The 51,728-nt window shown below is 44.9% G+C and overlaps 1 protein-coding gene across 3 annotated transcripts; it reads right to left on the reverse strand.

Moving 5' to 3' along the window:
• Window positions 1-335: 335 nt before the first annotated feature.
• LOC142311251 (uncharacterized) lies at window positions 336-39,500 on the reverse strand. Of its 3 annotated transcripts, none has more exons than XM_075349484.1 (11): window positions 39,418-39,500; window positions 30,662-30,773; window positions 21,218-21,300; window positions 21,038-21,116; window positions 20,864-20,946; window positions 18,975-19,094; window positions 18,693-18,828; window positions 16,230-16,330; window positions 2,526-2,667; window positions 2,147-2,300; window positions 336-2,067 (listed from the first exon to the last, which is right to left on the reverse strand). In XM_075349484.1, exons 2-11 carry the CDS (start codon window positions 30,732-30,734, stop codon window positions 1,263-1,265), a joined length of 1,776 nt encoding a protein of 591 aa, XP_075205599.1. In that variant the 5' UTR covers window positions 30,735-30,773; window positions 39,418-39,500; the 3' UTR covers window positions 336-1,262. The 3 variants fall into 3 exon arrangements, with proteins under 3 accessions (XP_075205599.1, XP_075205598.1, XP_075205600.1); XM_075349483.1 differs by having other exon boundaries at window positions 338-2,067; window positions 21,212-21,300; XM_075349485.1 differs by lacking the exons at window positions 336-2,067; window positions 2,147-2,300; window positions 2,526-2,667 and adding an exon at window positions 5,644-5,879 and having other exon boundaries at window positions 21,212-21,300.
• Window positions 39,501-51,728: the final 12,228 nt, after the last annotated feature.

Raw genomic sequence — 51,728 nt, forward strand, 5'->3', positions numbered from 1 at the left:
AGTGGATGGTGATATATGGAGCCTGAAAGTCAAAAGTTCAAAACATTGTCACCCTTTTGATTGTCAGTGTATGTACAATACTGTCATTGTAATAATTTTTTAATATTTTCTATATTTACATTGTATACTGATGAACTCTGCCCTTTTTTGATCCTTTCATAATGATGCCAGTCTTAGGTATAATAAGTACAAGTCCTGTCACTATGTTTGGATAAGTTTGGTAAAGACTACTTCCAATCGGCTGATGACATGTGGCAGAAACACAGCTTTTCTTTTGCGATAGGAACTATACATTATGTAGGTGATAAATCCTAATTGTGGAACAAGCCCCTCTGAGGTCTCTTGTCCCAATTTCTATCTGGTTACATGCTACTATGAAAACTAGCAAATTAATAAATTTTACCATAAGCATATCTTAGCTTGCAAAATACATTTTAGCATTTATTTGTGAGAGAATACAAGCCATTTTGTATTGTATAGAAACCGTCTTGTCTTATAACTGAATGATGTCATAGGGCTCAGCTAACACAGATGAGCGGGGAAGTTTCACAATTTTACACACACCCCTGCTACTCTTATTGGTGCATGGTAATTTCTTTGTTTGGGATACTATATAAACTGGTCACATGATGTAATAAAACAGAAACTCTCAGTACACCATACTTGGCTGTGCTGTATTGATTTCTCCAAGCGCTTGTAAAACAAATCTTATTAATTTGGAGTTCCAGGGACATAGAAGGAGTGAATTTCGCTCACATATTACATTTACTTCTTTATGGAAATCAAAATGCGCCATTTTGGGCCAACTGAAGGTGAGTTCCGGTCAGTAGAACCTTGGTCTGACCATGATACTGCGCTGTAATATGGACACAGAAATGCATCCCTGATATGCTTGGGTGAACTGACAGCATATCTGTACAGTTTTTCAATTTTGATATACACTAATGGGCTGCCGATAAATTAAAAAAAAAAATTTTTTAAAACATTAAAAAAAAAATCAATAAAATAAAATTTATTACAAACATAGAAAAAAACATAATAAATTACAACATTTCAGGCTTTTTTTTATTACATAACCACCCACCCATCCCTCTTCTCCAACCCTATGGCCCTTAAAACACCCAAACTAGCACTCCCGCCCTCCCTATAAAACTATTTTTTTTTTTTAAACTATATGCAATATAAAAAAAAATTTACAGCTATTTACAAAAGCAGGCTTCATCTCCACCCAGACCTAAACCTGGTATTTAACTAAAATTAAATTAATTGGTGTACGGTGGAGTGGAATAGTCTGGGGAGGTAGAGGAGCTAGTAGGCTGGCTTTCAGTGGGCCCACTACTGGTGTATGGAGTTGGGGGACACTGATAAAATGAACCTAAAACTTGGGAACCAGTAGCAGGCTGGGCAGGAGGGGGATGAAGAGCAGAAAAATTAACAGGATCAGTTTGGACTGAGATGGACCTGACTCGTGGCCTAGGAAGGGAACGAGGAGGCATTTGCCGCAGGCCGGATGCCCACCGCAGTGTATTTATTAGATCTCCAAGGTCTGGCAGGGAATCAGCAGTGTGGAAAAGTCCCGCAGCAGCATGCACAAATGACATAAAGTCATCTTGGTGCTCGGGTCGCATCTGCCGGCAGTGAACTGCTAATCCAAATCCAAAAAAATCAAATCTGTCATTGCTTTCCACCCTTCGATTAAGGAACATGGCCTCACTTTCCCCCTCCAAATGCCTATCTGTTACTCGAAGGCCTCTTCGACTTCGTCCACGGATGGAAGCTGTACGAGTTGGGGGAATGGGCCACGTGACAGGGAAAGATACTGGGATAGGGGAAACAGTTGAAATTGTGACAGCATCTATATTTGTGGTTGATACTGGTGTCTCCTCTTCCGGGGATGGTGGTGTGGCCACCCACGACAGCCCAACCTGGTCTTCCAGATCCAACTCCATTTTCTGAATGGATGCAGCAGATGTAGAAGGAGTGGGCTCGCTCTCCATTTGCTGCAGCTCATCATGTGCGGCAGGTGACTCAGCCAAGCTATCTGTCTCATGATAACTGCCTTGAGATCTGTTGGAGAAAAAAAATAAAAACTAAGTATAAAGTGCTCTAAACAGTGAAAATCAAAACAAATGTATTAAATACTAACGTCCGAGGTTCACAGTTGGGCATGATAAACAACAGTTCATCATAAAATGGCATCTTGCGGCGCTTTGAGAGTGAGATTCCGCTCCGTATTGCCTGGCGTCTCTCCTTCAGGAAGCGGTCCCGCACAGACTTCCACCTCTGACGTACATCGTCCTCTGGAATGAAATCCATGATGTAAATGTATTTTTCTTTTCCTTTTATCAGTGGAGAAATTTGTCACAGCTAGGACTAGAAAAAAAATAAACAAAAAAACCCTGTCTCATAGTAACACAGTGCCTAGATATGCATCGGATGTTTATAGAACTCTTTAATATCTCATGATATTCTATGTTGCGCTTATTGATGCCACGAGAAAACATCTTGCACAGCATTATACTCACCGATAACCCCTTGCTGTGGATGTGAATATCCACCCCAGTCTGGATACAGTATCTGGCAAATCTCAATCCAGGCCCTGTCTCGGCGGTGGCGGTCAGTGTACCCGAATGAGCCTTTGTCCCAAAGCAAGGGACGGGCCTGTACCTGCAAAAATAATAAAAAGGGCTTGTTATATACAGCTCTGACAAAAATTAAGAGACCACTGCACAGTTTTATAAAAATCAGCTTCTCTACATGTCTGGCAGCCATTCCATTCCAGTGTCAGTTGAATTCCAACCAGAGTACACCTCATTCTACTTAATGTGCTTCTTGTGACGACATGGACCCTGTCAATGTCTAGCAGGGGTTAAATTTCTTAAGATTCAGCCAGACATGAAGATAGTTTGTTTATAGACTTTGGACATTGTTTTATTGGGGTGTGACCAGAGAGAGGTCCATATGGAGTTTATGGACACCCTCCCCACACCTGTTATTTTGGGGACTAGCCAGGAGGAAGTTGAAGTGGGGTTCATAGATGGCCCCACCAAGCTTGTTGTTTCGGATACCACTCAGAGGGAAGTAAAAGTGGGGCTTGGGGATTACCTGCTCACTCCAGTCATTTTGGAGAATGACCTAGGACAAGGACTATCCAGTCAGTTTGAAGCAGCCATCACCCACTTCCAAGCCAAGCAGGACCCTGATGTGGATCTTTCTAACATCTTTTCCAAGGATAATTCACATTCCCAGTCTCCAGCATCCACTTCTGAGCCAAGAACCGTGAGTAAGCCTAACCATACTGTGGCTATTGACTGGGGGAAGATTGATAGTAAGAAATGTATGCAAGCCCAACTCCCACCTTAGTGCTTGTCCGCAATATGGCTGCTCAACTTGGGGGAGGTAATCAGGGGGAGGTGTATAGATGCGAGCCTCTGCTGCTGACATCACCATTAAAAAGGACAATGCCGTCAAGAGGAGAAGGGTGATCGGAAGCCCATCCTGTCTGGCTAATATTAAGAAGGGGGACGAATGTGACGACATGGACCCTGTCAATGTCTAGCAGGGGTTACATTTCTTAAGATTCAGCCAGACATGAAGATAGCTTGTTTATAGACTTTGGACATTGTTTTTACAAGGCTCTTGTTGACTCATGTAATTGTGTTGGCCACTGGAGCCCAGACACCCAGATAACTCAATTATGCAAAGTTCCCATTGTATTACTAATTGAATTGCTAGATGTGATGTAACATACCTGTCCCACCCTTGTCTCTGGATATTTGAATATAGTTTGAAATTCATCCAATGGGAGAAGCAATCTTGTCCAACCAATCCGATGAGGACGCAGTGTATCCAAGTGGAAGGCTGTGGCTATAAAAGGAATTTCTTTAAATCACCAGGTTGTTGATGGATGTGCATGATCCAGTCTAAGCTCCTAGGAGCTGACTAGAGGATCAGGATACCTTGTGGCTTCAATCTAGGGACTCTGGTTCCGATTGGAGACCATATCCACAGTCTAGGGGTTTCGACTCCGGCTGCCAGGATTATATCATCATACCAAGACTACTTAAGGAGGAAACCCAGGTTGGGACAATTTGGTCACTTGGCTACAGACTTTGCAGACCTCACACAGCTTCCTAAATCTGGCGTTATTCCTTTCTCGGTGGGTGCCCGCCGAAAGCGGGGTGCTGCTGGATTGGAGTAAGTGGCCCTGGAACCTCTGAGGCAAGGACATTCTAATCCCTGGTGAGCCAGCGGAAGGGTGAGACTCTGTTGTCTGTTACATTTGTGTGTTTTGCTGGTTATGTGTTATGTGCCGTTAATTGTTTGGGGATCCAATAAAGTCTAATTATTGTGGTTCCCTCACTCTGTGTTGTCTGAGTAGTGTTCCGCCCACGGTTAAGGAGGCCGGCGTTCAGTTGGGATGAGCCCTGAGCCACGCTGTCTTTCTAAAGGCGGCTGGTTCAGTGGACAAGAGCACCCACTGAGCCCCGTGTCTCCACACTTCTGATTAGGTAATGACTTGAACCAAATCTTATTTAACGAGGGAAAGTATAAAAAACACTGATGTGGTCTTCACAATCCTCTTGCAATCGGACAAGCTGGATGGCAAAACAAGTGCTAGTAATATCCCAAAAGTTATAGGAATGAAAAAATAACTTTTAACCATGCCAAAGGAGTTAAAAAGAAAAGTCTTGAGTGAGGAAAAGAAGGGCTCAATTCTGGCTTTACTAGCAGAGGGCTACAGTGAGCGTCATGTTGCCTCCATCCTTAAAATTTCTAAGATGGCAGTCCATTACAACAAAGTCAAGCAGCAGACATTGGGGACAACAAAGCCACAGACCGGCAGAGGGCAAAAGCGACTCTCCACTGACTGGGATGACCGTCATCTTATTTGAATGTCACTCAGCAACTGCAGGATGACATCAAGTGACCTACAAAAGGAATGGCAAATGGCAGCTGGGGTGAAGTGCACGGCAAGAACAGTTCGTAACAGGCTCCTAGAGGTAGGGTCAAGTCATGTAAAGCTAGAAAAAAGCCTTTCATCAATAAGAAGCAAAGGAGAGCCAGGCTGAAGTTTGCCAAAGACCATAAGGATTGGACCATAGAGAACTGGAGTAAGGTAATCTTCTCTGATGAGTCTAATTTTCAGCTTTGCCCAACACCTGGTCGTCTAATGGTTAGCTGGAGACCTGGAGAGGCGTACAAGCCACAGTGTCTTGCACCCAATGTGAAATTTGGTGGATGATCGGTGATGATCAGGGGATTCTTCAGCAAGGTTGGAATTGGGCGGATTACACTTGGCGAAGGATGTATGAATCAAGTCGCATACAAGGTTATCCTGGAAAAACAGTTGCTTCCTTCTGCTCACACCATCTTCCCCAACTCTGAGGACTGTTTTTTCCAGCAGGACAATGCGCCATGCCACACAGCTAGGTCAATCAATGTGTGTATGAAGGACCACCACATCAAAACCCTGTCATTGCCAGCCCAATCTCCAGACTTGAACCCCGATTGAAAACCTCAAGAGGAAGATGGACAGTCACAAGCCATCAATCAAAGAAGAACTCCTTACATTTTTGCACCAGGAGTGGCATACGGTCACCCAAAAGCAGTGTGAAAGACTGGTGGAAAGCATGCCAAGACGCATGAAAGCTGTGATTAAATATCATGTTTATTCCACAAAATATTGATTTCTGAACTATTCCTGAGTTAAAACTTTATTACTATTGTTGTTTCTAAATGATTATGAACTTGTTTTCTTTGCATTATTTGAGGTCTGAAAGCAATGCTTTTGTTTTGTTATTTTGACCATTTCTCATTTTCAGAAAATACAAAATGTATTGCTTGGAAATTCGGAGACATGTTGTCGTCAGTAGTTTCTGGAATAAAAAAACTTTTTATTCAAAAATATATCTATAAAGAGAAAAATCAGAAAAACTGTAAATTTTGCAGTGGTCTCTTAATTTTTGCCAGAGCTGTGTATATATTTATATTATATATATATATATATTAGTTAAATGGTTTTAAAAAAAAAAAATTGGCTACAAGTATTTTTGTCAACATGTCAAGCAAGCATAAAGTGAAAGAAATAATTTAATCCCTTGCTCATGTTGTAAGTTTGCTCACTGACATAGACATGAACAGTCTATAATTTTAAGGGTAGGTTAATTTTAACAGTGAGAGAATATTAAAAATAAAATCCAGAAAATCACATTGTATAAATTATATAAATTTATTTGCATTTTGCAGAGAGAAATAAATATTTGATCCCCTACCAACCATTAAGAGTTCTGTCCTTCAGACACTTAGACGCTCTTAATCAACTCGTTACCTGCATTAATGACGGCTGTCTTACATTGTCACCTGTATAAAAGTCTCCTGTCCACAGACTCAATTAATCAGTCAGACTCTAACCTCTACAACATGGGCGAGACCAAAGAGCTTTCTAAGGATGCCAGGGACAAGATTACAGACCTGCAGAAGGCTGTAATGGGCTACAAAACCATAAGTAAGATGCTGGGTGAAGAGACAACTGTTGGTGCAATGGTAAGAAAATGGAAGAAATACAAAATGAGAGTCAATCAACATCGATCTGGGGCTCCATGCAAAATCTCACCTCGTGGGGTATCCAAGATCATGAGAAAGGTGAGAGATCAGCCTAAAACTACACAGGGGAAACTTATTAATGATCTCAAGGCAGCTGGGACCACTGTCACCAAGAAAACCATTGGTAACACATTACACCGTAATGGATTAAAATCCTGCAGTGCCCGCAAAGTCCCACTGCTCAAGAAGGTACATGTGCAGGCCCATCTGAAGTTTGCCAATGAACACCTGGATGATTCTGATAGTGATTGGGAGAAGGTGCTGTGGTCAGATGAGAAAAAAATTGAGCTCTTTGGCCTTAACTCAACTCACCGTGTTTGAAGGAAGAGAAATGCTGCCTATGACCCAAAGAACACCATCCCCACTATCAAACATGGAGGTGGAAACATTATGTTTTGGGGGTGTTTCTCTGCTAAGGGAACATGACTACTTCACTGCATCAATGGGACAATGTATGGAGCCATGTACAATAAAATCCTGAGTGATAACCTCCTTCCCTCCGCCAGGACATTAAAAATGGGTCGTGGCTGGGTCTTCAAGCACGACAATAACCCAAAGCATACAGCCAAGGCAACAAAGAAGTAGCTCAAAAATAAGCTCATTAAGGTCATGGAGTGGCCTAGCCAGTTTCAAGACATTAATCCCATAGAAAACTTATGGAGGGAGCTGAAGCTCCGAGTTGCCAAGTGGTTTCCTCAAAAGCTTAAAGATTTAGAGATGATCTGCAAAGAGGAATGGACCAAAATTCCTCCTGACATGTGCGCAAACCTCATCATCAACTACTGGGTCATGGCTGGGTCTTCCAAAACGAAAATGGAAACATACAGCCAAGGCAATAAAGGAATGGCTCAAAAAGAAGCACATTAAGGTCATGGAGTGGCCTAGCTACCAAGCATTAACTCTTGTTTGCCAGAGGGATCAAATACTTATTTCTCTCTGCAAAATGCAAATAAATTTTAAAGAATATATACAATGATTTTCTGGATTTTATTTTGGATATTCTCTCTCTCACTGCTATAATTAACCTCACCTTAAAATTATAGACTGTTCATGTCTTTGTCACTGGGCAAACTTACAAAATCAGCAAGGAATCAAATACTTATTTCCTTCACTGCAGGTCATTAATGTCTGATCGGTGGAGATGTGACATCTGTCACCCCCACTGAACAACTGTTCGGGTGCCACAGCTGGCCGAAACTACTCAATTGCGGAGATGCACAGCACAACTTAGTCAATGGAATAGTGGCCGCGGCCAAGTACATCCGCCCGCTATTGATTTGAATGAGAGGCAGATTTGCAGCACCCAGCCGCGGCCGCTATAGAGCTGAATGAGCTGTGCAGCTTTCCAACAGAGTAGTTCCAGCCAGTGCTGGCCCTGTGAACAGCTCATCGGCAGAGTTGCCGGGTGTAGCAACCCTACTGATCAGGCATTGATAACCTTTCCTAATTATACATCATCAGTGTTAAAATTTAGGATGACCCCTTTAACATCACAGCAACCCTTTAAAAAAAAAAAATAAATAAATAAATACACTTCCATTTACTAGATGTGAGCGAGCATATCAAACTTTCTTAAGAATACCGGTCAGGTCCCCTGACTATTCTAATAAGATGTAAACCTACAAACATGCAAGCTGTCAATCACACACAGGGAGGTGTAACTACTCCAGGGAAAGGGACGTCTGCTGGACTAGTCCTACATAAAATACAAAAATACATTCCTGACAAATAGCATCATTAGTAAGTTACTATACATCAAACACCTTATTGAAATAAAGAAATTGGCATGTATAGTAGCAGTTGGAAACCATTAAGGGACCTGATAAATTCCCTTTAATGGGAATTTATCACTTTGAAAAACACTACATACCTGCAGACATAGGATGAATCTGCAGGTTAATAGTATTACAATGGAGCATGATCATCTTACTAAAACTGCAGCTACTGGGAGAAAATGAACTTATTTTCTCCCAGGAGTCACCTGCTTTAAGTCATGGGAGCGTGCACGGAGGAGGTACATTCATTGCTCATTATACTGTGAGTGGTGGGCCTTAAACATGCACTGGCACTTTCACAACATAACCTAAAACAACTTTCCTATGACCGGAAAAGGTCCACAAGCACAAAAACCTAAAAATGTGTAACCCCAATAAAAGATTGCAATGTATAGAAAAGGAGGTACAGAGAAAAAGGACCACAAAGATCGTCAAAGTAGAATACAAATTGCTTTTATTAAATACAAGGTGATACAGGGTGCACAGTGGTTGCAGGCAAGGATGAAAAAAGCCTGCACAGAAACAACCCACATCAAAACCTAGACTAGCCACAAGATGGCAGCAACACCTGCTGACAGACTGAAAAATAAATGGAAAAAATTCCCAAAGGTGTGACAGCCCATAAGTCACCAAGAGGGAACCATAAGAAAAGTAAATAGTAGAGAGATCTGTAGAATCTCATAAAGGGTCCCTCAATGGCAAAGGGCATGAAGAACTAAGGTATATTACCTTGCGTCATGTCAGAGCAGGGAAAGTCAGGCAGTCCAGGCGTGGGGGCGGGGCCTCAACGCGCGTTTCACCAGAAGGCTTCGTCAGGACTTAGTTCTTTGTATTCCACTTTGATGATCTTAATGCACTGACACTTTGACAGCATTACAAGCTGTCAATCAAAGTGCCGGGGCGAGATTACAGCTGCAGCTTACATTATAGTGAGAGGTGATGTGTAGCCACTACGTGTGCACCCCTGGACAACATTACACCGTAATGCTACCGTGCTTCCCCGAAAATAAAACAGGATCTTATAATAGGTTTTGCTCTAAAAGATGTGGTGGGGCTTATTTTCAGGGGGTGTCCTATATTTTCCTGTAAACAACAATCCACATTTATTCTAGAACAAAAAAACAACATTTACTCAAATATAATCATGTCATCACATTCTGAAATAGCAACATTTTGTGTTACTGCTATTACATGTTCAGAAGCACATTTTCTCATCTGATCTGCTATTCTCGTGGTGCAGAACCAGTCCTATAGTGATGGGTCCATATTATATTTATAATGGTTTAACTTACCCACTTAAAGGGAACCAATCATCAGGATTTTCATATATAAAGTAAAGCCAGTGCTATACTGGTGCTAGGATGCTGAATGTGAGCATGGCTTTTGTTCTGAGATTGGAGGTTTTATTTCAGAAATATGTGCAAGTTCCAGCAATGCCCTGCTATTTGATTGACAGGTGCAACAGGAAGGGAATATGTGGGTTGGGACTTGCTATCTATTCCCGCCCCTTTCTGTCTGCCTACACTGGAATTTACATTTATGACGGCAACAAGGAGAGGAGGGCCAGGCAAACAGACAGAGGCGTGAATAGATAGCAAGACCCGACCCACATATCTCCTTCCTGTTGCACCTGTCAATCAAATAGCAGTGCATTGCTGGAACTTTACTTGCACATATTGCTGAAATAAAACCTCCAATCTCAGAACAAAAGCCATGCTCACATTCAGCATCCTAGCACCAGTATAGCACTGGCTTTACTTTATATATTAAATTCCTAATGGTTGGTTTCCTTTAAATTTACTATTCTCTATGTAATACTAGTTTATCCCCAAAAGAAAGCAGACAACCTCTGAACGAATCACATTTAACAAACCCCAAACAATTAGAGTTGTCAAGTGAATAGGCTCTCACATACAAATCTGCGTCGTGGTCAGGTCACCTTGTGTTCTACAGCGGTTGGCTCCCTCTGGTGACTGGAAGCAGTATTACTCGCGTGGAGTGATACTGGTACCCAATCTGCTTGTAAGAGCTGCTGTGCAATGCAGCTGGAATGGCAAGAGACCTGACAGCAACGCAGAGCTCTGTGTGAGAGCTTATCTACCATCGGCACTTGCCAACCGTAATTGTTTGGAGTCTTGTGATGGTTTTTCTTTATTGGGGGCAGGGAGTGGTGTATGCTTTCTTTTGGGGGTGTCTGTTTTCTTTTGCGGGTTTCTGCATTCTTTGATGAAGAGTCCTGCTGTATTTTGTTTACTTTTTTAGCTGCTTGGACTCCAACCGCTTGGAACCACAACTAAGGCTTATTTTTGGAGTAGGACTTCAATTTTAAGCATACTTCAAAAAGCCCCAAAAATCTTACCAAGACTTAATGTCGGGAAGGAGGGTATTTACCTGAAATATTGACCCTCTATCTGCTTATAAATAACTAGAAGGTGGCCCGATTCTAATGCATCGGGTGTTCTAGAATTTATTGAGTAGTTAATTTATGATTTTTGTTATATATATAGAGGTTGTTGTGTGTAGTTGTCAAGTGTTTGTGTAGGGCGCTGTAAATGTTCTGGGTGTTGTCTGGGTGGGGGTGTGTGAGAGCGGTGTTGTTTGTGTGTTGCGTTGTGTGTGTTGCGTTGTTTGTGGAGCGCTGTGTGTCTGCAGCTCTGTGTGTGGTGCTGTGTGTGTTGCGCAGTTTATGTGCGTGTGGGTGTGGGGTGCGTGTGTGTGTTTTGGGGGGAGGTATGTTTTGTGCAATGTGTGTGTGTTGTGCGGTATGTGCGTATATTTGTGTGTGCCGCGGTGTTTGTGTGTTGTGTGTGTGCGGCGTTGTCTGTCTGTGTGTGTGGGTGTCTGTGTAGGGGGGTGTTTGTGGTTGCCAGTGTGTGTGGTGTGTTGTGCGGTGCGTGTGTGTGTGTGTATTTTGGGGGGAGGTGTGCACCCCCCATCGTGCTCCATCCCCCATGCTGCGCACCCCCCATCGTGTTTCATCCCCCCATTCTGGGCACCCCCCATCGTGCTCCATCCCCCATGCTGCACCCCCCATCGTGCTCCATCCCCCATGCTGCACCCCCCATCGTGCTCCATCCCCCATGCTGCACCCCCCATCGTACTCCATCCCCCATGCTGCGAACCCCCCATCGTGTTTCATCCCCCCATTCTGGACACCCCCCATCATGGTCCACCCCCCATGCTGCACCCCCCATCGTGCTGCATCCCCCATGCTTCACCCCCCATCGTGCTCCATCCCCCATGCTGCAAACCCCTCAGAGAGGAGTATAATAGGAGTATAATGGGAGGAGTTGTCCTGGAAGGAGGTGTACAGGTGCCCAACGTGAGCAGGGGGCGTGGCCTAGCGGCATGGTGGGGGGCGTGGCCTAGCAGCATAGTGGGGGGCGTGGCCTAGTGGCAGTGTGAGGGGGCGTGGCCTAGTGGCATAGTGTGAGGGGCATGGCCTAGCGCCATAGTGTGAGGGGGCATGGCCTAGCGCCATAATGTGAGGGGCGTGGCCTAGCGCCATAGTGTGAGGGGGCGTGGCCTAGCGCCATAGTGTGAGGGGCATGGCCTAGCGCCATAGTGTGAGGGGACGTGGCCTAGCACCATAGTGTGAGGGGCGTGGCCAAGCGCCATAGTGTGAGGGGCGTGTCCTAGCACCATAGCGTGAGGGTGTGTGGCCTAGCGGCATAGTGTGAGGGGGCGTGGCCTAGCACCATAGCATGAGGGGGCGTGGCCTAGCGGGATCATGAGGGGGCGTGGCCTAGCTGCATAGTGTGCGGGGCGTGGCCTAGCGGCATAATGTGAGAGGCGTGGCCTAGCAGCATAGTGTCAGGGGGCATGGCCTAGCGGCAGTGTGAGGGGGCGTGGCCTAGCGGCAAAGTGTGAGGGGATGTGGCTTAGCTGCATAGTGTGAGGGGGCGTGGCCTAGCGCCAGTGTGAGGGAGCGTGGCCTAGCTGCATAGTGTGATGGGGCGTGGCCTAGCGACATATTGTGAGGGGCGTGGCCTAGCGGCATAGTGTCAGGGGGCATGGCCTAGCGCCAGTGTGAGGGAGCGTGGCCTAGCTGCATAGTGTGATGGGGCGTGGCCTAGCGACATATTGTGAGGGGGGTGGCCTAGCGGCATAGTGTGAGAGGGCGTGGCCTAGCTGCATAGTGAGGGGCGTGGCCTAGCGGCATAGTGAGGGGGCGTGGCCTAGCGGCATAGTGTGAGGGTTGTGGCCTGGCGGCATAGTGTCAGGGGCGTGGCCTATCGGCACATTGTGAGGGGGCATGGCCTAGCGACATAGTATGAGGGGGTGTGGCCTAGCGGCACCGCGTGAGGGGGCGTGGCCTGGCGGCACCGTGTGAGGGGTGTGGCCTAGCGGCATAGTGCGGAGGCGTGGCCTAGCGGCAGTGTGAGAGGCGTGGCCTAGCGGCACAGTGTGAGGAGGCGTGGCCTAGCGGCACATTGTGAGGGGCGTGGCCAATCCATGCGGGGGCGGGGCCAAGTCGAGCCCAGCGGCCAATCCGTGGGGGGGCGGGGCCAGGCCGAGCACAGCGGCCAATCCGACGGTTGTCACTGTAAGGACACAATGTCACTGTAAGGACACAATTTTGGAGCAAGACAGACAGACAGAATAAGGCAATTATATATATAGATATTTTCTGAGGCAACCAGTTGCTTTTGAATTGCTTTCTGACATGGCTATTTTCCGTTTTCATTTTTTTCCCCTCCTTCTTCCAAGAGCCATACCTTTATTATTTTCTTATTCCACATAGCCTTAGGAGAGCTGGTTGATTTGCTGGACGAGCTGTACTTTTGAGTGTCACTATCCCTTTTATCATGTGATGTATGGAAAGGTGGTAAAGAGATTCTAAGTGCGGTGAAATTGTGACAAAAGTGCAATTCCGCAATTTATTTTTTACTTAAAGTGTTTACCATTTGGTAAAAATTAAAAAATACTCAGCAATATGATGCTCCAGGTCAGTAAGAACACAGCCATACCAAACACGCATATTTTTTTTAGTAATGAAAAACATTCTACAAATTTTTTTAAAAAAAATGCTTATTTGGCCATTTTTCAAAACCCATTTTGCCAGGAAGAAATGGAGTTATCAATGTGCAGTGCCAGTGAAGGAACGATGAAGCAGAATTTCTAATCCGAGTATTTTTTTGTAGTCTCCGCGTTTCGAAGAAATTACTTCTTCAAGACAGAAACTACTGCAAAAATACCGTATTTTTCGGTTTATAAGACGCACTTCTCTTCTAAAAATTTGGGAGGAAAGTGAAGGGTGCGTCTTATAATCTGAATGTAGTTTACCAGGAGTGGTGGAGAGGGGTCGCAGGAGGCCGGGGGAATGCTGCGGCAGCTGTGCAGGGGCTGCGGTGGCGGCTGGTCTGGTGCTGCTGCGGCGGCTGTGTGGGGTTTGCAGCAGCTGGTGTTGCGACGACTGTGCGGGGTCTGCAGCGGCTGGGTCGGCTGGTGCTTGGGCTGCGGCGGCTGGGCTGGCTCTGTGGGGCAGCAAGGGAGGACTTCAAATAATGGCACCCGGAGTTGGCACATACGCATATGGAAATCTCAGCTCAAAATCTTATCTGCACATGCGCTGCTTCTGGCCCATTGATCTCCAGGCAGTGGACTTGAGGAAAATGGCGCCCGGAGGTGGCGCTTGCGCAGGTGAGATCTCAGTTTGTCATTGAGCTAAGAGCTCAATCAGCGCTGACTCTGGCCTCCATTTCTTTTAAGCCCTCACTGCCCCAGCACAGCTGCCACAGCCGCCGCAGCCCCAGCACAGCCAACAGTTTCTGGGACACCCACCATCTCTGCCTCCCATTACCCTGCTCCAACACCACTGCCACCCTCTCCAGTAAAATATCACTGGATTATAAGACAGACCCCTTTTTTCACCCTTTTTTGATTTGAATTTGGGGTGCGTCTTATAATCCAGTGCGTCTTATAAACCGAAAAATACAGTATCTTTAGCAGTAGTTTCTTTCCAAGCAGCACAGATTGTTAACCCCTTTTCTTCCTGGTATACTGTTTCTCATTATCGGGGGGACGCAGCAGCCGTGTTATAAGTGCCTTCTGTGGTTGTGGGCATACAACTACAACCTTTTTTCCAGTTTTTAACGCTTGCCTTATTTTCCAAGACCCATAACCTTTTAAATTTTCGGTTAATTGGTCTTGTTTTTCGCACCCTGGGCCGATTTTTTTATTGATACCATTTTGGGATGGATTCGATGTTTTGATTGCCTTTCTTTCATTTTTTTGCAATGATGCAGTGGCCAACATAAACTATTTTTTAATCGATCAGGTTATTTAGTTTTAGAATTTGTATAGATCAGACTTTTATGAAAGCAGCAATACCAAATATGTGTCTTTTATATTTATTATTTCTTTATTTTTAATGGGGGGAAAAGGGAAGTAATTTGAACTTTTATATATTTTTCACATTTTTTAAAAGATTTTTTTTTTACTTTCTGCTGTATTTGGTTTCTTAGGGGACTTGAACCTGCGATCATCCGATGGCTTGTACTATACACAGCAATACTACAGTACAGCAAAAATCACCGTATCCTATGAACTGGCTTTCTCAGAAGTACCGTCATGACAGGAACAAGGAAATCATGGCAACCTATGATCAGGTGTGTGCAAATGGGCCCACTGAATAACGCGCCCGCCGACCGCCGCACATTAAGAGAATGACAGCGACATTTAACATGTTAAAGGGAATATGTCAGGTGCAATATAACCCAGAACCACGAGCAGTTCTGGGTGCATATTGCCAATCCCTGCCTAACTGTCCCTGTATACACTATCATAGATAAAGGGATCTTTAGGCTATGTGCGCACAGTGCGTTTTTCGGGTGCGTTTTTGGCCTCAAAACTGCATGACTTTGCTTCCCCAGCAAAGTCTATGAGTTTTCATTTTTGCTGTCCGCACACAACTTTTTTTTTTTAAGCTGCGCATGTCAGTTCTTTCCTGCGTTTTTCTGCGTTTTCCCCCCATGCAATGCATTGGAAAAACGCAGAAAAACACAGCAAAACGCAGCCAAAAACGCACCAAATTGCGGTAAAAACGCATGCGTTTTTTTTGCCGCGGGTGTGTTTTTGTGCGTTTTTAGTGGCCAAAAACACACAAAAACGCAGCGTGAAAAAAACGCAGCGCGTGCACATAGCCTTAGAAAAAGTATTTCTAAAGAGCTTATCTTATGCTAATGAGCACAGGGACTAGTCCATCCTCTTAGCATGACAGGGGTGTACTAACATGCTATTTAATGCACAGTCTCTGGCTGTGATGCGTGCACCTGTGTTCGCTGTGACCGTGCTTCTGAATGCCGGCACTTCTGGTCATGCGCAGTATGAAGCCGAGTGTACGAATCCCGGCTTCAGAGAGGTCTGCTGCACATGACTGGAAGTGCCCGGCATTTAGAAGCGTGGTCACAGTGAACACAGGTACACGCGTCACCGCTGGTGATGCTGCATTGAATAGCATGTTAGTACGCCCCTGTAGGTGTGCTAACATGCTAAAAGGGCGGACTAGTTGGGGGATATAATGCCCTGTGCTCTTTTTCTAAAGATCTCTTTATCTATACTAGTGTATACAGGGATGGTTAGGCGGGGATTAGTAATATGCACCCAGAACTGCTCGTGGTCCTGGCTGCATATTGCACCTGACAGGTTTCCTTTAACAGCCGTGGGTGAAGTGGAGCAGATATCACCGCCTTTATCTGCAGGGAAAAATGCAGGCTCGGCTTACAAGCCCACATCAAAGTCAGGGAGTCAGCATATGATGTAAATGTACATAATATCGGTATGGGGTTAAACATAGCTATCATCTTCATCATCAGCCACCTTTACGACACATTTAATCACACTTACTTCAGAGATCAGGGTGCCAACATCCATATCCATCCTCCGGTAGACTTTCCTGGGTGTTGCAAGCCTGCTTCTCCTTTTCCCAATATATGACTTTCGAGACGCTGTAAAGAAAGTTCAGCCTCTTTATGAAGTCGATTTTTCACCTCCCATTAATGTTAATGGGAAAATACTGAGCAGAATCCATACGGAGGGTCAACATGATGCTGCCTCTCCCTGCAAATACTGCGATGTATGAACCGCGACAGATTCACAGTGAAAACACTGGAGGCAGAATTCAAGTGGATTTGACATGGATTTCAGCACGGAAACTGCATCAGAATCTGTGTGAACATGGAGTAGGATCATTTTCATACCTAAAGCAAATTACGATAAAAAGAAAAAAAAAATTCTTCCTTTTTTCCCAAGGTAATGAATATAATGTAGGTATAAATCTTGTATAAAATTGAGCTGTGGACATAAAGTTAACAATTCCACATGGTGGCCATGAATGGGCTTTTGTTAAGGTGCTTTCACATTGCGGTCTTCCCTACATTCAGTGATCCCGTTGGATCTTACATTCGAAGTCCTCCGCAGAACGTCATTCCAAAGTATATGGCGATGAGGCCATTGACGTCAATGGTGCAGACGGACTCTATCTGCACCATTAAAGTCATCCCCCTGTCGGCGCATATTCTGAATCTCCTTTTGCGCGGGTTTGGACGTCAAACCCAACGAGACCACTGAATGTGAGGAAGACCGCAATGTGAAAGCACCCTTACTTAAACCATGTCAACCCTACAAAAAACAGAATATCTGAAATACACCGTGTGCAGAATTATTAGGCAAGTTGTATTTTAGCAGATTTTTTTTATTATTGATCAACAACTATGTTCTCAATCAACCGAAAAGACTCATAAATATCAAAGCTTAATATTTTTGGCAGTTGGAGTGGGTTTTTTTAGATTTGGCTATCTTAGGAGGATATCTGTTTGTGCAGGTAACTATTACTGTGCAGAATTATTAGACAACTTAATAAAAACCAAATATATTCCCATCTCACTTGTTTATTTTCACCAGGTAAACCAATATAACTGCACAAAATTTAGAAATAAACATTTCTGACATGCAAAAAACAAAACCCCTCAAAAAGTTAGTGACCAATATAGCCACCTTTCTTTATGATGACACTCAACAGCCTACCATCCATAGGTTCTGACAGTTGCTTGATCTGTTTACGATCAACATTGCGTGCAGCAGCCACCACAGCCTCCCAGACACTGTTCAGAGAGGTGTACTGTTTTCCCTCCCGGTAGATCTCACATTTTATGAGGGATCACAAGTTCTCTATGGGGTTCAGATCAGGTGAACATGGGGGCCATGTCATTCTTTTTTCATCTTTTAGACCTTTACTGGCCAGCCACGCTGTGGAGTAGTTGGATGCATGTGATGGATCATTGTCCTGCATGAAAATCATGTTTTTGTTGAAAGATACCGACTTCATCCTGTACCACTGCTTGAAGAAGTTGTCTTCCAGAAACTGGCAGTAGGTCTGGGAGTTGAGCTTCCCTCCATCCTCAATCTGAAAAGGTCCCAAAAGTTCATCTTTGATGATACCAGCCCATACCAGTTCCCCACCTCCACCTTGCTGGCGTCTGAGTCGGAGTGGAGCTCTCTGCCCTTTACTGATCCAGCCTCTGGCCCATCCATTTGGCCCATCAAGAGTCACTCTCATTTCATCAGTCCATAAAACCTTTGAAAAATCAGTCTTAAGATATTTCTTGGCCCAGTCTAGACGTTTTATCTTATGTTTCTTGTTCAAAGGAGGTTGTCTTTCAGCCTTCCTTACCTTGGCCATGTCCCTGAGTATGGCACACCTTGTGCTTTTTGATACTCCAGTAACGTTGCAGCTCTGAAATATGGCCAAACTGGTGCAAATGGCATCTTGGCAGCTTCACGCTTGATTTTCCGCAATTCATGGGCAGTTATTTTGTGCCTTTTTTGCCCAACATACTTTTTGCGACCATGTTAGCTATTTGTCATGAAACGCTTGATTGTTCGGTGATCACGCCTGAAAAGTTTGGCAATTTCAAGACTGCTGCATCCCTCTGCAAGACATCTCACAATTTTGGACTTTTTAGAGCCCGTCAAATTTTTCTTCTGACCCATTTTGCCAAAGGAAAGGAAGTTGCCTAATAATTAAGCACACCTTATATAGGGTGTTGATGTCATTACACCACACCCCTCCTCATTACAGACATGCACATCACCTGATTTACTTAATTGGTAGTTGGCTCTCAAGTCTATACAGCTTGGAGTAGGACAACATGTATAAAAAGTATCATGTGATCAAAATACTCATTTGCCTAATAATTCTGCACACAGTGTGGGTGAGCAAAAATTACAAAACAAAAAGAATAGAAAAAATAGATTTTCTTAGGGAATTGCTGTACTCGGACATTCAATGTGGACCTTCACTCAACTTACATGTTTTTTTCCCACCTTTGGCCACAGTTTTTCCCACCTTTGGGATTTCCTCCTCTCTGCCTTGCTCCTCACTCATATAAGACGCATCCTCATATTCTGATTTTATTTCCACTTTAAAATTATTCTGCTCTTCACCCTGATGTGACATAGGTAAGAACTTAGTGCAATACAAAAGACAGAGAAACGTAAGAGATCAACAAGAAGCTATCAAACATCCATGACTGTGTGACCACCGAGAACCATTCAACCCTTATATAGGTTTAGTAGATTGCTTTTGTCTACCGGATTATCCTGCAGCAAATTCTGATTATCCTCTGGACATTCCTGGGAATAATGCGGACTGGAACATCTCTCTGACTCCTCATCTTCATCTTTCACATACATATCAAGCGGATCATCACCCTGAAAAGCCAGAGTAAAAATAATTTAACAGTAATTTGTCTCTAATCATCTAACGCTAAAGGGAATCTCGTCAGCACATTTTTGTGAATTAATCTGAGAGCAGCATGATGTAGGGATAGGAACACTGATTCCAGTGATGTATCACTCACTAGGTTGCGTACAGTAATTTCACTAAACTCAGCAATGTATCAGCTGGAGATCACTACAGGACTAGCTGTCTTGTGCCATGCAGTCCTCCTGCTCTGTGTAACCCTGCCCGCATCACTGATTGACAGCTTTCTGTCAATATACAGAGTACACAGAAAACTGCCAAAACTGCCAATCAGTGGTGCACATGGAGTTACACTGGGTTCAGCATTCTGTGCACTGCTGGATCTGCTGCAGGAAAGTGATTTTATCAAAATGACAACCTGCAGCCCAGTAAGTGACCCATTACTGGAATCAGGGTCTCCTACTAATGCTGCTCTCAGATTATATGTCAATAATATGATGACAAATTCCCTTTAACCCCTTAACAACCGCGGGATGTACTGGTATTTCCTAAGTCATGTCCAGGTAATCACCACTAGCTGCTGCGGTGAGCTGTGTCAATCCTCGCACATGTCTGCTGATTTGAACACCAGACATGTGTGCCTCGCAGGTGCAGGTTGATCCACCCGCGCCTGTCAACCCTTTAAATCGCGCTGTCAAAATGTGACAGTGCGATTTAAATGCTCGCTGCGGTAAACGTGCACTTACCCGGCTCCATCAGCAGCGCCATGACGTGATCACTGTGAGCCAATGGTTACCATGGTAGCATAGGGTCATGTGATGACTCACATGTGTATGTATACATGTGTATGACTCACTTCCTGTAACAGCCGTCTGAGTGCTGCCTGTTACAAGACATGAGCATTTCTGGTGATTTGAGCTGTGTAGCTACGATCAACAGAAATGAATGAGTGATCAGGCTGCTAATCCTTATAGTTACCTTGGGGGACTAGTAAAATAAAAAAAATTGAAAAAAAAGTTTTAAAAAAATTAACCCCCTTTCATATTATTGAAAATTAAAGGGTTAAAAAAATAAAAAATATACACACATTTGGTATTGCCACGCTTAGCAATGCCCGACCTTTCAAAATATAAAATCAATTAATCTGGTCAGTAAACAGCGCAGCAGCAAAAATTCCAAATGTCAAAATTACGTTTTTTCTGGTCGCCGCAAATTTTGCGCAAAGTGCAATAACAGGCGATCAAAATGTAGCATCTACGCAAAAATACCACAAAAAACGTCAGCTCGAGACGCAAAAAAATAAGCCGTCACTGAGTAATAGATCACGAAAAATGAGAACGCTAAGGGTCGCAGTAAATGGCGCAAAAAGTATGCCACTTTTTGGACAAACTTCTGATTTTTTTTAACCCCTTAGATAAAAAGTAAACTTATACATATTTGGTGTCTACGAACTTGTACCTACCTGAGGCATCACACCGACACATCAGTTTTACCATATAGTGAATACGTTGAATAAAATATCCCAAAAACAATCATGCAATTACACTTTTTTTTTGCAGTTTTTCCGCACTTGGAATTTGTTTGCCATTTTCCAGTACACTATATGGTAAAACTTATGGTTTCATTTAAAAGTACAAACAAGCCCTCATATAGATATATAACATAGAGTTACGGCTCTCGGAAGAAGGGGAGCAAAAAGAACCCCCGAAAAACGGAAAATCAGCTGGGGTGAAGGGGTTAATGAGATAATATGCTGTTAAACTTTGGTTGGATGTACCTGATAATCATCTTCATCTGAGCAATCCTGAGTATACACAGGACTGGGGAATCTCTTTGGTCTTGTTCTCTTACCGGATCCATCTGTAAGAGAAACATACCACAGTCTTATACATCGTTATATGTGTGATGTTCAGATGATGGCGGTATTTAGGTAGATCCCAAAAGTCCCTACACTGCAGATCAGTTTTCATATACATCCCATCCTCTTCTTTGACTTTAGCTTCAATTTTAATGGCGAGCACATCCTCACCCTGAACAGACAGAGAACAATAAACAATAAACAATGACATTCGGCAAATAACCTGACAAATAACTTGAAGGTAACCTTTGATGGGAAATGACTTACATTTACCTGAAGATTTTGAGGGACGTTGTGATTTTCCTTTAGGCAGTCATGAGTGTCCAGAGGGCTGGGATTTCGCTCACAGGGTTCATCTGTAGGAAACACAATGACTTAATACAATGAAGGAGACTTCTAAAAACGAGTGGACCTGCTAATTCCATTACAACTGGCATTTTAATGTGCAACTCCATAAAGGTAAGATATCAAGATAAAACGACATTTTGTTTAAAGGGTTATCCTCTCTCATTCCACATGTACGCCCCATAAAAATAAAAAAGCTTATACTCCCCTTTGGTTCTGACGCGATTCCAGCAGTGTCGGAACTCGCGTTCCCAGGGCTCGTGACATTGTTATGACATACGAGCCCTGCGAGCAATCAGCGCCGGCTTCCCTCTTCCCACCTTTGGATATGTAAGCAATTAACAGGAAGTGAGCGGTAACCGCCACTCTCGCTTCTTGTTAATAACTTAAAGGGAACCTGTCACCAGATTTGGGGCCTATAAGCTGCAGCCACCATCACTGGGCTCTTATATACATAATTCTAACATGCTGTATATAAGAGCCCAGGCCGCTGTGAGAACATAAAAAACACTTTATAATACTCACCTAAGGGGCGGTGCGATGCGGTGCAGACTAGTCGGATGGGTGTCTGTGTTCTCCGGTATCAGCGCCTCCTCTTTCGGCCATCTTTCTCCTCCTTCTTCTGAAGCCTGGGTTCATGACGCGTCCTACGTCATCCACACTAGCTGGCATTGAGGTCCTGTGCAGGTGCACTTTGATCTGCCCTGGACAGGGCAGATCAAAGTATTGTAGTACGCATGCGCGGGACCTCAATGCTGGCCTGTGTGCATAACATAGGACGCAACATCCACCCAGGCTTCAAAAGAAGGAGGACAAAGATGGCTGAAAGAAGAGGTGCCGGTACCAGAGAACGGAGATACCCATACGACCAGTCCGCACCGCCCCTTAGGTGAGTATTATAAAGAGATTTTTACGTTCTACAAAGTGGTCTGGCCTCTTATATACAACATGTTAGAATGCTGTATATAAGAGCCCACTGGTGGTGGCCACAGCTTATACAGTTAGGTCCAGAAATATTTGAACAGTGACACAAGTTTTGTTATTTTAGCTGTTTACAAAAACATGTTCAGAAATACAATTATATATATAATATGGGCTGAAAGTGCACACTCCCAGCTGCAATATGAGAGTTTTCACATCCAAATCGGAGAAAGGGTTTAGGAATCATAGCTCTGTAATGCATAGCCTCCTCTTTTTCAAGGGACCAAAAGTAATTGGACAAGGGGCTCTAAGGGCTGCAATTAACTCTGAAGGCGTCTCCCTCGTTAACCTGTAATCAATGAAGTAGTTAAAAGGTCTGGGGTTGATTACAGGTGTGTGGTTTTGCATTTGGAAGCTGTTGCTGTGACCAGACAACATGCGGTCTAAGGAACTCTCAATTGAGGTGAAGCAGAACATCCTGAGGCTGAAAAAAAAGAAAAAATCCATCAGAGAGATAGCAGACATGCTTGGAGTAGCAAAATCAACAGTCGGGTACATTCTGAGAAAAAAGGAATTGACTGCTGAGCTTGGGAACTCAAAAAGGCCTGGGCGTCCACGGATGACAACAGTGGTGGATGATCACCGCATACTTTCTTTGGTGAAGAAGAACCCGTTCACAACATCAACTGAAGTCCAGAACACTCTCAGTGAAGTAGGTGTATCTGTCTCTAAGTCAACAGTAAAGAGAAGACTCCATGAAAGTAAATACAAAGGGTTCACATCTAGATGCAAACCATTCATCAATTCCAAAAATATACAGGCCAGAGTTAAATTTGCTGAAAAACACCTCATGAAGCCAGCTCAGTTCTGGAAAAGTATTCTATGGACAGATGAGACAAAGATCAACCTGTACCAGAATGATGGGAAGAAAAAAGTTTGGAGAAGAAAGGGAACGGCACATGATCCAAGGAACACCACATGCTCTGTAAAACATGGTGGAGGCAACGTGATGTCATGGGCATGCATGGCTTTCAATGTTACTGGGTCACTTGTGTTTATTGATGACATAACAGCAGACAAGAGTAGCTGGATGAATTCTGAAGTGTACCGGGATATACTTTCAGCCCAGATTCAGCCAAATGCCGCAAAGTTGATCGGACGGCGCTTCATAGTACAGATGGACAATGACCCCAAGCATACAGCCAAAGCTACCCAGGAGTTCATGAGTGCAAAAAAGTGGAACATTCTGCAATGGCCAAGTCAATCACCAGATCTTAACCCAATTGAGCATGCATTTCACTTGCTCAAATCCAGACTTAAGACGGAAAGACCCACAAACAAGCGAGACCTGAAGGCTGCGGCTGTAAAGGCCTGGCAAAGCATTAAGAAGGAGGAAACCCAGCGTTTGGTGATGTCCATGGGTTCCAGACTTAAGGCAGTGATTGCCTCCAAAGGATTCGCAACAAAATATTGAAAATAAAAATATTTTGTTTGGGTTTGGTTTATTTGTCCAATTACTTTTGACCTCCTAAAATGTGGAGTGTTTGTAAAGAAATGTGTACAATGCCTACAATTTCTATCAGATATTTTTGTTCAAACCTTCAAATTAAACGTTACAATCTGCACTTGAATTCTGTTGTAGAGATTTCATTTCAGATCCAATGTGGTGGCATGCAGAGCCCAACTCGCGAAAATTGTGTCACTGTCCAAATATTTCTGGACCTAACTGTAGTCACCACATCTGGTGACAGGTTCCCTTTAACTGTCTAAAGACGAGATCAGTGAAACCGGCGTTGATTGGCAACGAGCCTCGTGTGCCCTAATGTCATGTGAGCCCCGACAACACGAGTTCCGACATGTCAGAACCAGAGGTGAGTATAGGCTTTTTAATTTTTATTTGGGGCATACACGAATCAGATTTTTGTGTTAATGAAAACCTATCACTTGGATTGTGAAACTGAAAAACATATAGAAATCTTCTGTTCTCATGAATCCTCTCCACTTCACTGACCGGTGTGTGGCTGTGAGACAACTGACTGCAGTCTCCCTCCTGTGCTCGTCTGCAATAGGACAACATGGCTAAGGGAGTGGGAACTTCGGTTCTGCAAATGTAAAACAAATCAGCAGGAGAGTAGGCTATGTGTGCACGCTGAATCTTTATGGTGGCCACAAAGATGCAGCCTGTGGTCACAGAAAAGCAGCCTGGGGCTCAATAAACCATCCAAAAAACACATGCAGTTTTGATGCATTTGAGTTGAAATCTATGCCAGGAAGGGTTCAAAATGTAGAAAGAATTGACACGCTGCATCTTTATGGTCAGCACAAAGATGCAGCCAAAAAAACTGCAACGTTAGGACAAAAAACTGAAATCTCATAGAGTTTGCTGGGAAAGGAAATGCGTACCAAATCTGCACCCAAAAAAGGTGGCATAAGATGCACCGTGTGCATGAGGCCTAAGGACAACTATATTTCTTGTTTAATTTAATAATTCTTTTCTAAGTTTGTGGTTGCCTAAAACAGTGACAAATAAGGAACAGAACTCTCAGCCTGTAAGGAACTCCACACATAGAACCTGTAATTGGTATTGCTGTGTTACATATGCCAATACTTGTAATGATCGCCGGGATTAGTTTTTGCAGCTTTGTTTGCAATACATGGCAGATCCACTAAAGGCTGCTTTACACGCAGCGACATTGCTAGCGATGTCGCTCGTGAAAGCACCCTAACCCGTCGTTTGTGCGTCACGGGCAAATCGCTGCCCGTGGCGCACAATATCGGTAGGAAGCGTCATACACACTTACCTTCCCAGCGACGTCATTGTAGTCAGCGAACAACCTCTTTTCTAAGGGGGTGGTTCGTGCAGCCTCACAGCGACGTCACACGGCAGCAGTCCAATAGAAGCGGAGGGGCGGAGAGCAGCCGCATTATCGACACACCCACCTCGTTGCCGGAGGACGCAGGTAAGCTGTTCGTCATTCCCGGGGTGTCACACGTAGCGATGTGTGCTGCCTCAGGAACGACGAACAACCTGCGTCCACAACGACCAACGAGATTTTGAAAATGAACGACGTGTCAACAATCAACGATAAGGTATGTTTGATCGTTAACAGTCGCTCAGAGCTGTTACACACGACGTCGCTAACGACGCTGGATGTGCGTCACGAATTCTGTGACCCCGACGACATATCGTTAGATATGTCGTTGCGCGTAAAGCCCCCTTAAAGGGGGCCCCCGTCGGTTGTGCTTCACGGGCAAATCGCTGCTCGTGGCGCACAACATCGCTAGGACCCGTCACACGGACTTACCTTCCTAGCGACGTCACTGTGGCCGGCGAACTGCCTCCTTTCTAAGGGGGCGGTTCGTACAGCGTCACAGCAACGTCACACGGCAGCTGTCCAATAGAAGCGGAGGGGCGGAAAGCAGCCGAAAGAAAGTCACGCCCACCTCATTGCCGGAGGACGCAGGTACAGCATTGTTCTTCGTTCCTGGGGTGTCACACATAGCGATGTGTGCTGCCTCAGGAACAGCGAACAAACTGCGTCCTGCAACAGCAACGATATTTGGGATTAGAACGAAGTGTCAACGATCAACAATTAGGTGAGTAATTTTGATCGTTAACGGTCGTACGTACGTTTCACATGTAACAACGTCGCTAACGAGGCCGGATGTGCGTCACGAATTCCGTGACCCCCAACGACATTTCATTAGCGATGTTGTTGCGTGTAAAGCCACCTTAAGTCTCTGTTGCTGGTTACCAATAGGATACAATTTCCTTGCAGCCAACTTGCTCACAGAGGACTCGGTGCTGACACTGGGGTAATATGGAGTGGGGTGAAGAGTGGAAATACCAGCATTTAGTGCCAGAGAGGCAGGCGTCAGCACAGTCACCGTGTGACGAACCAGTTGACTGGTTGTAGATACTAGGAGACGATGGTGGCCGCTGCCTGCACAGCATAGGCAATGACAGCATGAGCCCACAGTCAAGTTGAAAAGCAGAATGCGAAGGACTGGCTGTACTGAAGGACTATTCCTTAAGAGTACATTGTGTAGTGGGCCAAAAGGGATAATGACAAAGTACTCTTCTGCTGTAGATTAGAAGTGATCAGAGGATGGAGCACTCCAAGTACATGGACAGTACACATCACCAATACACATCCAGGCTCAATAGCATGTGGCTTCAAACCTTGAATGCTCAGCACTAACATGTCAGAGTGCTACAGAACAGCTATGAGGACCTATATAGACATAACACTAGTTTCATTAGGAAAATTGCCCTTAAAGGGAAGCTATCAGGTCCAATAACGCTATTATATCTGTATATATGTGGTTACTCTGCAGATTAATAGTATTATGAAGGTCCGTTGCTGCCGCACTGAAAATGCAGCACGTGGGAAAAACGTAACTTTATTTGTCCTGGGAGCCGTCGGCTTTCAGTCAGTTGTGCCCAAAGCAATTAATCATCACTCACAGCACTGAAAGCAGAGTATGTAACCACACTACAGCACTGACTGTCACTGTTTGGTCATGCTTACAGTCACCATTCTCAGTGCTGGGATCGTTCACTGCAGCTGCTCTGGGCATGCCTGCATGACTGAAAGCAGACAGCTCCTTGGAGTTCATTTCTCCAGGGTGCAACACTTTCAGTATGGCGTGCACACAGCTTCACAGCACTATTATCTTGCAGATTAACCTTATATCTCCAGGTTAATAGTGTGTGAGGTAGCGACCACCAATGTGGTAAATGGTCGCTATGTGTCGCAGTGGAGAAGGTCTCTGCGATATTAAAGTGAAGAAGTTGCTATGGGACTTGTAGTTCCACAAAGGCTTGGTTCTGCATATAAGGGTCAGGTTCCCTTTAACAATGCCAGTATGCTGTGCAGGTCTGGAAACACAGACCTCCATCTGTGGGTGTGTCCAGTCTGATTTAAGAGACTGTCAGTGTGTGTGGAGCAGCCCTGCATGATGAGCAGCCTCCGGCAGGTAAAGAGGCTGCTATTCTCAGAGAGGTTGGATACTCTGGAAGGAACCTGCCCAAGGAAGCGTAGGTTGCCTTCAACCTTCTGGAACTGAGTGTGTGGAGGCTGAGGGAGCTCCACTCTGACACTCGTTGTGTCCAAACCTGAGCGGGCGGTCCGCTACAAAGACTGACCAGAAATCTGTGTCTCCTGGGGAGACAGCCATACCTTCACTATGGACATTTAAATGGAATTGATGCCCACGGTATGTGAAGGTGTTTAGTTTACCTTTTCCTTTAAGCCAGGAGAGGCTTCATTGTGTTTTGGAAGGGCAGTTTATGTTGGTTACTAATAAACTGCTGCATTTTTGAGAGAGACTGTGTTGCCTGTGTATGCCTAAGCTACCCTGCACCGCTGCAAGTGAGTAAAACCCCCGGGTTGCGGTAAGCAACGTTCACACGTGTTATCAGACCTAAAAGACTCCTTTTAAAGTAAACAGGTAATGAAAGATCCACCTCCAGAAGTTAAACCATAGGATAAAATTGTATTTCATTTCATCATCAATAAAATCACGTGGTGAATCAAAATAATAATAAAAGGGACAGGGAAACACATGGCCTATGCGTTTAGAACCCCAATGGCTTCTTAATCATAGTCAACTTCTGGAGCTGGATCTTCCATTACCTGTTTTACTTTTATTTCCGCTTGTGAGACCTGGCCTATGGATCTGTGAACCATATTAACGGAGTATTCCTTGACCATCAAAAACCATGAAACAGTGATCTGATCCTTTTCTTGTATTTACACTCCCTTTAAAGTGGTTGTCCAGGCTTTGGCCAGCAGTCTGCAGTCTCCTTTTGCGTCTGCTGAATTGGTGCAGTGCACACGGTTTCACAATGCTCCGCTGTTGCCGTTTACATGACTGTATGTATGTGATTTGCATATTTGCGGTCATGATTAGATGTATTCAAATTCTTTCTGTAGAAGTGAATTAAGACAATCAACCAGGTCTAGTCGACACATGACCTCAAGTATGCAAATCACAAGCGAGGTCATGTGACCGCCTGCTCGCATTGGGAATACCAGGGAATCCTGATAGCAAGTCCACGACACACTGTCATGATTCAGCAGTCTGCAGTCGCTATGTGTGACTTACCTCCCAAGCAGGGATAACCCCATGAAAGACTCACTTAAAAGGACATCCCATGAAGTTATGTTCTTCTATTCCAATCCCTGCTAAATTAGGGAGAAGGAAATGCTGTGCTGGGTGAACAAACCAATTTAGGAAAGGATCCCAGGAGATAACGTCTAACTTATGGGGAATAGCAAAGATAGCTAAAAAAAATGGCTGGGTTTTAAAATGGAGAAGGGAAAAATGTTCCGGTCCTAAACAGTTTGTCAGGGTCTTATCCTATCAGTATTTCAAGGTATGACCTTTAGATTTTATGAAAACTCATCACAGCCCCTAAATCCAGATAAAGTGACTAGTGCCTGTAGTAAGATATCCTACTGATGGCCGCCTCTCCATGAAGGACGGGAAGTCACTAGAGGTCTTGGCAGATCTATTACCTTTTACAGAGCCTTGTGAAAGTATTCGGCCCCCTTGAATTTTTCAACCTTTTCCCACATTTTAGGCTTCAAATATAAAGATAAAAATGTTAATGTTCTGGTGAAGAATCAACAACAAGTGGGACACAATTGTGAAGTTGCAAGAAATGTATTGCTTATTTTAAACTTTTTTAAAAAATAAAAAAAACTGAAAATGGGGGCGTGCAATATTATTCAGCCCCTTTACTTTCAGTGCAGCAAACTCACTCCAGAAGTTCATTGAGGATCTCTGAATGATCCAATGTTGTCCTAAAGGACTGATGATGATAAACATAAGCCACCTGTATGTAATCAAGTCTCCGTATAAATGCACCTGCTCTGTGATAGTCTCAGTGTTCTGTTTAAAGCACAGAGATCATCATGAAGACCAAGGAACACAACAGGCAGGTCCATGCTACTATTGTGGAGATGTTTAAAGCCGGATTTGGTTACAAACAGATTTCCAAAACTTTAAACATCCCAAGGAGCATTGTGCAAGCGATCATATTGAAATGGAAGCAATATCATACCACTGAAAATCTACCAAGACCCGGCCGTCTATCCAAACTTTCATCTCAAACAAGAAGAAGACAGATCAGAGATGCAGCCAAGAGGCCCATGATCACTCTGCATGAACTGCAGAGATCTACAGCTGAGGTGGGAGAGTCTGTCCATAGGACAACAATCAGTCGTACACTGCACAAGTCTGGCCTTTATGGAAGAGTGGCAAGAAGAAAGCCATTTCTCAAAGATATCCATAAAAAATGTTGTTTAAAGTTTGCCACAAGCCACCTGGGAGACACAATAAACATGTGGAAGAAGACGCTCTGGTCAGATGAAACCAAAATCGAACTAACTGGGCACAATGCCAAACGATATGTTTCAGGGCTCATCACCCTGTCAACACCATCCCCACTGTCAAACATAATGGTGGCAGCATCAGGGTTTGGGTCTGCTTTTCTTCAGCAGGGACAGGGAAGATGGTTAAAATTGATGGGAAGATGGATGGAGCCAAATACAGGACCATTCTTGAAGAAACCCTGTTGGAGTCTGCAAAAGACCTGAGACTGGGACGGAGATTTGTCTTCTAACAAGACAATGATCCCAAACATAAAGCAAAATCTACAATGGAATGGTTCACAAATAAACGTATCCAGGTGTTAGAATGGCCAAGTCAAAGTCCAGACCTGAACCCAATCGAGAATCTGTGGAAAGAGCTAAAAACTGCTGTTCACAAACGCTCTCCATCCAACCTCACTCAGCTCCAGCTGTTTACAAAGAGTGGGCGAGAATTTCAGTCTCTCGATGTGCAAAACTGATAGACACATACCCCAAGCGACTTGCAGCTGTAATCGCAGCAAAAGGTGACGCTACAAAGTATTAACTTAAAGGGGCCAAATAATATTGCACTCCCCAATTTTCAGTTATTTTTTAAAAAAGTTTAAAATAAGCAATAAATATCGTTCACCTTCACAATTGTGTCCCACTTGTTGTTGATTCTTCACCATAACATTAAAATTTCTATCTTTATGTTTGAAGCCTGAAATGTGGGAGAAGGTTGAAAAATTCAAGGGGGCCGAATACTTTCGCAAGGCACTGTATATAATTGGGTTTTCTCACATATGGAGATGTCACACAGAAATGGAAAAAATAATATTTGTAGGCTACAATGATTCCACACTTGGCCCTCTCAATTTATAAGCGTGTGCACGCGATGATGTTCTGATGTGACGGCAGTAACCCAAGCAGCAGTATGCAGGTACCTACAGGAGATGACTGAAAGCAGCTTGTGTAACGGCTTGATTGTCCTGAGATGACCGCACAGCTGCTAATCATGACAACTACGTCAAGTAATGGATATCTCACACTACCAAGGTACTTTAAAGATCGGAAAAAAATCTCCTCTTACCCTGTGTTGTGAGGGGCTTGTGGTTCTCCATCATGACGTCCTTCTGTCCTTTTACGTGCTCCCACTCCTCCATGGAGGGACAGACAATACCATCCGGACACCGTATAGGAACCTGACACACAACGATACAGTCATCACCAGACACATCGTCTTCTGTGTTACAGTGTAAGCATGAGCATTATATCAAATAAGAGTAGAGGGCTCTTTTCATTGTTTTTTGGTGTGGGTTCTTTTATATCTCTTCCATATGTCTTATTTATATATTATATTTTTATATATATATATATATATATATATATATATATATATATATATATATATATATATATATATACACACATATATATATACACACACACACACACACAATATAAACGTCCTGTGTTATTGGCAACTAAAGAAAGAAAGCCTGAAGAAAAATGGAGTGCTGCCTTCTGATTTGTTCAATATACAGTCATATGAAAAAGTTTGGGCACCCCTATTAATGTTAACCTTTTTTCTTTATAACAATTTGGGTTTTTGCAACAGCTATTTCAGTTTCATATATCTAATAACTGATGGACTGAGTAATATTTCTGGATTGAAATGAGGTTTATTGTACTAACAGAAAATGTGCAATCCGCATTTAAACAAAATTTGACCGGTGCAAAAGTAAGTAAAAGTAAGTAAAAGTAAGCACCTCAACATAAAAGTGACATTAATATTTTATAGATCCTCCTTTTGCAAAAATCACAGCCTCTAGTCGCTTCCTGTAGCTTTTAATGCGTTCCTGGATCCTGGATGAAGGTATATTTGACCATTCCTGTTTACAAAACAATTCCAGTTCAGTTAAGTTTGATGGTCGCCGAGCATGGACAGTCCGCTTCAAATTATCCCACAGATGTTCAATGATATTCAGGTCTGGGGACTGGGATGGCCATTCCAGAACATTGTAATTGTTCCTCTGCATGAATGCCTGAGTAGATTTGGAGCGGTGTTTTGGATCATTGTCTTGCTGAAATATCCATCCCCTGCGTAACTTCAACTTCGTCACTGATTCTTGCACATTATTGTCAAGAATCTGCTGATACTGAGTTGAATCCATGCGACCCACAACTTTAACAAGATTCCCGGTGCCGGCATTGGCCACACAGCCCCAAAGCATGATGGAACCTCCACCAAATTTTACTGTGGGTAGCAATTGCTTTTCTTGGAATGTCGTGTTTTTTTGCCTTCATGCATAACGCCTTTTTGTATGACCAAACAACTCAATCTTTGTTTCATCAGTCCACAGGACCTTCTTCCAAAATGTAACTGGCTTGTCCAAATGTGCTTTTGCATACCTCAGGCGACTCTGTTTGTGGCGTGCTTGCAGAAACGGCTTCTTTCGCATCACTCTCCCATTCAGCTTCTCCTTGTGCAACGTGCGCTGTATTGTTGACCAATGCACATTGACACCATCTGCAGCAAGATGATGCTGCAGGTCTTTGGAGGTGGTCTGTGGATTGTCCTTGACTGTTCTCACCATTCTTCTTCTCTGCCTTTCTGATATTTTTCTTGGCCTGCCACTTTTGGGCTTAACAAGAACTGTACCTGTGTTCTTCCATTTCCTTACTATGTTCCTCACAGTGGAAACTGACAGTTTAAATCTCTGAGACAACTTTTTGTATCCTTCCCCTGAACAACTATGTTGAATAATCTTTGTTTTCAGATTATTTGAGAGTTGTTTTGAGGAGCCCATGATGCCACTCTTCATAGGAGATTCAAATAAGAGAACAACTTGCAAGTGGCCACCTTAAATACCTTTTCTCATGATTGGATACACCTGACTATGAAGTTCAAAGCTCAATGAGGTTACAAAACCAATTTAGTGCTTTAGTAAGTCAGTAAAAAGTAGTTAGGAGTGTTCAAATCAAGAAATTGATAAGGGTGCCCATACTTTTGCACCGGTCAAATTTTGATAAAATGCGGATTGCACATTTTCTGTAAGTACAATAAACCTCATTTCAATCCAGAAATATTACTCAGTCCATCAGTTATTATACGAAACTGAAATAGCTGTTGCAAAAACCCAAATTGTTATAATGAAAAAAGGTTAATATTAATAGGGGTGCCCAAACTTTCATATGACTGTATAATGTACAGTGGAACCTTGGTCTATGAGAGCAATCCGTTCTGGGACTGTGCTTGTTAACCAAGTTACTCGTTCAGCAAAGCAAGATTTCCCATAGGAAATCATTGCAATGCAGACAATTTGTTCCACAACTTGTTCAATGTCCCATCCTGGTCCCCTATTCTATCATTCCACACATGCACAAACACACACAAACACACACATATGCTCACCTTACCTTCCGTTCCATCTGGTCTCCTGGATCGTGCAGTTCACCGGTACAGGATGTGTATCGTGTAACCATCGCGACGAGGGAGGAACTTCTGCTGCCAGAGCGCTGACGTCAAAGGCAGGAGCCGCTTGCCTCTGATTGGCCAGCGCGCTGCCTTTGAGTAGCGTCTGACAGTGGAAGAACTATCGTCGCGATGGTTACCGATACACATCCTGTAGTGGCGAACTACAAGAAGCATGAGGCCGGCGATGGAACAGAAGGTGAGGTGAGCATAATGTGTGCGTGTTTGTGTGTATTTGTGCGTGTTTGTGTGGACTGGAAGAGAGGGTTTGAGCGTGGTGGATGTACGGTACCAGAAGTGTGTGCGGTGAGTATTTTGCTCGTTTAGCAAAGCTTTCTCGTAAACCAAGTTACAAATTTACAGCAAGCTTTGCTCGTATAGCGAAATACTCGCAAACTGGGTTACTCGTTAAGCGAGGTTCCACTGTACATATATTTCTTTATGTTCAATAAATTATTTTCTCTTTGTGTGTTGATATTTATATATGTATGTATTATGTACTTATGTGGTGTGATCCTCAGGAGTACTGGTACTTTTAGTGCCACATGTTTTGCTGTAGTTTTCACAGGGTGAGGATCACAGGTGGCTGGAGAGATGGGTGGGTCTGGTCACTTACATACTCCGCCTAGGGGTGTGTTTTGACATGACCGACAGGTGACATGCCATGTAAAATGGAGTCAGTCTGTATTTGAGATGTGGAGACTGAAAACAGACTGCAGCCAGTCTGGAAAGTGCTGGGGCTGCAAGAAGGAGCCTCTGCTAGAGGTGTATACACTGGCAGGAGCTGCCATTCCTCCAGTGCAGACTAAGACGGACTTGAAAACCCATGGACAAGTCCTGACTGGGGTCACTGTGATAAAACCTGAGGAGAAAGGGATTCAAAAGCCATGCGTGTGTAACATGTACCCCCCTGCAGTTTATGAGGGGTTAATAAACTGCTGGACGTTCAAACGGTTTGTGTTCCTGTGCTACCTCAAAGACGCAGCGAGGTGAGTAAACCCCATGATACAGTGTGTGAACGGTGTGCAACGCCACAATATTTACATATATGTGTATATATTCTTCATTCACAACCCTTCCCCCCGTTTTTATCACTTTCACACATTTTTTCACTTTACATACTGTTTTTTCCAAAAAATAATACCTCCCCCAAAAATAAGCCCTAGCAGGGATTTTCAGCATTTTCAGAGCAAGGCATAAATATAAGCCCTCCCCCGAAAATAAGCCCTAGTCGCGGATCAATAATGAAGTGTCATACAGCTAAAAAAGTTACAGATACTGCAGGACACTTCATTATAGCAGCGGGCACACTGCAATGACACTGACTAGACACCGAGCAGAGGACATGCAGTGATCACACCCCCGCACACATCAGATCGCACCCCCACACACATCACATCGCACCCCCACACACATCACATCGCACCCACACACACATCACATCGCACCCCCACACACATCACATCGCACCCCCACACACATCACATCGCACCCCCGCACACATCAGATCGCACCCCCACACACATCACATCGCACCCCCACACACATCACATCGCACCCCCACACACATCACATCGCACCCACACACACATCACATCGCACCCCCACACACATCAGATCGCACACCCACACACATCACATCGCACCCACACACACATCACATCGCACCCCCACACACATCAGATCGCACACCCACACACATCACATCGCACCCCCACACACATCACATCGCACCCCCACACACATCAGATCGCACCCCCACACACATCAGATCGCACCCCCACACACATCACATCGCACCCCCACACACATCACATCGCACCCCCACACACATCACATCGCACCCCCACATACATCACATCGCACCCCCACACACATCAGATCGCACGCCCACACACATCAGATCAGATCGCACGCCCACACACATCAGATCGCACCCCCACACACATCAGAGCGCACCCCCACACACATCAGAGCGCACCCCCACACACATCAGATCGCACGCCCACACACATCAGATCGCACGCCCACACACATCAGATCGCACCCCCACACACATCAGATCGCACCCCCACACACATCAGAGCGCACCCCCACACACATCAGAGCGCACCCCCACACACATCAGAGCGCACCCCCACACACATCAGAGCGCACCCCCACACACATCAGATCGCACGCCCACACACATCAGATCGCACGCCCACACACATCAGATCACTCATCCATTAGATCACAAACACACATTTACCACACCCAGCGATATGGATCCTGAAACAGTGAGTGGAGTGCAAGGACCTGCGGATGGAAAGCTTGCTTACAGGACCTGCAACACGTGAATTCCTCTCATCTTTCCCTGCGGCTGAAGGCATTCTGTATCGCTGGATATGGTGAGTAAGAGTGTGTGTGTGTGTGTGGTGTGTGTCTGTGATTTAATGTGTTCACGATCTGATATGTGTGAGTGTGTCGGCCAGAAACAGAGGAGGACAGCATACAGCATACGAGCTATCTTAGTGTCATCTTCGGATACAAGTGCCTGCCCTCAATTCTAAGGGTCGTGAAGTGCTATGTGATGAATTTCTCATGACATTAGAGATAACATGATGATGCTTGTGCCCTTGGTGGACATTCAACTGGCCGACGATGACCAATCCACTTTCCAGGACACTGTTCATGTAGGAATGCTTGGACCTGACACCCTAATGTGATGGTGCACCAAGGTCTCCTAATCTGACCCCTTAGACTTTTATCTTTGGGGTCATCTGAAGGCAATTGTCTATGCTGTGAAGATACAAGATTTGCAGCATCTGAAACAACGGATACTGGAAGCCTGTGCTAGCATTTCTTCTGCGGTGTTGCTATCAGTGTGTCAAGAGTGGGAGAAGAGGGTTGCATTAACAATCCAACACAATGGGCAGCACTTTGAACACAGTTTATAAGTGGTCATAAAATTGTAAATAACTAATAAACTAATAAAGTTACGTTAAAATCAAGCACTCCATTGTTTTTCTTGTGAAATTCTCAATACGTATGATGTGTTACATGACCCTCTTCCTATTTAAAAAATATTGTTGGATCCAAAATGGCCGACTTCAAAATGGCCACCATGGTACCACACATATTGAAAAGTTTCCCCCCTCCCATATACTAATGAGCCACAAACAGGAAGTTGATATCACCAACCATTCCCATTTTATTTAGGTGTATCCAGATAAATGGCCCACCCTGTATATTAAATTAAGGGGATATGCCTGTGGTTAGAGGTCCTCCTTCCTTATAAAAAGGTGTGCTATGTACTTTTATCTTTAGAAAAAAAATCTTGAACATATTTATTGTTAATATATAAATTTCCTACATATAAACTTTAGTACATACCATATACAGTATATATATATATATATATATATATATATATATACCCTCATATATTTATATGATCTATATTCTTTTCACCTATTTATTCATGTCAGGTGTCCGCTCATTTTTATGTACTACAGTGGAACCTTGGTTAACGAGAACAATCCGTTCTGGGAGTGTGCTTGTTAACCAAGTTACTCATTCAGCAGAGCAAGATTTCCCATAGGAAATCACTGCAATGCAGACAATTCGTTCCACAACTTGTTAAATGTCCCATCCTGGTCCCCTATTGTGCCATTCCACACATGCACAAACACACAATAACACATACAAACACGCACATACACACACAAACTCACACAAACACACACAAACTCACACAAACTCACACAAACTCACACACAAGCACGCACACGCACATATTATGCTCACCTTACCTTCCGTTCCGTTCCATCGCCGGTCTCCTGGGACTTGCTGTTCGCTAGTACGGTCTGTGTATCTGGTAACCATCACGACATGGGAGGAACGTCCGCACCCAGAGCGCTGACGTCAAAGGCAGGAGCCGCTTGCCTCTGATTGGCCAGCGCTCTGCCTTTGAGTAGCGTCTGACAGCCGAAGTTCCTGCCTCGTTGCGATGCTTGCCGATACACATCCTGGAGCGGCGAACTACAGGACCCAGGAGGCCAACGATGTAACGGAAGGTACACATATTATGCTCCCCTTACCTTCCGTTCCACCGCCGGCCTCCTGGGTCTTGTAGTTCGCCGCGACGATTCCTCCCTTGTCGCGATGAGCCAACGAACTACAAGAACCATGAGGCCAGCGATGGAACAGAAGGTAAGGTGAGCATAATACTGTATATGTGTGTGCGTGTGTGTGTGTTTGTGTGGACTGCAACAGCAGGTCAGAGCGCGGTGGATGCACGGAACCGGAAGTGTGTGCAGTGAGTATTTTGCTCGTACAGCAAAGCTTGCTCGTAAACCGGGTTACAAATTTACAGAAAGCTTTGCTTGTTAAGCGAAATTCTCGTTAACTGGGTTACTCGTTAAGCGAGGTTCCACTGTGTGTGTTTGGTGTCTCTCATCTGAGAGCAGCAAAATGTAGGCAAGGATGCTCGGAATCCAACAATGTATCACTTAGATTAGTGGGTGCAGCTGTTCTGACATAATCAGAGCCTGTAGATTTAGCAATGCAGCACAGCTGAAAAAGCTGCCCCCGCCCACACCAGGCTTTCTACATACAATTGCATTATTTGTCCTTATATCCTAGCCTTAGTTGCATAGGAACCACACCTGTTACATATATAAACCACTAGGAAAGACATGGGATGGTGCATTTCCTTAGTATCAAACTTTATTAAATACAATATAAAAAAATGTTTTCATTAACATACATATGTGTAAACAAAGGTCACTATATATTCACACTGGACAAACCATGATACCAACAGTAGGTCTATTGCTCACGTCCCCTGAAGAAGTGGGAAACGCGCGTCGGGACTAATGACAATCAAGCCAAGTAACGATTTCAGTCAGGTCAGTAACTGCTGCATGTTACTGAATAACTCCTAAATAGATTGCCTGTATGGTACACAAGTATCCAGTAAGGGTGAAGGATATGGGACAGGGTATCCTAGGTTGACCATGGGTTGCCATGAGGATAATAGTGGACGTAGCACAGCCCATATTTAAAGATGTACTAACATCAATTAATATCAGTTCCCATAGGACTATATGAGGAGTTGTTAGGTTTAAATGCGGGAAATGTATTGTGCAGCAATAGACCTAAAATGTTGGTATCATGGTTTGTCCAGTGTGAATATACAGTGACCTTTGTCAAAAAATTATTTTATATTGTGTTTAATAAAGTTTGATATTAAGGAAATGCACCATCCCAAGTATTTCCTAGTGGTTTATACATTTCTACATACAATGTCTATAGACAGTGAGTTACTACTCACAGCAGGAGACTGTCAAACTAGCTGACCAAGTTTGGCAATGATAATCTCCTGAGGCTAAAACAAACATAGCAGGTAAACACCTGCATACAGTGTGACAAGAGACTCATCACGGACATGTTTGTTAACCCCTACAGCATCCTTTCTTCACATTGCATAGCTGAACCCTGCTGACAGATTCCCTTTAATAAATGACAGTGTGGGCCAGCAAACTGGTTGTGTTGTTGGACCGAACTGTGCGCTGTGAGATGCTACGAGCAGAGGTGTGACTGGAGCGCTGTAGGAACGCAGGGGCACTCAAGATCTGGCCATCTTCATAATAGTCCTTCCAAGAGCTGCGCTCATTGCTTAGATAGGCCACCGCTGATCAGAATGCAGAGGTGGCCAGTAACCTAGGCAACAAGCAGGATACTAGAGAACTAAAAGTCCCCCCATTCTTGACTACAGAGAGGAATTGTTTTATAAGACGTAAATTGAAATTGTGCTTATTTATACAAGTACAAAGCCTCTCACATCTGGAGACACCTCCTTTAGATGATGGGGACCCCAACCTCTATAGGAAAGGCGCCCACCATGCTTCTCTATGGGTGTTAGAGGAGAAATCCGATGTAATATCACTCAGCACCTCTTTCCCCAGAGATGACCCCACCCTGGCCCGGCTCTGCAGGCGGTGACTGTGACAGACACATCACCGCTGCGGCCACTGATTGGCTGCAGGGGTCACATGCTGGCTCAGGTAAACAAAGCCCAGGAGCACAGGCGGAGCCCTGCAGGCGGGCGGTTACTATCCTCACAGCCGCGTCTGCTATTCTATGTATGGTGTGAAGTTGGCGATACAAGACTCCGCGACTCCCTGGACTTGAGGAGATCCCGAATGGCCACTGGAGTGTGTAGGTGGGGTAGGCCCCAGGAATGTGCCCTCCACTAATCCGGCGCTGCCTGTGGACTATTGTACAGCAGGGAACACTATGCGCCGGATTTCTTCCTGAGCCCCAAAATACTGCGAAGAAATATGGCGCCGGATCATGCCGCAATAATCAGCATAGATCATACGTACCGCGACCAGGACCTGATCTGCAGCGGATTACCCACAGGCTACCGACCCTGTGATCGGTCACATGACGGGGCGGAGCCACAACCGCGCTGACAGGACCTGGGGTGTGCGATCATGTGATGTGCTGCATGGAAGACGGACTTCTCTCCATCCCTGCACTGTCCTCTGACATCCCATAACAGGCTCTGACATGCCACATAATGTCCTCTGACATCCCATAACAACAGGCTCTGACATGCCACATAATGTCCTCTGACATCCCATAACAGGCTCTGACATGCCACATAATGTCCTCTGACATCCCATAACAACAGGCTCTGACATGCCACATAATGTCCTCTGACATCCCATAACAACAGGCTCTGACATGCCACATAATGTCCTCTGACATCCCATAACAACAGGCTCTGACATGCCACATAATGTCCTCTGACATCCCATAACAACAGGCTTTGACATGCCACATAATGTCCTCTGACATCCCATAACAACAGGCTCTGACATGCCACATAATGTCCTCTGACATCCCATAACAACAGGCTCTGACATGCCACATAATGTCCTCTGACATCCCATAACAACAGGCTCTGACATGCCACATAATGTCCTCTGACATCCCATAACAACAGGCTCTGACATGCCACATACTGTCCTCTGACATCCCATAACAACAGGCTCTGACATGCCACATAATGTCCTCTGACATCCCATAACAACAGGCTCTGACATGCCACATAATGTCCTCTGACATCCCATAACAACAGGCTCTGACATGCCACATAATGTCCTCTGACATCCCATAACAGGCTCTGACATGCCACATAATGTCCTCTGACATCCCATAACAACAGGCTCTGACATGCCACATAATGTCCTCTGACATCCCATAACAACAGGCTCTGACATGCCACATAATGTCCTCTGACATCCCATAACAACAGGCTCTGACATGCCACATAATGTCCTCTGACATCCCATAACAACAGGCTCTGACATGCCACATAATGTCCTCTGACATCCCATAACAGGCTCTGACATGCCACATAATGTCCTCTGACATCCCATAACAACAGGCTCTGACATGCCACATAATGTCCTCTGACATCCCATAATAACAGGCTCTGACATGCCACATAATGTCCTCTGACATCCCATAACAGCAGGCTCTGACATGCCACATAATGTCCTCTGACATCCCATAACAACAGGCTCTGACATGCCACATAATGTCCTCTGACATCCCATAACAACAGGCTCTGACATGCCACATAATGTCCTCTGACATCCCATAACAACAGGCTCTGACATGCCACATAATGTCCTCTGACATCCCATAACAACAGGCTCTGATATGCCACATAATGTCCTCTGACATCCCATAACAACAGGCTCTGATATGCCACATAATGTCCTCTGACATCCCATAACAACAGGCTCTGATATGCCACATAATGTCCTCTGACATCCCATAACAACAAGCTCTGATATGCCACATAATGTCCTCTGACATCCCATAACAACAGGCTCTGACATGCCACATACTGTCCTCTGACATCCCATAACAACAGGCTCTGACATGCCACATACTGTCCTCTGACATCCCATAACAACAGGCTCTGACATGCCACATACTGTCCTCTGACATCCCATAACAACAGGCTCTGACATGCCACATAATGTCCTCTGACATCCCATAACAACAGGCTCTGACATGCCACATAATGTCCTCTGACATCCCATAACAACAGGCTCTGACATGCCACATAATGTCCTCTGACATCCCATAACAACAGGCTCTGACATGCCACATAATGTCCTCTGACATCCCATAACAACAGGCTCTGACATGCCACATAATGTCCTCTGACATCCCATAACAACAGGCTCTGACATGCCACATAATGTCCTCTGACATCCCATAACAACAGGCTCTGACATGCCACATAATGTCCTCTGACATCCCATAACAACAGGCTTTGACATGCCACATAATGTCCTCTGACATCCCATAACAACAGGCTCTGACATGCCACATAATGTCCTCTGACATCCCATAACAACAGGCTCTGACATGCCACATAATGTCCTCTGACATCCCATAACAACAGGCTCTGACATGCCACATAATGTCCTCTGACATCCCATAACAACAGGCTCTGACATGCCACATACTGTCCTCTGACATCCCATAACAACAGGCTCTGACATGCCACATAATGTCCTCTGACATCCCATAACAACAGGCTCTGACATGCCACATAATGTCCTCTGACATCCCATAACAACAGGCTCTGACATGCCACATAATGTCCTCTGACATCCCATAACAGGCTCTGACATGCCACATAATGTCCTCTGACATCCCATAACAACAGGCTCTGACATGCCACATAATGTCCTCTGACATCCCATAACAACAGGCTCTGACATGCCACATAATGTCCTCTGACATCCCATAACAACAGGCTCTGACATGCCACATAATGTCCTCTGACATCCCATAACAACAGGCTCTGACATGCCACATAATGTCCTCTGACATCCCATAACAGGCTCTGACATGCCACATAATGTCCTCTGACATCCCATAACAACAGGCTCTGACATGCCACATAATGTCCTCTGACATCCCATAATAACAGGCTCTGACATGCCACATAATGTCCTCTGACATCCCATAACAGCAGGCTCTGACATGCCACATAATGTCCTCTGACATCCCATAACAACAGGCTCTGACATGCCACATAATGTCCTCTGACATCCCATAACAACAGGCTCTGACATGCCACATAATGTCCTCTGACATCCCATAACAACAGGCTCTGACATGCCACATAATGTCCTCTGACATCCCATAACAACAGGCTCTGATATGCCACATAATGTCCTCTGACATCCCATAACAACAGGCTCTGATATGCCACATAATGTCCTCTGACATCCCATAACAACAGGCTCTGATATGCCACATAATGTCCTCTGACATCCCATAACAACAAGCTCTGATATGCCACATAATGTCCTCTGACATCCCATAACAACAGGCTCTGACATGCCACATACTGTCCTCTGACATCCCATAACAACAGGCTCTGACATGCCACATACTGTCCTCTGACATCCCATAACAACAGGCTCTGACATGCCACATACTGTCCTCTGACATCCCATAACAACAGGCTCTGACATGCCACATAATGTCCTCTGACATCCCATAACAACAGGCTCTGACATGCCACATAATGTCCTCTGACATCCCATAACAACAGGCTCTGACATGCCACATAATGTCCTCTGACATCCCATAACAACAGGCTCTGACATGCCACATAATGTCCTCTGACATCCCATAACAACAGGCTCTGACATGCCACATAATGTCCTCTGACATCCCATAACAACAGGCTCTGACATGCCACATAATGTCCTCTGACATCCCATAACAACAGGCTCTGACATGCCACATAATGTCCTCTGACATCCCATAACAACAGGCTCTGACATGCCACATACTGTCCTCTGACATCCCATAACAACAGGCTCTGACATGCCACATAATGTCCTCTGACATCCCATAACAACAGGCTCTGATATGCCACATAATGTCCTCTGACATCCCATAACAACAGGCTCTGATATGCCACATAATGTCCTCTGACATCCCATAACAACAAGCTCTGATATGCCACATAATGTCCTCTGACATCCCATAACAACAGGCTCTGACATGCCACATAATGTCCTCTGACATCCCATAACAACAGGCTCTGACATGCCACATAATGTCCTCTGACATCCCATAACAACAGGCTCTGACATGCCACATAATGTCCTCTGACATCCCATAACAACAGGCTCTGACATGCCACATAATGTCCTCTGACATCCCATAACAACAGGCTCTGACATGCCACATAATGTCCTCTGACATCCCATAACAACAGGCTCTGACATGCCACATAATGTCCTCTGACATCCCATAACAACAGGCTCTGACATGCCACATAATGTCCTCTGACATCCCATAACAACAGGCTCTGACATGCCACATACTGTCCTCTGACATCCCATAACAACAGGCTCTGACATGCCACATAATGTCCTCTGACATCCCATAACAACAGGCTCTGACATGCCACATAATGTCCTCTGACATCCCATAACAACAGGCTCTGACATGCCACATAATGTCCTCTGACATCCCATAACAACAGGCTCTGACATGCCACATAATGTCCTCTGACATCCCATAACAACAGGCTCTGACATGCCACATAATGTCCTCTGACATCCCATAACAACAGGCTCTGACATGCCACATAATGTCCTCTGACATCCCATAACAACAGGCTGTGACATGCCACATAATGTCCTCTGACATCCCATAACAACAGGCTCTGACATGCCACATAATGTCCTCTGACATCCCATAACAACAGGCTCTGACATGCCACATAATGTCCTCTGACATCCCATAACAACAGGCTCTGACATGCCACATAATGTCCTCTGACATCCCATAACAACAGGCTCTGACATGCCACATAATGTCCTCTGACATCCCATAACAACAGGCTCTGACATGCCACATAATGTCCTCTGACATCCCATAACAACAGGCTCTGACATGCCACATAATATCCTCTGACATCCCATAACAGGCTCTGACATGCCACATAATGTCCTCTGACATCCCATAACAAGCTCTGACATGCCACATAATGTCCTCTGACATCCCATACACAGGCTCTGACATGCCACATAATGTCCTCTGACATCCCATAACAACAGGCTCTGACATGCCACATAATGTCCTCTGACATCCCATAACAACAGGCTCTGACATGCCACATAATGTCCTCTGACATCCCATAACAGGCTCTGATATGCCACATAATGTCCTCTGACATCCCATAACAACAGGCTCTGACATGCCACATAATGTCCTCTGACATCCCATAACAGGCTCTGACATGCCACATAATGTCCTCTGACATCCCATAACAACAGGCTCTGACATGCCACATAATGTCCTCTGACATCCCATAACAACAGGCTCTGACATGCCACATAATGTCCTCTGACATCCCATAACAACAGGCTCTGACATGCCACATAATGTCCTCTGACATCCCATAACAACAGGCTCTGACATGCCACATAATGTCCTCTGACATCCCATAACAACAGGCTCTGACATGCCACATAATGTCCTCTGACATCCCATAACAACAGGCTCTGACATGCCACATAATGTCCTCTGACATCCCATAACAACAGGCTCTGACATGCCACATAATGTCCTCTGACATCCCATAACAACAGGCTCTGATATGCCACATAATGTCCTCTGACATCCCATAACAACAGGCTCTGACATGCCACATAATGTCCTCTGACATCCCATAACAGCAGGCTCTGACATGCCACATAATGTCCTCTGACATCCCATAACAACAGGCTCTGACATGCCACATAATGTCCTCTGACATCCCATAACAACAGGCTCTGACATGCCACATAATGTCCTCTGACATCCCATAACAACAGGCTCTGACATGCCACATAATGTCCTCTGACATCCCATAACAACAGGCTCTGACATGCCACATAATGTCCTCTGACATCCCATAACAACAGGCTCTGACATGCCACATAATGTCCTCTGACATCCCATAACAACAGGCTCTGACATGCCACATAATGTCCTCTGACATCCCATAACAACAGGCTCTGATATGCCACATAATGTCCTCTGACATCCCATAACAACAGGCTCTGATATGCCACATAATGTCCTCTGACATCCCATAACAACAGCTCTGATATGCCACATAATGTCCTCTGACATCCCATAACAACAGGCTCTGACATGCCACATAATGTCCTCTGACATCCCATAACAACAGGCTCTGACATGCCACATAATGTCCTCTGACATCCCATAACAACAGGCTCTGACATGCCACATAATGTCCTCTGACATCCCATAACAACAGGCTCTGACATGCCACATAATGTCCTCTGACATCCCATAACAACAGGCTCTGACATGCCACATAATGTCCTCTGACATCCCATAACAACAGGCTCTGACATGCCACATAATGTCCTCTGACATCCCATAACAACAGGCTCTGACATGCCACATAATGTCCTCTGACATCCCATAACAACAGGCTCTGACATGCCACATAATGTCCTCTGACATCCCATAACAACAGGCTCTGACATGCCACATAATGTCCTCTGACATCCCATAACAACAGGCTCTGACATGCCACATAATGTCCTCTGACATCCCATAACAACAGGCTCTGACATGCCACATAATGTCCTCTGACATCCCATAACAACAGGCTCTGACATGCCACATAATGTCCTCTGACATCCCATAACAACAGGCTCTGACATGCCACATAATGTCCTCTGACATCCCATAACAACAGGCTCTGACATGCCACATAATGTCCTCTGACATCCCATAACAACAGGCTCTGACATGCCACATAATGTCCTCTGACATCCCATAACAACAGGCTCTGACATGCCACATAATGTCCTCTGACATCCCATAACAACAGGCTCTGACATGCCACATAATGTCCTCTGACATCCCATAACAACAGGCTCTGACATGCCACATAATGTCCTCTGACATCCCATAACAACAGGCTCTGACATGCCACATAATGTCCTCTGACATCCCATAACAAGCTCTGACATGCCACATAATGTCCTCTGACATCCCAAACACAGGCTCTGACATGCCACATAATGTCCTCTGACATCCCATAACAACAGGCTCTGACATGCCACATAATGTCCTCTGACATCCCATAACAACAGGCTCTGACATGCCACATAATGTCCTCTGACATCCCATAAACAGGCTCTGATATGCCACATAATGTCCTCTGACATCCCATAACAACAGGCTCTGACATGCCACATAATGTCCTCTGACATCCCATAACAGGCTCTGACATGCCACATAATGTCCTCTGACATCCCATAACAACAGGCTCTGACATGCCACATAATGTCCTCTGACATCCCATAACAACAGGCTCTGACATGCCACATAATGTCCTCTGACATCCCATAACAACAGGCTCTGACATGCCACATAATGTCCTCTGACATCCCATAACAACAGGCTCTGACATGCCACATAATGTCCTCTGACATCCCATAACAACAGGCTCTGACATGCCACATAATGTCCTCTGACATCCCATAACAACAGGCTCTGACATGCCACATAATGTCCTCTGACATCCCATAACAACAGGCTCTGACATGCCACATAATGTCCTCTGACATCCCATAACAACAGGCTCTGATATGCCACATAATGTCCTCTGACATCCCATAACAACAGGCTCTGACATGCCACATAATGTCCTCTGACATCCCATAACAACAGGCTCTGACATGCCACATAATGTCCTCTGACATCCCATAACAACAGGCTCTGACATGCCACATAATGTCCTCTGACATCCCATAACAACAGGCTCTGACATGCCACATACTGTCCTCTGACATCCCATAACAACAGGCTCTGACATGCCACATAATGTCCTCTGACATCCCATAACAACAGGCTCTGACATGCCACATAATGTCCTCTGACATCCCATAACAACAGGCTCTGACATGCCACATAATGTCCTCTGACATCCCATAACAACAGGCTCTGACATGCCACATAATGTCCTCTGACATCCCATAACAACAGGCTCTGACATGCCACATAATGTCCTCTGACATCCCATAACAACAGGCTCTGACATGCCACATAATGTCCTCTGACATCCCATAACAACAGGCTCTGACATGCCACATAATGTCCTCTGACATCCCATAACAACAGGCTCTGACATGCCACATAATGTCCTCTGACATCCCATAACAACAGGCTCTGACATGCCACATAATGTCCTCTGACATCCCATAACAACAGGCTCTGACATGCCACATAATGTCCTCTGACATCCCATAACAGGCTCTGACATGCCACATAATGTCCTCTGACATCCCATAACAACAGGCTCTGACATGCCACATAATGTCCTCTGACATCCCATAACAACAGGCTCTGACATGCCACATAATGTCCTCTGACATCCCATAACAACAGGCTCTGACATGCCACATAATGTCCTCTGACATCCCATAACAACAGGCTCTGATATGCCACATAATGTCCTCTGACATCCCATAACAACAGGCTCTGACATGCCACATAATGTCCTCTGACATCCCATAACAACAGGCTCTGACATGCCACATAATGTCCTCTGACATCCCATAACAGGCTCTGATATGCCACATAATGTCCTCTGACATCCCATAACAACAGGCTCTGACATGCCACATAATGTCCTCTGACATCCCATAACAGGCTCTGACATGCCACATAATGTCCTCTGACATCCCATAACAACAGGCTCTGACATGCCACATAATGTCCTCTGACATCCCATAACAACAGGCTCTGACATGCCACATAATGTCCTCTGACATCCCATAACAACAGGCTCTGACATGCCACATAATGTCCTCTGACATCCCATAACAACAGGCTCTGACATGCCACATAATGTCCTCTGACATCCCATAACAACAGGCTCTGACATGCCACATAATGTCCTCTGACATCCCATAACAACAGGCTCTGACATGCCACATAATGTCCTCTGACATCCCATAACAACAGGCTCTGACATGCCACATAATGTCCTCTGACATCCCATAACAACAGGCTCTGATATGCCACATAATGTCCTCTGACATCCCATAACAACAGGCTCTGACATGCCACATAATGTCCTCTGACATCCCATAACAACAGGCTCTGACATGCCACATAATGTCCTCTGACATCCCATAACAACAGGCTCTGACATGCCACATAATGTCCTCTGACATCCCATAACAACAGGCTCTGACATGCCACATACTGTCCTCTGACATCCCATAACAACAGGCTCTGACATGCCACATAATGTCCTCTGACATCCCATAACAACAGGCTCTGACATGCCACATAATGTCCTCTGACATCCCATAACAACAGGCTCTGACATGCCACATAATGTCCTCTGACATCCCATAACAACAGGCTCTGACATGCCACATAATGTCCTCTGACATCCCATAACAACAGGCTCTGACATGCCACATAATGTCCTCTGACATCCCATAACAACAGGCTCTGACATGCCACATAATGTCCTCTGACATCCCATAACAACAGGCTCTGACATGCCACATAATGTCCTCTGACATCCCATAACAACAGGCTCTGACATGCCACATAATGTCCTCTGACATCCCATAACAACAGGCTCTGACATGCCACATAATGTCCTCTGACATCCCATAACAACAGGCTCTGACATGCCACATAATGTCCTCTGACATCCCATAAACAGGCTCTGACATGCCACATAATGTCCTCTGACATCCCATAACAACAGGCTCTGACATGCCACATAATGTCCTCTGACATCCCATAACAACAGGCTCTGACATGCCACATAATGTCCTCTGACATCCCATAACAACAGGCTCTGACATGCCACATAATGTCCTCTGACATCCCATAACAACAGGCTCTGATATGCCACATAATGTCCTCTGACATCCCATAACAACAGGCTCTGACATGCCACATAATGTCCTCTGACATCCCATAACAACAGGCTCTGACATGCCACATAATGTCCTCTGACATCCCATAACAACAGGCTCTGACATGCCACATAATGTCCTCTGACATCCCATAACAACAGGCTCTGACATGCCACATAATGTCCTCTGACATCCCATAACAGGCTCTGACATGCCACATAATGTCCTCTGACATCCCATAACAACAGGCTCTGACATGCCACATAATGTCCTCTGACATCCCATAACAACAGGCTCTGACATGCCACATAATGTCCTCTGACATCCCATAACAACAGGCTCTGACATGCCACATAATGTCCTCTGACATCCCATAACAACAGGCTCTGACATGCCACATAATGTCCTCTGACATCCCATAACAACAGGCTCTGATATGCCACATAATGTCCTCTGACATCCCATAACAACAAGCTCTGACATGCCACATAATGTCCTCTGACATCCCATAACAACAGGCTCTGACATGCCACATAATGTCCTCTGACATCCCATAACAACAGGCTCTGACATGCCACATAATGTCCTCTGACATCCCATAACAACAGGCTCTGACATGCCACATACTGTCCTCTGACATCCCATAACAAGCTCTGACATGCCACATAATGTCCTCTGACATCCCATAACAACAGGCTCTGACATGCCACATAATATCCTCTGACATCCCATAACAGGCTCTGACATGCCACATAATGTCCTCTGACATCCCATAACAACAGGCTCTGACATGCCACATAATGTCCTCTGACATCCCATAACAACAGGCTCTGACATGCCACATAATGTCCTCTGACATCCCATAACAACAGGCTCTGACATGCCACATAATGTCCTCTGACATCCCATAACAACAGGCTCTGACATGCCACATAATGTCCTCTGACATCCCATAACAACAGGCTCTGATATGCCACATAATGTCCTCTGACATCCCATAACAACAGGCTCTGACATGCCACATAATGTCCTCTGACATCCCATAACAACAGGCTCTGACATGCCACATAATGTCCTCTGACATCCCATAACAACAGGCTCTGACATGCCACATAATGTCCTCTGACATCCCATAACAGGCTCTGACATGCCACATAATGTCCTCTGACATCCCATAACAACAGGCTCTGACATGCCACATAATGTCCTCTGACATCCCATAACAACAGGCTCTGACATGCCACATAATGTCCTCTGACATCCCATAACAACAGGCTCTGACATGCCACATAATGTCCTCTGACATCCCATAACAACAGGCTCTGACATGCCACATAATGTCCTCTGACATCCCATAACAACAGGCTCTGATATGCCACATAATGTCCTCTGACATCCCATAACAACAGGCTCTGATATGCCACATAATGTCCTCTGACATCCCATAACAACAGGCTCTGACATGCCACATAATGTCCTCTGACATCCCATAACAACAGGCTCTGACATGCCACATAATGTCCTCTGACATCCCATAACAACAGGCTCTGACATGCCACATAATGTCCTCTGACATCCCATAACAACAGGCTCTGACATGCCACATAATGTCCTCTGACATCCCATAACAACAGGCTCTGACATGCCACATAATGTCCTCTGACATCCCATAACAACAGGCTCTGACATGCCACATAATGTCCTCTGACATCCCATAACAACAGGCTCTGACATGCCACATAATGTCCTCTGACATCCCATAACAACAGGCTCTGACATGCCACATAATGTCCTCTGACATCCCATAACAACAGGCTCTGACATGCCACATAATATCCTCTGACATCCCATAACAACAGGCTCTGACATGCCACATAATGTCCTCTGACATCCCATAACAAGCTCTGACATGCCACATAATGTCCTCTGACATCCCATAACAACAGGCTCTGACATGCCACATAATGTCCTCTGACATCCCATAACAACAGGCTCTGACATGCCACATAATGTCCTCTGACATCCCATAACAACAGGCTCTGACATGCCACATAATGTCCTCTGACATCCCATAACAACAGGCTCTGACATGCCACATAATGTCCTCTGACATCCCATAACAACAGGCTCTGACATGCCACATAATGTCCTCTGACATCCCATAACAACAGGCTCTGACATGCCACATAATGTCCTCTGACATCCCATAACAACAGGCTCTGACATGCCACATAATGTCCTCTGACATCCCATAACAACAGGCTCTGACATGCCACATAATGTCCTCTGACATCCCATAACAACAGGCTCTGACATGCCACATAATGTCCTCTGACATCCCATAACAACAGGCTCTGACATGCCACATAATGTCCTCTGACATCCCATAACAACAGGCTCTGACATGCCACATAATGTCCTCTGACATCCCATAACAACAGGCTCTGACATGCCACATAATGTCCTCTGACATCCCATAACAACAGGCTCTGACATGCCACATAATGTCCTCTGACATCCCATAACAACAGGCTCTGACATGCCACATAATGTCCTCTGACATCCCATAACAACAGGCTCTGACATGCCACATAATGTCCTCTGACATCCCATAACAACAGGCTCTGACATGCCACATAATGTCCTCTGACATCCCATAACAACAGGCT

The sequence above is a fragment of the Anomaloglossus baeobatrachus genome, chromosome 5, assembly GCF_048569485.1.
Source record: "Anomaloglossus baeobatrachus isolate aAnoBae1 chromosome 5, aAnoBae1.hap1, whole genome shotgun sequence".
Classification (NCBI taxonomy): domain Eukaryota; kingdom Metazoa; phylum Chordata; class Amphibia; order Anura; family Aromobatidae; genus Anomaloglossus; species Anomaloglossus baeobatrachus.

Excerpts from the sequence above, each read along its gene's own strand:
- LOC142311251 (XM_075349483.1), bottom strand. The coding sequence starts at position 30,734 with ATGGAGGAGTGGGAGCACGTAAAAGGACAGAAGGACGTCATGATGGAG. Across the intron at positions 19,095-20,863 it reads CAGATGAAGATGATTATCAG|GGTGATGATCCGCTTGATAT; the intron begins GTACATCCAACC and ends CTGGCTTTTCAG. Across the intron at positions 2,668-16,229 it reads TTGGCACCCTGATCTCTGAA|GTACAGGCCCGTCCCTTGCT; the intron begins GTAAGTGTGATT and ends TTATTTTTGCAG.